General features: G+C 36.4%; 3 protein-coding genes and 1 pseudogene across 3 annotated transcripts; 2 read left to right on the forward strand and 2 right to left on the reverse strand.

Annotated features, from left to right (window-relative positions):
* Nucleotides 1–27,815: 27,815 nt before the first annotated feature.
* Nucleotides 27,816–29,756, reverse strand: LOC111210336. The gene is made up of 2 exons (XM_048759646.1): nt 28,402–29,756; nt 27,816–28,279 (listed from the first exon to the last, which is right to left on the reverse strand). Exons 1-2 carry the CDS (start codon nt 28,556–28,558, stop codon nt 27,816–27,818), a joined length of 621 nt encoding a protein of 206 aa, XP_048615603.1. The 5' UTR covers nt 28,559–29,756.
* Nucleotides 29,757–29,818: 62 nt separating this feature from the next.
* On the reverse strand, nt 29,819–30,634 carry LOC111210335 (uncharacterized protein At2g29880-like). Its single transcript, XM_048759647.1, has 3 exons — nt 30,509–30,634; nt 30,255–30,433; nt 29,819–30,200 (listed from the first exon to the last, which is right to left on the reverse strand). The coding sequence occupies exons 1-3, from the start codon at nt 30,632–30,634 to the stop codon at nt 29,819–29,821; spliced, it is 687 nt and encodes a 228-aa protein (XP_048615604.1).
* An 8,399-nt stretch (nt 30,635–39,033) lies between these two features.
* Nucleotides 39,034–52,074, forward strand: LOC111210334. The gene is made up of 2 exons (XM_022710640.2): nt 39,034–39,475; nt 51,930–52,074. Exon 1 carries the CDS (start codon nt 39,149–39,151, stop codon nt 39,416–39,418), a length of 270 nt encoding a protein of 89 aa, XP_022566361.1. The 5' UTR covers nt 39,034–39,148; the 3' UTR covers nt 39,419–39,475; nt 51,930–52,074.
* LOC106364705 lies at nt 51,595–52,074 on the forward strand (annotated as a pseudogene).
* Nucleotides 52,075–72,089: the final 20,015 nt, after the last annotated feature.

The raw sequence follows: 72,089 nt of genomic DNA on the forward strand, positions 1-72,089 counted from the left end.
AACAACTCCCTGCCAAGCTGAACAATAGTTTTGTTCAACTTGTTTACTGTTTACTGTTTACTGTTTTCCATATCTTTATTTACTGCTTTATAAACTATTAGCGTAGCTTAATCTTATAGCTATTAGATCTAACTGGTTCCATATCTCCCTGTGAATTCGATCCCTAAGTACTACAACTCGACCTTTTTTTTGAGAGAGTATAAATCACTCCTTAGGGTAATTTGAGAGATATCAAATTTGGCGCTGTTGCAGGGAGCTTTGATCGCCATTAGATCTTGTTTAGTTAGATTTAGTCAAGGTTTTACTACCGTTAAAAAACAGATAAATTTTTTTTTCTTCTGTTTCAGGTACATACATCTTAGTACCATGAACAACAATGAAGAGAGGATTTATGAGTTCTTCAAAGAAGAAGCCTGCTGATTCACGCACGATCCGTAAGTCTACGAGGGAAGAATCGATCGACACCCTCCAACTTGTGTCGGACAACACTGTTCATCACGGTGATGTTCATCACGCTACTATTCATCCCGCTACTATTCATCCCAGGACTGTTCATCGTGATACTGTTCATCCCCGCGTCGATCGACACTGTTCATCCCGCGTCGATTGACACTGTTCACCGCAACACTGTTCACCGTGTCACTGTTCACCGCGTCACTGTTCATCCCAACACTGTTCATCCGGTGAAAAACAACACCACTTGTGGGGAGACAAAGAAGATCGAAGTGCTAATACTTAAAGTTGATGAGAATGGGATGTTAAGAGACGAAGAAGGTCGCATTCGCAACAATGCATAACAGTTGATTAATGCTCAGGGTGTTGTGATCTCTGATGTGATTGCTGTTGCTGAGATGAATTACTTTGACCTGAGTCGAGAGTGATATGATTGGGTAGGTCAAGATCCCTTCCAGGGTCTTCCTCACCAAGATCCTAGAAAACACATCGAAAAGCTGGAGGATCTCGTGTCAAGGAGTGAGCAGAATGAAGTGTCTGAATACCACATGCTCTGTAAAATCTTCCCTTATTCTATATCTAGGGATGCATTCAGCTGGTTCAGTCAACTACAGCCATGATCTCTAACCAGCTGGGATGACATTGAAAGAGCCTTCCTTTACAAATTTCTTGATGATGCTGAAGCAACTCGAGAAAAGGAGAAAAATGATAGATGGGACAGGTTCTTGGCATCGTTAGATGATGAGTATATGATTCCAGTACAGCTGCTCGACGACTTTATTGCAAAAAGGGATGAACAACATGTGTCTAGAGAGCTGAGCAGAGTAGAGGAAGCTGGTACTGAAGACGCGACCTCAACGTTGACCGACGGCAGGACCTCAACGTCGATCGACATCACGACCTCAAGGTCAATCGACATCACAGCCTCAACGTCGATCGACATCACGATGTCAACATATATCGACGGTACGACCTCAGAATCGATCGCCCACACAATCCCAACATCAATCGATGGAGATACCTGTTTCCGATCGAGACCACTTGAAATCCCTGAAAGTTTGAGTTGTCCTCAGGACATCGTAGACTCGGCACAGAAGAACACTGATGTATCAAGTTGTCATCCTGACCTAGATGTAGACAGAGAAATCACCATGGAAGATTTCTTGGAGCTCGAAGAGTTCTTGGAATTGGAGGATGGGGAAAAGCTTGAAGACTTGGATTCAAGTATGGAAGTCACTATGGAAGACTTCTTAGAATTGGAGGAATGGCTTGAAGATATGGATCAAAATTCGAAGAAGAAGCTTGATGACGATCAGCATACTTCGAGAGGAGATCTGGAAACTTCAAAGGCTAGCATCGATCGACACCAACCTGATGAGATCGATCGACAACCACCCCACATCGATCGACACCGCAAACCACTTATCGATCGACACCACCCACCTAACATCGATCGATTCCCATTGTTGGACGAACCGCACGGTTTCATAGTTGAGATGAAACCAATTGAGGAAAGAGTGCACGAGACTGAGGCCTCACGCAATGCTGACTCCAAACATCTGAGACCACTTACATGCGCAGAAGATGCTACTGGGCTTCACAAAAGAGTGAAGAGGATACATGATCCTGTGAAAATTGTGGTCCCATGCGCTGTGGTTGAAGTGGAATCTCCTATCCCACCAGATAGAAGTATGCAGCTCAGTCCTTACATTGGGATACTTGATGATCCTCTACATGCAGAAGCTTCTCAGAGAGGGTTGCGATTTAGAGATGAAGTCGATAAAGACCCAGCAGAAGCAGCATCGATTGACACCGACCAGATACCATCGAACGACATTAATAAGCCAGCGTCGATTGACATTACCACTTCACCATCGATCGACAGTGGACGTGTATCAGAGCAGAAGGAGGTCGATGTGTGTGGAAATCTTAGGGATGTAGATACCACCATGCGATCAGACAAGTCTGGGGGAAAGAAGAGGAGGAATTGGAAGAAGAGAAAAAGGATCAAGGATGGTCCTCAGGTAGCATTGATTCCTCACTTCTCAGATTGTGTCAGGAAATCCAGAGTGCGCAGCAGATGCTTCTCACATCCATTTGCAAAGCTTCGAGCACTCCTTCTTGCTGAGATGATAGACAAAGGAGAGAAGTCTATGGAGGAGGCTTTCACACAAGAATGATAAAGCTTCAGAGAGTAGACATTGAGACTTGTTTGGAGCATGTTCTCATTCTCATCCGGACTAAATCAGATCTCCAAAGTCAAGCTAAATGACTATAACAAAGCGCTGAGTGGGAGGCAACCCACTATTAGGTAAAAGGAAAAATCCGAGGAAGACGAGTTCGCACGAGGATCGACGATGAATGCGCAGCATCGATCGACAGAGCATCACTAGCATCGATCGATCGCCACTTAACTGTTTCGATCGACAGAGCTTCAAGAGTATTGATCGCCACTTAACTGTGTTGGTTGGCACTCACATCAAAGTCAGGTATACCGTTTTTCCTTGTTACATATTGTCCTTATGATTTATTTTCCCACCAATCTTAGACTTTATAACACTGGAGATAGTGTTGTTTAAGTCTGGGGGAGGTTCTACTAATATTGTGTTTTAGTTAGCTATTTAAAAAAAAAAGATCCGAGTAGACGATTCCTCAGCATATCGACCGATGGGACCAGCTCGATATCGATCGACATCACTTCAGATCCAACTATCGATTGTCTCTTCATGGTGTCGAATGATTGCTCTAGCCATTGACCGATGAGACCATGTCGCTATCAGTCGACATCACATCATCAACAACGATCGATTGTCACTTCATTGTGTCGATCAACACTAAGCAGGTTATCGTTCTTACTTGTTAAATTATGTACTTACGTTTATGTTATTACCATAACTCCGACTAGATATACACTGGGGACAGTGTAATTTAAGTCTGGGGGGATGTTTACTGATATTAGTGTGTTCATGAGTCTTATCAAAATGTTTTCAAAAAAGTTTTATTGAGTCAAAAAGGGGATAATGAACTTATTAGATTTTTACTTGTTATCTAACCACTCTTTAGCACCATTATAGACTTATTGATTGCAGATAGTAAAGATACTGAAGTGGATCAACTTGTCAACTATTCACACTTGCTGAGATTGTTTGAAGGAACCAAAGCTGACCTCCAACACTAAACCTGACACAACTGCTTGTCTTGGGGCTTGGTATACATGGGATCGGATTTTTCAAACAAGTCTGGAAGGTAAAGCCTTGTGTAGATTTATCACATTTTCTCTCTCTATTTCGACCCTAGATTTATAGGTAGAGATATTTATTTTCAAAAAAATAAAAAAATAAAAAAAAGAACAGAAAAACAAAAAAAAAAGAAAAAAAAGAAAAAGAAAAAGAAAAAGAAAATATAATATGTGTTAGTTAGGTGGAATCCGAACATGACTTAGTAGCTACAACCATTAAGGCTTGCTTCATAAGGATTCCAACAAAAAGAATTCGAACGGGACTTGGTGGCGGCAATCTTCAAGGCTCGATTCATATGAATTCTTGGATATAGGTCAAAAAGAAGTGAACATGACTTGGTGGCAACCACCATTAAGGCTTGATTCATGGAAGCCTGTCCAATCTTGGTCAATGATCTTGCAATATAAGCAGACTTTGACAAAAGAGAGAAATTAGTAGAGAGAAAAGATAGGAACTAAGGGCTTCATTACTTGTGTCTCTGAGGTTGAGGCCCTTAAGCATAGGGTCCCTTAACTTTTAACTAAAAAGGCTAAGGGACTTCTCTCAAATCCCTTATTTAAGGGCCGTTCCTTAGCTTTTTTAGTTAAAAGCTAAGGGACCCTACGCTTAAGGACCCAGCCTAAGGGACACCAATAATGATGCCCTAACTTTTACCTGCAGATCCAGATACTTGTTTGAAAATCCTTGCATCCTGTGATCGATACTCCCAAGGTAAAGCCTACACTTTTATTTATGTTAAGAAATAAGGTTGGTAGAGGGGAATGTCAGACAAGATTTGCTAAGTTGTTGGCTAGGTGAATTTGGTTGCTAAGCTAAGATATGGTATAATGTGCTTTTGTGATTATGACTTCTTAGATGTGGATTGCAATATTGTAGAGGTTAAGATTCTAAGATTTAAATCATGCGAGTCCCTGCTGTTTTCAAACCTCTTTCAGAGAGACTGCATGTTTGTTTTGCTTGAGGACAAGCAAAAGGGTAAGTCTGGGGAGTTGATAGACCATGGATTTTACCCACTTTCAGCCATGGTCTATAAGTTTTTAATATATATTTACTACTATATAAAGTCTATTTAGAGTATTTACAAGTTCAGGTACGTTCTGGAGAAATATGGTGATTTTGGAGTCTTTTGAGGTGCAGAACTGCACAGACGCGTCAGATGTCTAGCTATGGATGGAGACCTTCCGACCGTTAGATTAAGCTCATCTTTTAACACAAGATATATATTTGAGTTAGACGTTATTCCCGTTTTACTGAGGAGTGGTCAGTTTGTCTCACGAGAGGAAGCTGTCGAGAAGAGGAACGTATGTCGATCGATGCAGACCTCTTGACATCGACCGATATGGATGCCAGAATGCGGGCCGAGCATATTTTATGACCGACTGAAGCCCAGAAGCAACTCCAAATTACCAGAATACCCTTGGACGACCAGAAATCCTATTTATGTTATTTCTAAGCCATTGTTGACGGCTACACGCTATCTAAGCTTTATTTTATTCTTGTTTTTAGTTAGGAGAGAAAGGAGGAACTCCTTCAGAGTCCTCTTGGAACTCCATTGGTTTTGGTTTTATATTATTTATGCTTTTCATCTATTCATCTATGATTTCTGTGACATACTTCATGTCTGAATAGGTCCACCTGTTAGGCTTAGGGTTCAAATAGGTTAGATGGATTAGCCCCAACTATAGATTTGCTAAGTTGTGATATTCATTGATTGATTGTTCATTAATGCTTGTTTTAGCCTTGCTAACTAGAACATGAACCTAGGAATTAGCATGAGTCAAGCATCTTTGATCATCCTGTCATGAATCTAATCTTTCATGCTAGGACTGCTTGAGAGATACTAACCGCTGATCTAGGAGACTAGTGAGCATTATCAACCTGCGTCTAGGGCTTAACTAGAAGCATCGATCGATATTGTCTTTTGACAATCGATCGATATTGTGAAAGGTGTATCGATCGATATCCCTATAGGATCATCGATCGACACTTTCTTGTGATAAAAAAACGACAGTTGAGATCCAAGATCTAGTTAGTTAACCAGTGAAACATTGCCATCGCTGATCACTGTGATTAAGGAGTTGAGCTCTAATATATCTTGCAAGCAACAATTAGCCTCTATATCATTATAATCCTGATTACCTGAATAGATACCCTAGATCTAGCAACCATCCTTCCATCAAACAACTCTCTGCCAAGCTGAACAATAGTCTTGTTCAACTTGTTTACTGTTTACTGCTTTCCATATCTTTATTTACTGCTTTATAAACTATTAGCCTAGCTTAATCATATAGCTATTAGATCTAATTGGTTCCCTAGCTCCATGTGAATTCGATCCCTAAGTACTACAACTCGACCTCTTATTTGAAAGAGTATAAATCACTCCTTAAGGTAATTTGAGTGATATCAAGGGATCAAAACCTTTAACATGTGATGCTTGAGAAAGGTTTCCCAAGGCGTCTTGTAAAGATTCTTGCGTCCCCTTGTCTACATAGTTCGATAATTGTGACAAATTCTTCAAAAAATCAAACATGTCATCGTCATCAGTTTTAACTTCCTGTAAATAAAGCCAAGCATAACAACATTAATTGCAAATAGAGTCAACATAACAAGCATAACAACATTAATAGCAAATAGAGTCAACATACTGACAAAATTACATTATAAAATAGCCAAGCCAATATAGTTATCAGTTCACTTCATAGTTATCAGTTCACTTCATAGCAAACAACAAGATACATTACAAGCCGATATACAACATAGCACAATACAAGGACATTACAAAATAGTCAAACCACAGAAACACTTACAACTGAAGATGATTCGTCCTACATAATACAAAGCTTCATGTTTTGGTTACCTTTCTTACTGGCCGAGGGCTACCACGAAGCGGGGGAGGATCCACACTCACAGATGCCTTGCCTTTGCCTTTTCCCTTTGCTCCTGAAGGACCCGGACTCTGTGATGATTTCTCTTGCTCTTTCCCAAGTGTTGCAGAAGGACCGGGAATCTTAGATGCTATGTCTCGTCCCACTGCATCTGAAGGACCCATAATCTGAGACACTGTTGCCTTCAGTTGAGCCATCTCATTGTCGACCTTGTCAAAACGCTCTTGTATGTCCTTCTGCAGCAGCTCCTTAAAATAATTGAAAGAAGAGTTGAACAAACCTTCAATGAAGGTCTTCAACTTCCCAAGTGAATTGCTTCCAATCTTGTTTGGCACTGATCAGAGCAACAATGCGATTGACTCTTTCGTCATTCTTCTCATCTTCCCTAAAGAACTCAGTATTATCAGTTGCATCCAAGCTCCCAGTAGATGATATAAACGGGAACAACTCTCCCTGGGAAGAACAAACGAAACAATAAGCTTCAGTTGTTCGATTATTGAACTCAACATGAATATAAGAAAGATAACTACCTTATCAAAGTTGGACTCTAGGCTGGTGATATCTTGATATGATACTTTTCCACTTCCTTTCCAATTCCTACATCTCACTTTCGTCAAGTTGTTTTTGATCTTTTTAACCACCATAGAACCAATGTCTGGGATTGCCTCCATAATCCATATCTGAAACGCATATGAGAATCCATCCAACACATAGCTGTTCTTCAGATGCACATCTTCCCTTGCTTTGAATATTGATGCAGGCAGCTCATCATACGCGCGAAGACCCCAAGGATACATCCTCATTTTCTCAAAATCCATCACCAAACGGATGAACTCGTGAGGGATAAACACTCTCAAATCCTTAGCAATGACGAATCCATGTATAATACACAGATACACTAGCCTCACCCTGTCCACATACGTCCACTCGTTACATACTTTAAGGAGCTCATCCCTTATAACCAATACGTTGATCTTCTTATTTTCCTTCAGCACCGTGCTCCAGAACCCCTTATCACTCTTCCAGTTATTGAAGTCTACTCGGGTTCTTCTTTGAACTTCAATCGAGTCACAGCATAAAACTCTTTCATAGAAAACCTGAGAGGCCTCTTTGCAAATAGAAACCACAACTCGTGAAGCTTGGAAACCTTGAGCTGCTTGCATATGAAGCTGTGAATAACCTTCCCTGAGTAAATAAGCTTGTTCTCTACGATTGCCAGAATCGGACCGAAGACAGGGTCTTTCAAAACTTCTTGATACTCATCCCTGAGAACCACCTTCAACGTCCCCAGAATCGTGCGTCTACAGGTGTTGTTAATCTTATCAATATTGGTCTCAGCTCCTTCTTCAAGAATGCGTTTTGGAAACTGGTAATCCATTCCTATAAAACATGAAATCAAAAACATCAACTCATTAGCCTTTTCAAGTTCATTACGAATTCAATACACAAAACAAAGTCGATACCAAACAAAATAGAATTCAGAATCGTAGAGAACAGGAACAACAATGACCTCACAATCAACTCAACCCACAAACGACAATCAAAACTATAAACGCGAATCGATTTGTATTTTTAAACAATTCAAGCTCTTTATACTACATACACGTAAACAAAAACGAACAAAAAAAAAATCATAAAGGGGATTTCCAAACTCTAACCTTCAATTCTTTGCAATCGATGGTTCTCACAGAGTAAAGACGACAGAAGGAGGACGAAGGAGAGACGTGACGACGATATCGTCGTCTCCGACGAACTTAGACGGACAAAATAAAGAAAGAGTCGACGGCGGAATCGCCTCTGCGTTTTAGAAACGGGAGTCGGAGACAAAGAAAGTGGGGTTCCTTTTTACTTCTTACTATTAACTGTATTTTATTAAAAAAGACAAAACAGGTTTTTCATTTTTTTTTTTGTTCTAAAGGGACAAAGATTGAGTTTTTTATTCTAAGGGGACAAAGGTATGCTTCTTTTGTTCCTTATCGGCAAAAAATCCCTTCTTTTTACCACTTCAGCTTTTAGAAGCAGTTTTGTCTGCTTTAAGTTCTTTTGTAATCACGCTGCCGTTCGTTTCTCTATCCAGATTAATCATTTGCAGATGAGATTTAATGCTTATTTTGTGTCAAAATGAAAATTATTCAAATGATTTATTTAAATGAGTTTTAAAATCTTCAACTATATTAAAATAGAGTCCTATTTAACTTTTACCGTAGCATATTTGTTTTGGACTTATTAAGTAATGTTGTGACTAAATGTATACACTCTTCAAAATGATTGATATTGAAGAAGTCTAATAATTTTATTTTAATTTATCTTTTACTGTCATCAACGCAGTCGTTTTCATCTTCTTCCTCTCTTTCTCATTTTTGCTGTTCTTCCCATGATTTGTTGCTAAATTGAGATTTTTTGTATGGATTGATCTAAAGATTGTTAACGATTGAACTAGAGATGTACACTGTAATTTTGTGTGTTTGTGACACTAAGAATTGAGTTTAAGAGTTGTTCAATTGAGATGCTGGGTATTGGTTTAAGATTAGTAGGCATCGATCTAAATATCAAAATTGGTGATTAACGATTGTTTTAAGAGCTGCTTTAGAATGATCTTTGCTGTGATTTTTTGCTTTTTTACAGGATGGAGCAATCACTTTGTGTCGAAACCCTGATTAATCAAAACATATTGATCGAAGAAAGGCATCAACCGTCTGAGATACCCTACGACCATTTGGAGGTTCGTCAATCCTTTATCTCTCAGCCATCACTCACTTTGCCCATCGCCTGAATCCTTTTCCGTTCTCTCTCACACAAATTTGCTCACCGTAAGGAGAATCTTAAAAAATAAGGATGTCTGCAACCCAGGAAGAAGACACGAAACACAGACTCGGAGGAGCTCACACCAACCTCAAGGTCAAGGGTCAGGTAAATTCTTTCTGTGCTAAGATTTAGGTTTTCTATTTCAGTGTCGTGTGTAAGTGTGATAAGGCTTTTGTACTACCTGTACCGGCGTCTGATGAGGGTCTTGCCTTTTTTGTTTTAGATCCAAAACCCATTGATATTTACGAAACCGGAGCAGAGTATCCTCCTTATGTTTAGTGTTTACACGTTTGCTTCACTTTGCTAATTCTTTATCAAAATTTTGGAACCTCACCTATTCTCTTAGCTCTTAAGTTTTTGTAAAGCTGTTGGTTGTTGTTCCTGTTCAAAGGTTTTTACATCTTTATAAGGATAATGCAAAACTTTTTGATGTTCATACGGTTTTAGACTATGATGTAAAATAAAGTTGAATCCATTTAGTATGTGACAACTTTCATTGCGAACATGAGTATCAATCTAATGAATTATCTGGCTACATTTTGCTGATGCATTTTCAGTCCGTTTCCGAATAGTTTCCCCGTAGAAAAACCTCTTTTTAATAGTTTGTGCTCCACTTTACGACTTTTACAATTTTAGTTTTTTTTTTTATTTTGTCTCTCACCTATATTGGCAATGTATTGATGCTCAAGATCAGACTCATTGTTTCTTTTTGTAGAAGTGCTTTATGTTTACAGGATGGAAATGAGGTGTTTTCTAGGATCAAGAGTAGCACCCAGCTGAAGAAGTTGATGGATGCTTATGATTTCAGAGAGCATAAACAATGCAGACAGATTAAAATGTTTTCCAGTACTACAGAGAATGAGAGAAATTAGTGAAGGGCATTTGAAGTCATTCAAAGATCTCTTGCGGTTTATGCGTATAAGTTATAATCAAGCCTCATGCTCCTCAAAAGTAAGTTTAACGCTACTTCTCCTCCTCTCGCTACTGATTCTCCTCAGCAGAAAAGATCAAACAAGTTTATGTATGAAGAAAAGCATGTCATAGGAATGAGTTGATACAACAGTTATAGTATTGTGGCAGCTAATTGGGAAGTATAAGTCTGTGAATTTCAGTGAAATCTAACCACCATAAACTATACTCCATCTGTTTCCGAAAGTAAAATTTTCTAAAGTGTTCACGCTTATTAAGAATTCAATAAATGTTTATAATTTAATTTTTCTCTTACTTTATTATACACTTTTCAATAACTTTTCACCAATGAAATTTAATCAATTCAAATATTTTCATTTAATGTTTCTTAAAAGTATAAAAAAGTACCTTAAACATATAGAAAATCTATCTTTGTGGAACAAGTAAAAAATCTAAAACATCTTACTTTCGGGAACAGAGAGAGATATATATATATATATTTTTTTTTTTTTTTGAAACACTTAATTTTTGGGTTGAATTTTCCAATGTTTTGAAAACCCAATATAATATTATATTGTATAAATTTTTAAAAACTTCTTATGAGTTATCCCAATAATGTTACTGCTCTAAGCACCCAAAGTTTTATTTACGTACATAACAGCTGATGCGAGCACCATAAACTATAGTATAAAACAATGTTTTTATATTGACACTCTTTATAGTTGTTTTTTTTGTCAAAATTTATAATTGTTATTATATTTATTAATGAAATAAATACACAAAATAATATTTCCTTTGAATAATATATATATATAGTAAATTTTATATATTATAATCTTATGCGAGAAAAATGTACCTACTCCTAAATCTTTAACAAAAATAAAATATTATTTTTGATAATTTAAATGGTTAATTATTATTAATTTCAAAAGAAAAGGAATATTCGTGCACAGCGTAGACCAAACTTTAAATTGAGAAAATATAATCAAAAATATAGCTATTTAAATCAAAATCAAAATCGGAAATTCTATATCCCTATTCAGATCTATGCATTCGAATTGAAGATTAAATTTTATTGGCTTCCTAACATTACTCTTTGAACCAAACCCAAAAAAAAAAAAAAAAAACTAAATCCAAACCAAACCCAAATTCATAAATTACCAAACGATTTTTATATTTCTGGAATCGAAAACCAAAACTCACTACCAAACAAGAACCAAACCTAAAACAAAAAAATTACATTTCACACAAACCAAAATTTATAAAATATTATCAAATTTAAAATTTTAATCTAGAAATATAAATTATATACAAACAATCCCGCGCAACCGTGCGGGTCAGAATCTAGTATATATTAAAACAGAAGTCACAACCTTGATTTATGTGTGATTTTTTTAAAAAATGAACCTAATGGACCTATTACTAGAAAGTCATATTACATTTAATCTCTAATCTTATCATTATTATAGGTCTAAATAACCTACTTTCTAGATTATAGGAACTAAATAACTATCAATCCTTTCCAAGCAAAAAAACGTGATCTGGAAACTCTTTTATCAATTTTTACTTCCATATCTTGTATCATCGTGTTTGAAAGAGACTGCAAAGAGCAGAAATACTTCTCGAGACTTCTACACCTAATCAGATACATTTTTAAAACTAAACTGATTTCACATTGATTTGTGTTTTGTATATAGTTTATTTACAAAATATAATTAAATGTTTAATTAAATTCGTTATAAAATTTATACACAAAGCTTTAAGTTTAGTTTTTGTTAATTTTCTTATTTTGTGAAATGTTTTATTATATTTGGAGATGATAATATTTTAATATTTTCCAAATTCTATTTCTATTTATTTATTCAATAATGAAATACTAATCAAACAAACAAAATAAATATAAGAAGAAATAACACATGTGAAAGTTTGAAACAACCTATTTGATGAAGAACAAGTATACTCTAATATTATTATGTTTGAACAACCTTAATATACTCGATAATATAAATCTATGAAGTTAAAAGTCTAAATTTTTAATAACTTGTGAAAGTTTGAAACAACCAAATCAATAAAAAAAATGATAAAATTATTATGTTTTAAAAAGTGATAGACACACCTCATATATATTATAATATATATACCAATTAAGAATTGAAAACAAAATGTTTATATAAAAATAAATGAAAACAAAAACTCGTGCGGTTGCGCAGATCGAGATCTAGTTTTAGTTTAAAATGATCCATAAAGATGAGTTTATTTAATGCATCTGGACGTTCATGAAATTATTCGAAATAACAAATGACAAATTTATATTTATTCTAATAAATTAATTTATGGTGTTTATTAATTTATCGAGTATTACTTTATAAAGTTTTTACTATATACTAAAATATATAACAGTTTTTAGAAAGCTTAATTTTACCATGATTTTTTTTTATAAACTCAATCGGTTGATCCGACCGGTTTTGAGAGGAACGCATATAGTGCTACAGAGTGGACTGATTACCACACTGTCTGATCTGAGTTTGGAATAGATTCCGACTAATGTCAGGAGTTGAACTGATCATCTGCTACGATCCACCATGTAAACTAATTGGGCCGAAGTCCAAGTTAAGACTGGCCAAATGATGATAATTTAGTTCCCAGAGAAAATCGAATTCAGGACTGATAGGGATATACACCAAACCCTAAGAGATTGACATTAGACTGTAAATGCAAGAACTAACTCACAGAGTAAATCACAGAGTAAACCAGAGAATATCTCTACAAATATATGTGTTATTACTAGTATTCTTTTAAAGTGAACTTACAAGTATCTCTTTAAACACAGAGTAAATCACAGAGTAAATCACAGAGTACACCAGAGAATATCTCTACAAATATATGTGTTATTACTAGTATTCTTTTAAAGTGAACTTACAAGTATCTCTTTAAACAGAACTCGAACAAGATCAAGACCCTTCTTGACTTGTTCCCCTAGCCTCACACGTCTTAAGATCGAATACACGATCTCTAGAACCTCTACCCCTTAGCCCTTAGTGTTATTCGCTCGCTTCCAAGCGTAGCGAACTCCACTCTTTTGCTAAGAATACAATTCTCTTGCCAACCCTAATCCACAGGTCGAGTGTGACTATATATACAATACAGCCAAGTCGGCTATCCACGCCTATCTACCCAATATTCCCTATCTACCCAATTATGGCAAGTTCCCTAAAACCTCTCCAAGGTCTTTTAGAAAACTTCCATCGTGAGATCTCCCTTCTCCAAGGTGAATCTCTTCAAGCTTGCTCCCCAAGATATCTTCGTATCAACTTAGCCTTGATCCGCAATCCATTCTTCAAGTCGCAATCTTCATCTTGACTAGTTCATCTGCATGTACACTTCTCTGTTGCAGACTCTACTCCATTCGCTGCTGTACTTGCGTCTGTATCAGAACGTCCATCTGATCTTTTCATCTACAATCTCCCCCTTTTAGCTTTGGATGTCTCTCAAGTACCTGCACAGGTTCGCTCAAACAACCACACATATTTGAACATATGTATCCTGAATAATATGTGCATTAAAAACTTAAAATTAAGGTTCAAAACATGCGAGTTCAAGAGTTAGAGATAACCATAAAACCAAAACACAAAAAACCAGCAACATTGCTTCATCTATCACTCCCCCATAATAAAAAACGAGAAAACTTAAAAAAATTCTCCTCCATAATCTAGTTCCCCTGATCATCCTGTTGCTTGCTTGAGAGCATACATAGTTAAAATTCATAAAGATCAGAGTAAATAAATAACCAGATAGAACTCTTACTTGGAAACAGCATGCTTGCAATCTGTCCCACGACGCTAGTCAGAGTCTGCATCGCGGTTGCAAGCTGTTGAATTGCTTCGGAGGTCGTATCCAGAGCCAGCTTTACCTCTTCAGCATCTATCGGTTGTCCTGGGGTTGCAATTGATCCGAGGTGAATAATCTGAAACTTCCCAGCAGCCCGCGTAGACTGTCTTGGTGGCACATACCCAGAAGGAGCAGTCCTATCAGATCGAGGAGGGCTTGGTGGTGGTCCAGAAGGAGGTGCTGCAGTTGATGTTGATGCAAATTTCCCTTTCTTCTTAGCCTGCCTCTGAGCTTTCTTTTCAGCCTCTCGTGCTTCCTTTTGATTCTTGAGATATTCTTCTCCCAGACGAGGATCCTTCTTGTATGGAATCACAGGCACAAGTTTCTCTCTTGGTTTTCTCTGCATCATGTGTTGCATCTGAAGCACACCATAGATGGTACGTGGAAATATCAAGCACCTCGTGTCCTTCTTTTCTCCTTCTTTTTGAATGACTCCGAGGTTAAGAACTTGATTGTAGACCATCACTCCTATGTCAACACTGACTCCATGAAACATCTTATAGACGAGTTTTGCACGATCAATGGACACGTCATTTTTGTTAGACGAAGGCACCCAGCTGTATGCTGCAAGAACTAGAAGCGCAGCTTTACATGGAGACAGAGAGCTTGTCGTGAGGTTCTTCATCTCCCGTGTCCCCTCAGTCAGGAAGTCACCGAGCTCATCACTATTAAGTTCATCCATGGTTTCCTCTACTTCTAACTCCTCTCCTTGAAGTGGTGAAACATCGAAGTATTGATCAATCATAGCCGGAGAGAATTCATATTTCTGTCCTCGTACTGTTACTATGACTTCTGATCCTCTGGTCATCTCTCCAGGAAAAGCCGCATAGAATTCCTTCACGATCTCAGGAATGTAACCTCCCAGGCCTGTGACAGTCTTCTCCAGTTGCCCTTTCTTGATTATATTCAGATAGCCCCATGTGTCTTATGAGCATAAATCCACTGAACGTTCTGGAATAATCTCTCTAGAGGCAAAACTTTCATACCTTTGTTCTGCGAGATGTTCAGCTCTTGAGGTTGTTTTGGCCTTTCCTTGAGACTTGATTCCTGAGGCAGCGGTTTTCCTGGTTGATTTTCTCACAAGATTGCTCTGGGTTGCTGATGATGGAGCTTTCCTCTTTTTCTCTTTCTCCTTAGTACTAACTGATGGTTCCACGTTCTCAGCATCAACTTTCTCATCTTCGTCTGAGTCAGTGTTCTCCGACTCATCTTCTTCCTCAGATTCACCCGAAGAGACTTCGATTGCTTTTCCTCGATTTTCTTTGGAGATCTTAGTTGTATCAACTCCTTCTGGAATCACTTCAGAGAATTGTTCACTTCTTCCCTCCTTCACGTTCTCCTTCTTCTTCGTTGATCCCACTGGTTCTGACTCCACATCTGACTCAGGACTCAGTTGTTTGGCTGCAGTATGGAGATCTTCGGACAGTGGTTGAGACGTCTGGCTCTGCTGTGGTGTCGTTTGCTCCTCATCATCAGAGTAGTCTACGAGATTCATAGGTGGTGGATTTGAGGATTTTCCGGCGGCGGAGGTGTTCTTGTTCATCGACATGATTTCTTGAGAGAGAGAGAGAGTTTTCTTTCTTTTGGAACTTTGAGTTGTGAGAGCAAAGAGAGTTATGAGAGAAATAAGTTGGCGTCTAGGGTTTATCAAGGGGCAATCATTTCCTTTTTGGTGCATTACCCCATGATCTCCTAGATATTCGCCATATCTCCCACTCTCTCCAAAATGGAAGTTTTTCAAATTTCAAAAATTCAAAATCTTCCATTTAGGCTCACATGATCCCTCTTCCCTTTTCTCTGATGTTGACACGTATTGCCCACTTATGACTTGATCGGACCGAATCTTCACTGTTCCACTGTGACACTCGATGACATAGACTTGTAACATTTACTCAATGACTTTTGCTGACACAACCACTTAGACAAAAGAACATTTAGTACATTAAACAAGCAAGCAATGATAGGACATGTGTCACACATGTTAATTTTTAATTTTTAAGTACACAAACTTTTTGTTTTACCTTTTCCTGTTTGACAACTGTTCATCGAGTGATCCAGAGGCTGACATAGCTTCTGCTACAAATGCACCCTTCTGCTCTACTAGATCATCATCTGATCATCAGGCTTATTTCATGTCTAGCTTTCGCACAAATATGCCTTTATCATGTCCTGACTCAGTTTTCAACATTTATTCGTCATGAGAGCGTTGGGGGTTGTTACTTCTTTTCTTCTTCTTTTTTTCTTTTTCTTGTCTTTTCTCTTTCTTTTTCTCTTTTCTTTTGTAAGAGTTTTCTTGTGCTCCCTTTTTGATGATGGGAGTCACAAAACATCTTCTTCTCCTTGTTACTTGATTGCTCTCTCGATGCGAAACCTGTACTTTTTGAGATCATGACGGCATATTTGGCAGCTTTTTTCCACTACTCGCTTCTGATGCAAGACAAAATCTGAACTTTTGGTGCCTCTGCATCAGCTCTTCTGTCATCTCCTGTACACTTACACAAACTTGTTACATCTCACAAACCCCAATGGAGTTTCGAAGAGTAACAAAACGGTTAAGATCTAAAGGTTTAGTGAAAAGATCAGCTAGTTGTAATTCTGTGACAACGTGTTCAATCACTACCTGTTGTTCATCGACTAGTTCCCTTATGAAGTGATGTCGAATGTCAATGTACTTGGTCCTTGAGTGTTGCACCGGATTCTTTGATATGTCGATTGCACTCTTGTTGTCACAGTAGACCAGAAATGATCCAGTATCCATGCCATAGTCAGCAGACATTTGCTTCATCCACATCAGTTGTGTGCAGCAACTCCCCATAGCAATGTATTCTGCCTCTGCGGTGGACAATGATACAGAGTTTTGCTTCTTGCTTAACCAGGAAATCATGTTGTTTCCGAGAAAGAAACATCCTCCACTGGTACTCTTCCTGTCGTCTCCACTTCCTGCCCAATCTGCATCGCAGTATCCAGCAAGATTTCCCTTTGAGTAGTAGATCCCAAGGTTAGTCGTGCCTTTGACATATCAAATGATTCTCTTAGTTGCCTCCAAATAAGACTTCTTTGGTTTTGCCTGATACCTAGCACATATCCCCACGCTCAGACTTAGATATGGTCGACTAGCCGTGAGGTATAGTAAGCTCCCGATCATTCCTCTGTACAGCTTCGTGTCTACTGGTTCACCCTCCTCATCTTTGCAACTCTTGTTTGTCAAGCTCATCGGAGTTTTTGCCTCCTTGCAATGATCTACTTGAAATCTCTTTAGTAGTGCCTTTGCATAGGTGCTTTGCGAGATGAAAACACATGCCTCTGTCTACTGTATTTGTAACCCGGGGAAATATTTCAACTCTCCCACCATGCTCATCTCAAACTCTTTGGTCATATCTCGAGTGAAATCATCTACAAGTTGTTTAGATGTTCCTCCAAAAATGATGTAGTCAACATAGATCTGAACCACCAGCTTTCCTGTTTTGTTCTTCAGCACAAATAGTGTTTTATCAACACTTCCTCTGATGTAGCCTTTGTCAACCAGAAAGTTTGTCAACCTTTCATACCATGCTCGAGGTGCTTGCTTCAACCCGTATAGAGCCTTGTTGAGTTTGTACACGTACTCAGGATTAGTTGCATCTTCAAAACCCTTTGGCTGATGCACATATACTTCTTCAGATAGTATCCCATTCAGAAATGCACTCTTAACATCCATTTGGTATACTGTGAAGTTCATGATGCATGCCATTCTAATGAACAGTCTGATAGACTCCAATCTAGCCAGTGGAGCAAAGATTTCTTCAAAATCAACTCCCTCGATTTCCGAATACCCCTGAGCCACTAATCTTGCTTTGTTTCTGACCACAACTCCATTCTCATCAATCTTGTTCTTGAAGATCCACTAAGTCCCAACTATGAGACCATCAGATGGCTTCTGTACCAGCTCCCATACATCATTTCTGATGAACTGTTCTATTTCCTCCTGCATGGCTTGAATCCAGAACTCATCCGAGAGTGCTTCGGTGTGATCTTTTGGTTCAATATTTGAGACAAGGCATGCTGACTGCACCATTTCTCTGAAGTTGATCTTCACACCTCTTGTTCTTCTCCCTTCATTCACGTTTCCAATGACATCACTAGATGAGTGATTTTTGTGAATGTTTGGAGTAATTGTCTCATGTGTCAATTATGAGGAAGTTGTTGTGTCATTCGTTGATTCAGTTGATGGGTCCTTTGATGCATCCACTGACGTAGATTTCTTCTGTTCGTCATCGCTTTCCCATTCCACTGATGTGACGTCATCAAACACAACATTTACTGACTCCATGATCATCAGGGATCTCAAGTTGTAGACTCTGAAGGCTGTGCTGTTTGCTGAGTATCCTAGAAACATGCCTTCGTCGCTTCTTGAATCAAACTTGCCAAGATGCTCTTTGTCGTTGAGGATGTAGCACTTACACCCAAAAACATGAAAGTAACTAAGGTTCGGTGTTTTGCCTTTCCATAGCTCATACGGAGTTTTGATAGTCCCTCTTTTGACATAGACATGATTTATGATGTAGCATGCGGTGCTAATAGCCTCTGCCCAAAACCTCTGCTTCACATTTTTACCATTCATCATAGCTTGCGCCATCTCCTGAAGCGTGCGATTCTTCCTTTCTACTACTCCATTTTGTTGAGGAGTTCTAGGTGCAGCAAATTGTTGAACAATTCCGTGTTGTCCACAGAAATTACTCATGGCTTCATTCTGGAATTCTCCCTCATGATCACAGCGAATCTGCTTCAGTCGTCTCTTCCTATTTGTAACTTGAAGAGCCCATATCTTGAAGCTTTCCAGTGTATCAGACTTTTCACGAATGAATCTGACCCATGTAAGCCTTGAGTAGTCATCAACCAGAACTAGAACATACCTCTTCCCTGCTAAGCTCTCTGTCTGCATAGGACCCATGAGATCTATGTGTACTATTTCAAGCATATCGTTTGACTGAATATCTTGAATCATTTTGTGTTGAACTTTGACCTGCTTTCCTTTATTGCACGATCCGCATATATTCTTCTCCGTATCCTCCAGCTGAGGAATGCCTCTGACTGCACCTTTCCTGATGATGTTGGTCATATGCCTCATGTTCATGTGACCAAGTCTTTGATGCCACAGGCTTGTTTCATCATGTGCAACTAGAACCTGTTGTACACTCTGCCACACATAGCAATTGTTAGCAGATCGTACTCCATGGAGCATGACTCTGTTTTCCTCATTCACAGCTTTACATTCTCTCTTTGTGAAGTGAACTAACAATCCTTCATCACACAGTTGACTAATACTGATTAGGTTTGATTTTAATCCCTTGACTAAGAACACATCCTTCAGAGGTGGTTTGGTTTCAACAGTCATTCCCTTGCCCTTGATCGCTCCTTGGCTTCCATCTCCAAATGTGACTCTGCCTCCTTTCAATGCCTTTATCTCTCTAAGATTCTTGTGTGTTCCTGTCATATGACGAGAGCAACCACTGTCGAAGTACCATGGATTTTCATCCTTGGATATCAATGCCACTTCTCTGATACCACTTGTAAATGCAAGAACTAACTCACAGAGTAAAGCAAAGAGTACACCAGAGAATATCTCTACAAAGATATGTGTTATTAATAGTATTCTTTTAAAGTGAACTTACAAGTATCTCTTTAAACAGAACTCGAACAAGATCAAGACCCTTCTTGACTTGTTCCCCTAACCTCACACGTCCTAAGATCGAATACAAGATCTCTAGAACCTCTACCCCTTAGCTCGCTTCCAAGCTTAGCGAACTCCACTCTTATGCTAAGACTACAATTCTCTTGCCAACCCTAATCCACAGGTCGAGTGTGACTATATATACAATACAGCCAAGTCGGCTATCCACGCCTATCTACCCAATATTCCCAATCTACCCAATTATGGCATGTTCCCTAAAACCTCTCCAAAGTCTTTTAGAAAACTTCCATCGTGAGATTTCCCTTCTCCAAGGTGAATCTCTTCAAGCTTGCTCCCCAAGATATCTTCGTATCAACTTAGCCTTGATCTGCAATCCATTCTTCAAGTCGCAATCTTCATCTTGACTTGTTCATCCGCACGTACACTTCTCTGTTGCAGACTCTGCTCCCTTCGCTGATGTACTTGCGCCTGTATCAGAACGTCCATCTGATCTTTGCATCTACATAGATTACCACCACTTGGTTTAATTTTGCCATGATTTAACTGATAGATACACGAAAAGTTGAATACCAAAAACAAATTGAAAATAAAATACCAAAAGTAAAGTGATACTAAAATCCCTTTTTCAAAAAAAAAAAAAAGTGATATGTCGAATCTTTTTGGTTATTTATAAGGGAAATTGCATCATACATCCATCAAACAAATTATAATTCATCCACTAACTAGAAACCCTGATTTTTCGATATACCCTGTACACAATATACAATAATGCCATATTGCCCTTCTCAACCAACCGGGAAACCGTCTGAGTAAAAAAAATTAAAAATAATAAGGAAACTGTTCAGTTTACTTCGTGGCCGCTCCCTTTTCACCCATTAAAATATATTTACTTTACCTTTTCTTCTTTATCGGTTGCGGTGAATAGTTCCATCTTCTGCAACTCGAAGCTTCATCGACGGTTAAAGATTCCATCCGTTCGCTGCGCATTCACTGATGTCGTCTCGGATTTCTAATTATTCTCCCTTCTCTCCGTTGAAGACAATTTGGTGGGAGCCAAAATTAGGTTGTCGCCGAGTTACGATTCCAACGGTGTCGGAACGAAGCGTTTCAGAGTAAGGCTTCTCCGTCTCTGCTTCGCAACTTATTTAAAATTTGTTGGGGTTTATTGTCTAAACGAGGGTCAATTTTGAGTTACATTGCGTGATTGCTTTGATTTTGACTGATTATGTGTGTTAATTACATCGACCTCGTTATCTCCTCTACTTTGGAAATTAGTTTTCATTGCAACCTTCAACTTTTTCATCAAATCAGTCAAAATATAGTGGTCCCGTTACCCAAAACGCATTAGCAGTGGTTTAGAAGAGAAATTTCGAGATTGTTACTCTCACTTTTTACCGCAATCGTTTTAGGTTAGCAGAGCGTTATATTTCACATACATCGAATACTCTAGGTGATTATCCATTTCCAATCAATTGCATACTTATCCATTTCTGAATTATATTATGCTGATGTACTATCTGAAAAATACATTCTATTCCATATCGGATGTTTTGCTATACCATTTGCCAGGAACGGTAAACAAACTTATGCAATTGATTATATGAATTTGTTGCAGATTATAATGGACGAATTAGGCCTTCCAAGTAGAATGTTCGCGTCAGGGGCTGAGCCATCAGGTCGTAAACGTGTTAACAACTACTTCAACCTCCGATGGATCGATATTATGCGACAAGCGTTAGAGGATGAGCATTTGGAACTGTTGAATGATTCACAGTTTGCAAGGATTTTGCAGATGGGAGGGCATACCTTCTCTGTCATGTTCCTCCATTATATTTTTTCCCGTCAGTTGGTGACTGAGAGAGAATTAGAACTGTGGTGGCTTTACGTCGGGAAGCCAATCCGTTATGCCATACAAGACTTTGCGCTAGTCACAGGTCTCAATTATGGTGAAAGTGGTTTACTTGACGGTGACGCAAACGAAAGAGGTATTGGCAGAGGGAAGGGAACTGCTAAAGCGAGGGCCTCTGCGTCCATATGGGATGAGCTGTTTCATGGGGAGGAGAAGCCCACGGTTGGTTGGATTATGGATCGCCTTGTCAGGGGAAAAAATACAAGGATCCGTTGACGCGTTTGCGACTCACACTGTTGGTTTTGGTAGAAGGTTTTTTGTGTCCTACTTGTGGGACAACAAACATCAGACCAGAGGTGGTGAGCAAGCTGACCAGTCTTGACGACTTTCTGAAGTATCCATGGGGGAGGGAGTCCTTTTTACTAACTGTGCGGAGTACAAAATCCAAAACACCTATGAATTATGTTCAGGAGACAATGGCGATTCAAGGATTTTCTCACGCGATGGTTTTGGTAACTGTCACTGCTTGTCCCTCGATTATAATTAAGTCTGGTGGTGGTGATCCCCTAGCAGATTCAGCTCTTTCGACGGCGGATATCATCAGGAGTGTTGTAGAACGAAAGCTGGTAGTGAACCTGGTCACAGCCAAATCCGTCGATCAACTTGGCCAGGTAACAGCCACTGTTTCAAGGATTTTTATTCCATTACCAGATAGATACCATAATATTTAAATAGTATGGTGACCTTCTAAATCAGGGTTTAGGAGACAAGGCAGATTCTTCTGTTGCCAACATAGTCTCTTTGATAGAGGAGGATTACCCATTTGAACACAACACCTTGTCCGGTGGTGTTAATGTTGATGATGTAAAGCAGAAGAAGTGTCCTCCTCCAACATCAGAATCGAGTGATGACAATGTTTCCTCGGCAACGGAGAAGGGTAACGTGCCACAAGGGGGCGTTGACAGTGGTATGCAGTCTGGAGACCTGAGGGGGCAATCTAGCAAGCAACCGGGGCATGAACCACAACCGGGTGAGAACGTCCCTCTAGACGTCCCAACATTGCTTAGGATGGCGGCAGACGCGTATGAAGAGAGGGTTATGCCCATGTTTGAAGGTACGTTTTGAGTTTGAAGGGGCATTTCAACAGAGAAGTGGGAGTCCTCCGTACTGATCTTCAATCTGCTACAACATCTATTCGACAATTGGCAACCTCGGTAACAACCGAGTTTGAGAACATGAAGAAGTTAATAAAGGGTCCGGGGTACAATGATGAGGAACCACCGATCGGTGGAGGAAGTCCGTATAGACAGTATTCTCCTTATCGCGGTCCAGATCATGACGTTAGAGACGCATTTGTTCCCCCGGCGAAGGTCGGTGTAATCTTATCTTTCACATTTCCATTCACCTTTACTATTCCATTTAAATAGTCATCATAATCTCCGTTATAGTATTGTATTGATTCTTTATGTGGTAATCACAGGGAAACGCAGCAGACTCAGGGACACCGAGTGCTTTCTCCTGATCCTCCACAACCATCGGTCCTACAGACGGAGTTTAGTGTAAGCTCACTTCCTTTGAATGGTGAACATTGTCATTAGTTTTGTGTTGACAACAAGTTGGTTCTATTTCATATGGATCGTCTTACTATTCTATATGAATCGCAGGAATCAGCTGCAGTTGATGTCGATTCGCACGGTGGTCCGTCAGGTGATAAGGATACTGAATCTATGGGTCCGGTCCCTTCAAACGTTGAGCCTCCACCGGCCCAATCAACAGGACACATAGATCATGTCGTTTTTAGCCTATGGAAACTCACCCCCATGACAGTCATGAAGCGCCGCCGCAGGTATGTTGGCTTAGAAATATATAACATATGATCTTCGAGTCATCTAGCTATGCACATAAAGGCATTTCGAATAAGCATAATCTCGCTTTTGTAGGATCCTTTACCTACCGTATCTGAATCCCACACTGTCCCTGACGTCTCTGGAGTTGTGAACCAAATTCTATCTGATGCTGGAATCAGCAAAGTAAGTTTAGCTTATAATGCTATTTTAGCCGGAGAAGTGCTATTCATTAACTGTCATAGGGAATAATAAATATGTTTCCTAATTGATTAATGTCATTCTTATGTTATGGTTCCCAGGAATTACCTCATCCATCAACTTTGCCCGGTAACGTTGTTGGAGCCCAATGTCAGAGTTCTAAGTTTGGTACAGGAAATGAGCAGGTAACTCGTTTTTCGATTTCTCTGTTGTTTGTGTCGTACTATTTCTATGAAATAGATACTATACCACAAAAACAGTATAGTACATTTTCGTGCCTTTAATGTCTGCCCATGTGGTTGCAGCAGGAGCTTCCTCATCCATCACCAGCTCCTGCTAACGTTACTGCAGGCCCAAGTGTGAGTTCCAAGTTTGTACCAGAGAATGAGAAGGTAACTCATATTAATTGCCCCTGCTTTCTCATTGTCTGTGATTGTCTTAACCGTAAGTGGTATAGTACCGTTGGTTGATCCGATAATCGTTGTAGGAAACTATATCTGTTGGCGGTGAAACGCATGGTTCTGACCCTGTGGAGGAACCTTCGGAGTTGGGTGTTGAAAAAAATGATGAGGTCGATGGGTCTAGCAATCCTTCTCCATCAAAATTTAAAGTACTTGTCTTTATCCTCTTTCTCATTGCCCCCTATTAGTTGTAGATATAAGCGTAATACAAACTTTTGTTTTCTTAATAGGGTGTGGGTGATGTGCCAGCAGCAGACGATGCTGCAGGTACTGGTGCCAGACGAGTTAGTAAACGCAAGCACAATAGTCCACAGCGGTTCACTCCTTCGGAACCGACCCTGCGTAAGGAAGCAACCAAAAGATCCACGAAAAATGTTTCGGGCAATAAACAGGCTTCCAAGCGTGCAAAAAAGAACGCCCCTGCGTCATCTAATCCTACACCCCCTACCAGGGTGTTGCCCGTCTTTATTGGGGGCTTCAATGCTTTTGCTCCTCCAACCCCAGCAAACCGAGACGCTTTCTTGAAGCGGTTAAATGCAGCTAAGTATGTCCGACCGTGTACTTTTTCAACTTTAGACTTTATACTGTACTTTAATTTATAGTATAGTAGACTATACTATACTATATTACTACTAATGTACCGTTTTTAACGACTGCACCATATGAAATTCCCCAGATCGGTGGACGTCTCCAGCGGGTTCCGGTTATTCTATTTCAAGTTTAGGCCCTCTCTTCCATTGCAATGGTGTTTGTTCGCATGAGGTATTTTCTTTATTTAAATACGACTGGCTATTGCTTAGTACATCATTTCTATGGATTAACTCGAATTTCATTTTAGGCTTTGGACCGTGTGGTGACCTTCATACGTAACCGACGTGACCGTTTACCATCTGCTAGATTTGAGTTCGTCCCGCCATCGTTTTTCCTCGAGCAGATGCGTAATTACGCCGGGTTCGATGCCATCAAAGTGAAGCACAAGTTTGTGTTCTCCACCCCTATTAAACCACAGTTTATGCACCGCCCTGGGTGGTATACTCACGTTGATTTCGTCTACAGTCCGTTTCTTATTAAAAAAACCCACTGGGTTGGTCTCATTGTTGATCTGAAGATGTCGGCTATGTATGTCGTCGACTCTAACTCCGCATGCCCCTCGACTGTAGATGTTACCTCCTATCTCACCCCGATCTCGACCATGCTGCCTCACCTTATTTCTAGGTACTGTCTTGTCCCCAATCCTGGTGAGATGAACTTCCGCCCCTTTCCTATTTCTCGAATAGAAGTCCCGGTTCTCCTTGAACATCCAGGTAAAAAATATTTACTTCCGCTCAGCTTTATGCACCAATTTTTTCATATATAAAAGTTTACTCGTTTGCAAATATGGATAGGTTTCTCGGGTGTTGCTGCCCTTATACTGCTAGAAATGGTAGCAGCTGATCAGCCTTTGAACACGCTTTCCTTGACTGAAGAAGAAGTACGTGTAGCAGCGGAGAACTATGCGATTGCAGCTTTGTCTATGGGTTAGGTTGGAGGTTGATTGTGTTGTATACCCAATGTTTTATTATAACACTACATCCTGTTTCTTTCTTTCTCTTAACTCCCAATTTGGATTATTTTGTTAGGATGCATTTTCACTTTGATCCAATGTTTACTTCAAACAATGTATGTCATTTTAACTAAATGCATGTTAGTAAAGTGCTTCCCTTTTAACTAAATGCATGTTAATACACTGCTATCCTTATGTTACACTATACTACCTAGACTATATGGTATAGTATTTGAGGAAATAGAACTGTTTAGGAGAGGATGTGGGTTAACTTTTTCCATGGTTAGGGTTTAGATTTCCTAAATGGTAAACGATGTGGGTTCACATATCCATATTAGAGTTTAGTTATCCATATTAGGGTATAGTTCTTAATATGGTAATATGTTTCGCTGCTTCCACTGTCGTTACAATATACCATATATACTAAATAGTATAGTATTTAATGAGGGAAATTTGTTTTCTTGTATGATGTGGGTTAACTATTTCCATAGTTATTATGTGGTATATGTGGGTTCACATATCCATATTAGGGTTTAGTTATCCATATGAGGGTTGAGTTTTCCATATTAGGGTTTATTTATCCATATTAGGGTTTAGTAGTCCATATTAGGGTTTAGTTATCCATATTAGGGTTTAATGAGGGACACTTGTTTTCTTATAGGATGTGGGTTAACTATTTCCATAGTTATTATGTGGTTTATGTGGGTTCACATATCCATATTAAGTTTTAGTTATCCATATTAGGGTCTAGTTGTCCATAGTATGTGAAACTATACTATCTCCAGTAAAAAGTATAGTATTGAATGAAGGACACTTGTTTTCTTCTAGGATGTGGGTTAATTGTTACCATAATTATTATGTCGTGTATGTGGGTTCACATATCCATATTAGGGTTTACTTATCCATAAATTAGGGTTTACTTATCCATATTAGGGTCTAATGAGGGACACTTGTTTTTCTTTTAGGATGTGGGTTAACTATTTCCATAGTTATTATGTGGTTTATATGGGTTCACATATCCATATTAGGGTTTAGTTATCCATATTAGGGTCTAGTTGTCCATAGTATGTGAAACTATACTATCTCCGGTAAATAGTATAGTATTGAATGAAGGACACTTGTTTTCTTCTACGATGTGGGTTAACTATTTCCATAGTTATTATGTCGTGTATGTGGGTTCACATATCCATATTAGGGTTTAGTTATCCATATGAGGGTTGAGTTTTCCATATTAGGGTTTATTTATCCATATTAGGGTTTAATGAGGGACACTTGTTTTCTTCTAGGATGTGGGTTAACTATTTCCATAGTTATTATGTGGTTTATGTGGGTTCATATCTCCATATTAGGGTTTACTTATCCATATTAGGGTTTAGTTGTCCATAGTATGTGAAACTATTCTATGTCTGTTAAATAGTATAGTATTGAGTGAAAGACACTTGTTTTCTTCTAGGATGTGGGTTAACTATTACCATAGTTATGTCGTGTATGTGGGTTCACATATCCATATTAGGGTATAGTTATCCATATTAGGGTTTAGTTTTTCATATTAGGGTTTATTTGTCCATATTAGGGTCTAATGAGGGACACTGGTTTTCTTCTAGGACGTGGGTTAACTATTTTCATAGTTATTATGTGGTCTATGTGGGTTCACATATCCATATTAGGGTTTAGTTATCCATATTAGGATCTAATTGTCCAACTTATGCGAAACTATACTATCTCCGGTAAATAGTACAATATTGAATGAATGACACTTGTTTTCTACTAGGATGTGGGTTAACTATTTCAATAGTTATTATGTCGTGTATGTGGTTCACATATCCATATTAGGGTTTGCTATCCATATTAGGTAGGGGTTATTGGTTCTATGATTTTAATGGATTTGAGAATTTTTCTAGGATTTAAGAAATCCGTTGATTCTTAAATTAGACATATAGATTTCGAAATCAAACATACGGAATTCAGAATCAAAATAAATGGATTATTAAAATCAATCAAATGGATTTGCAATAAATTCAGCTTTATAATAAAACAAAGTATATACAAAGTAAAACATATTCATAATCATACGTTTATAAAATCTCTCCACATATCTGTTGCTATTGTGGCTCTCACTTGATTGGCATGTTCTCTTTGCTGATCCTGAGTTACAAGAATTTCTTCATCATTGTTATTAATTTCTTCAACATCTTCTACATCCTCAGAGTCTTTTTCTTCAGGAAAAATATCTGTTCTACAAAACTTTCGAAGAAAATTATGTAACCCAACACACGCAAGTACGATCTCTGTTTGTGTCTTGTAAGGAAAAGGGGGTGCAGATTTAAAAATTAGAAACCGAGATTTGAATATACCAAAAATTCTCTCGATAACATTCCTCAAGGAAGCATGACGATGATTAAACAACTCTTTATCATTCTGAGGAGTAGAATCCTGACCAGAAAACTCTTGTAGATGGTATCGAACACCTCGATATGGAGCTAAGAAGTTCCGACGATTTGCAAAACCGCAGTCAACTAGATAAAATTTTCCTGATATTAAACAATAAAGTAGTTAATTATCTGGAAAAAATATGTATGATTTACAAAATATTTATATATATATATATATATATGTGTACCTTCTGGAACTGGTAGTCGATTAGTGTTCCTTGTTAAAGCATCATTTAATATCTTTGAATCATGAGCTGAACCTTCCCATCCACTAAGTACGTATATGAATTCAAGATCAAAATTACATGCAGCCAACACATTTTGGGATATATCACCTTTTCTGTTGCGGAAAGGAGCTGCATCTTTTTTTTGCACCATTGCAAATATATGTGTACCATCGATAGCTCCGACACAATCCTAACATAGAGTAAAATTATGATCTATAGAAAATAATAACTCAACCATGGTTAAAATATTAAAAAATGTACCTTGAAGTATGGATAAAATCTTGTACTTTCTTTAATCTTGTGAGGTGTTCCGGGTCCGGAGGTAGCCATAAAACTTGGTGAAATTTGGTTTAAAGCTTGCAAAACTTTGTGAAAATTCTCACTTATAGCAAACTTGGATCTCTTAAAAGTATCTCTTGTATAGCAATACCTCGAATTTTGACCAACTACAAGGAGAAAAGATGCAACCATTTCTTCAAGGCTGATATATCTTGTATCAGTTAAACTTGTCTTCTCTCTGAGAAGATTGCATAACTTCAAAAAAATATTTGGATACATCCGATATAACTCTCTAAAATGAAGAGGGTCTTCTTTTAACACATTATCTATATAATCTTGACCAGCTCTTGTGATTGGGCGTCGTGTGGGACGTTCAATTTGCAATTGAAGTTCCCGTTGTCGCTTCTTCAAACACATCATCTGACAAAGAATTAGGAGCACCAATAAAATAATATGGGCATCTAACTCATCATCTTCATGAGACAAATATGATTCTTTTTCTTCTGATTCTTGTTGGCCAAGAAATTCTGAATCCATGTTTGATAATAAATTGACAAAAGAACTTAGAACCTATCAAACAAGCACGAGACTTTTAGTAATTATTTGATGGTTTTCTCAATAAGCAACCTAGATCATTATTTATATAAATTTTACATTTTCAGTTAGTAAAGTTTTTTTCAGTTACATAATTCTCATTTATAAATTTATGTAAACTTTACATTCAATAAAAAGTAAAAAAAAATGTAAATATTGATGTGTTAAATATAAAAAGTTTACTTTTTAATTGTATGTAAATTTTACATAAATATAAAATGACAATTGTGCAATCGAAGAAACTGAATTTTTTACATATTTACATATACTTTACATTCAATTAAAAAGTTAAAACAATATGTTTGTGCTTATAGTGCATCGTGCTTAGTGCATCGTAATATTAGTTACATGTGCTTAGTGCATCTAATATGTTTGTATGAAAGACACATGTGCTTGTCATGTTTCAAACTAAAACAAAGGATAGCAACACTAATTTTTATTATAAAAAACCATGTAATCAAATGCAAAAACCAGTATATAAAATCCATTATCAGTAAATAATAAAATAAATAAAAACCACACATAATAATAGCTCAAATCAAAATCCTATCACGTTATGCTTAATCCATCCGTAACGTTCATCAACAGACATGCTAATGAATACGTCTTTCATTCCTAATTGATTGATCAACTTAACGGCATCAAAACGTACATGTTCTTCCAAATCAGAAACTTCTTTGACTGCTTCCCATAGATTATTTTTCTTTTTCTCTGCTTCTCTTTGCTCAGCTTCTTGTTTTTGTCTTGTCTCTCTTTCTTCTATCAAATTGAAGAGTTTCTGAGTGATGGTTGTCAAAGTATTCAGCTCGTCAGCTTCTTCTACACTTTCTTTTTGAGTAAACAGATCATCACCTTTGTTAAGAGGACTAGTTTTTTGTCTCTTTCTTAAAGGAAGCTTTTCCAAATCATCGTCTGAAGGACTGCAAAAAAAAGATGATTGCGATTCATAGTTTTGTTGGACATCAAAAGAAAACCCTTCACCACAATTTGCTTGCTCCTTTTCTGTTTCTGCAACTCTAACTGTTTGTGCATCAGTAGTTTCACCTAAACCAATAGCATTCGTACCCGTCGCTATATTCTTGTCAAATATAAGTTTGAGATCATCAAATTCTTCAAATGTTTCATCACGAAACTTTTTGAACTTTGGATGTGCCTAAAGAAATTTAAAAAAAATTAACATAATGAAAAATAATAATAATAATAATAATACAGCCTTATGTTTTTTTACCTTTAGATATTCAGCCCATACTTCTTTTGAAGCTGTAAACCTTTTTGTGGTTGAATCCCATCCAAATCCAGAACTAAAACGAAGAAGTTCAGCCGCGTTTAGATATTTTGTTTTCATGATCTTCATTCTGTTTGAGTAGTGTTGATAGGTTTTATTGCATCCATGCATTCGATTGAGAGTAGGTAGAATTCGTCTCTCCACCGTAAATTTGCTGAATGTACCATTACTGTCACGCAAACCCGAAGCAACAGCATCTAAAAGTAAATTGATCAAAGTTTTATTTTCTTCAGGACTCCATTAAATATATGAACCTTTTTCTCGTTCTTGCGATGGGTCTTGTGTTTCTTTATGTGATTCTCCCATTGATGCTTCTGGTTTTAGGTTTTATGTGTTTGTGTGTTTATAAAATTTTGTGTGTATAATGAAGATTATATAGAAATCATGACACATGTTATGGAAAATGGAAAATCAATATAGAAATAATAGAAAACAAAAAAATCAGGAAATATAACTTTTTGTTCAAAAGAAACAACATACTCCTAAAGAAACGATGACATATTCTACTGAAAAAATGGAAGTTGGTGTTATAATAGAATATTGCATGATGAAAGTGCCATGGCTTATTTGAAATTTTTGTTGTATACGTGAGATATTGGACATTTTTTGTTAGAGAAAAATTTATAAGACAAATCCATTCAAAATAACAAGCTATAACTCAATATTTGTTTTTTTGTATTTTACTCTCTAAAACACTTATAAATCTATTCAAATCCAAATTCAAATCAAATGCTTAATCAAATCCTTACTATTGAATAACACCTAATTTTGAAATCTATTTTAAAATCATAGAACCAATAACAATGAATTTGAATACAGATTTTAAAATCATAGAACCAATAACACTAGATTTTGCTTGGATTTTCAAATCCATTAAAATCATAGAACCAATAACACCCCCTAGGGTTGAGTTTTACATATTAGGGTTTATTTATCCATATTATGGTCTAATGAGGGACACTTGTTTTCTTCTAGGATTTGGGTTAACCATTGCCATAGTTATTATGTGGTTGATGTGGGTTCACATATCCATATTAGAGTTTTGTTATCCATATTAGGGTCTAGTTGTCTATAGTATGTGAAACTATACTATCTCCGGTAAATAGTATAGTATTGAATGTAGGACACTTGTTTTCTTATAGGAAGTGGGTTAACTATTTCCATAGTTATTATATCGTGTATGTCGGTTCACATATCCATATTAGGGTTTAGTTATCCATATGAGGGTTTAGTTTTCAATATTAAGGTTTATTTATCCATATTAGGGTTTAATGAGTGACACTTGTTTTCTTCTAGGATGTGGGTTAACTATTTCCATAGTTATTATGTGTTTTATGTGGGTTCACATCTCCATATTAGGGTTTAGTTGTCCATAGTATGTGAAACTATTCTATCTCCGTTAAATAGCATAGTATTGAGTGAATGACATTTGTTTTCTTCTAGGATGTGGGTTAACTATTTCCATAGTTATTATGTCGTGTATGTGGGTTCACATATCCATATTAGGATTTTGTTATCCATCTGAGGGTTGAGTTTTCCATATTAGGGTTTATTTATCCATATTAGGGTTTAATGAGGGACACTTGTTTTCTTCTAGGATGTGGGTTAACTATTTCCATAGTTATTATGTGGTTTATGTGGGTTCAAATCTCCATATTAGGGTTTACTTATCCATATTAGGGTTTAATTGTCCATAGTATGTGAAACTATTCTATGTCTGTTAAATAGTATAGTATTGAGTGAAAGACACTTGTTTTCTTCTAGGATGTGGGTTAACTGTTACCATAATTATTATATCGTGTATGTGGGTTCACATATCCATATTAGGGTATAGTTATCCATATTAGGGTTTAGTTTTCCATATTAGAGTTTATTTATCCATATTAGGGTCTAATGACGTTGGACCCTGGTTTTGTTCTAGGATGTGGGTTAACTATTTCCATTGTTATTATGTGGTGTATGTGGGTTCACATATCCATATTAGGGTTTAGTTATCCATATTAGGGTCTAATTGTCCAATTTATGCGAAACTATACTATCTCCGGTAAATAGTATAGTATTGAATGAATGACACTTGTTTTCTAATAGGATGTGGGTTAACTATTTCCATAGTTATTATGTCGTGTATGTGGTTCACATATTCATATTAGGGTTTGTTATCCATATTAGGGTTTAGTTTTCCATATTAGGGTTTATTTATCCATATTATGGTCTAATGTGGGACACTTGTTTTCTTCTAGGATGTGGGTTAACTATTTCCGTAGTTATTATGTGGTTTATGTTGGTTCACATATCCATATAAGGGTTTTGTTATCCATATTAGGGTCTAGTTGTCCATAGTATGTGAAACTATACTATCTCCGGTAAATAGTATAGTATTGAATGAATGACACTTGTTTTCTTATATGATGTGGGTTAACTATTTCCATAGTTATTATGTCGTGTATGTGGGTTCACATATCCATATTAGGGTTTAGTTATCCATATGAGGGTTTAGTTTTCAATATTAGAGTTTATTTATCCATATTAGGGTTTAATGAGGGACACTTGTTTTCTTCTAGGATGTGGGTTAACTATTTCCCTAGTTATTATGTGGTTTATGTGGGTTCACATCTCCATATTAGGGTTTACTTATCCATATTAGGGTTTAGTTGTCCATAGTATGTGAAACTATTCTATCTCCGTTAAATAGTATAGTATTGACTGAATGACACTTGTTTTTTTCTAGGATGTGGGTTAACTATTTCCATAGTTATTATGTCGTGTATGTGGGTTCACATATCCATATTAGGGTTTAGTTATCCATATTAGGGTTTAGTTTTCCATATTAGGGTTTATTTATCCATATTAGGGTTTAATGAAGGACATTGGTTTTCTTCTAGGATGTGATTTATGTGTGTTCACAAATCCATATTAGTGTTTATTTATCCATATTAGGGTTTAATGAGGGACACTTGTTTTTCTTCTACGATGTGGGTTAATTATTTCCATATTTATTATGTTGGGCATCTGGGTTCACATATCCATATTAGGGTTTAGTTATCCATATTAGGGTTTAGTTATCCATATGAACCCAGCATATTTCAACCCTTTACAACATCCATACTATATATGTTACATAGAATAGTATATCGCGCTATACTTGCGGGCTTCACCGGCTGGGATGTGTATTAATAATTTCTCTTTGGTTTATGATTTAACTAGAGTTGTAGGGTTTAGTTTCACTATATGGGGTTTCCTTTTAGCATTACCAGTGTTTTCACCCGGTTGTACAAAATTAACAAAGCATTTAAGTAATCCATTCTACTCAGCGTCGTCCTGATTAACCAACCCAACGGTACAATGTACGGGGAGTGGGTTCACATTTCAATATTAGTGTTTAGCTATCCATATTAGGGTTTAATTCTTTATCTATGACTAGGTTCGTGATTTTGTAATAGGTTGCGCCTTCCCAATAGCGTACTTCTAACATTTATAATTACCATACTATTTAATATGAATAGTATAGTAATACATTGTATACTCGCGGAGGCCAGTACGATTGTCTCTACAATGTTGTCATTTTGAAATATTTAGTGGAGAAAGGCATCATTATATTCACATCAAAAGGTCGGCGGGTGTTCCGTACAACTTGCACATACTTTGTGCTTCACATAGGGTTTATATAGCATACTATTTACATCCTAAATACATCGATATATGACAGCTTTGCATTTATTCGTGTATTTAGTTAAAATTTGCTTCGCTTACCCATTATACTTCATTTAGAGGGCCAGTCCGTAGACGGCAAAGGCTTTCGCTTATTCACCCAGTTCCCAAAAAGAAGCTTCGAACTGCCTTCATATGCCTTCTCCATAGTCACGTACTTTTTATATAGGGTTACGGCAGGACGCCTTGTTGTGACCTGAATGGCCACAACGTTTGCATTTCCTAGAGGATGAGGTGCCTCCTTTCTGCAACATTTGGACAATACTAATGTCATTGACAAAGAAACATCAAAAATTCATATCTAATATACCATACCATATCAACCCGTCTATATACCATTTACATGTAATCTACTATATGTCATTTAGCATCAAGTGTTCGCTAATGTATGTTGAATACTCTATTCATTAGCATCATTATCATCTATCCAAGTTTGTCTCCCCCTTACTCTCATGTACTGATATAAAGGAAAGATGTACCTTATACTATACCATAACAACCCGCCTATATACCATTTACATGTAGTATACTATATATGTCATATACCATCAAGTATTCGGTAATGTATGTTGAATACTCTATTCATTATCATCGTCATCACATATCCAAGTTTGTCTCCCCTTACTCTCATGTATCCATCAAAAGGAAAGATGTACCTTATACTCCCCATGGGAGAGAATGCGGACTTTCCTTGGACGGCCAGGTGGGCGCCGCACCGCCGGTGGGAGAAGGTCATTTGGAGTACCACTCCCTATTTCTATCCCTCCGACTGATGGGACTGGGTAAATTTTTCCTGCAAATCCTTGTCTCCAAGTTGTCACATAGTATGGTGGCGCCACCAAAGCATCAGAAGGGAAGTCAATCCTTGTTGCAGCAGCTAGAGCATGAGTACATGGTATGCCAATCGATTTGTATTTCATACAACTGCAGCTGCCAGGTCCCAATAAAACGGTGAAGCACTCTCCCGCATTGTCCTGCACTTGAAACTCCAACTCCCCAATATCACGTACTAACAAACCGGTTGATAGTTCATAGTTCTCCTCAACCAATTTCCGGGCATTTGGTGTGAGGGTGGTTCCTTGCTCTCGGTTTGCTTTTGCTCTACGCAATGCTAGCCAGCCCATAACGGTCATGCGTATGTATTCAAACATAGTGATAAGTGGATATTCTCTTGCTTCCTTAATGACACCTTTCCAAGTTTCAGCAATGTTTGAGTCCATCATGTTGTACCGCTGGCCTTTGAACCGCTGGCCTTTGAAATGAGCTCTAGTCCAGTGGTCAGAACCTGAAGAAGATATAGTATGGTATGAGTTATTATGTTTTAATAATTGTACTATATTCGAGAATTGGTAGACAAACCTATGTCAACCAAATATGCAGCACATGCAGGGTTTATTTTCTGGGTCTCAATAAACTTCTGATTAAACTCGGTAACCGTGAATGCCCGTGCAGCCGCAGACATAAGGTTTGCGAGCCTGCTTTTTTTAAATGTTGCCTTTATGTTTCGCCAAAGATGGACTACACATGCAACGTGATGAGCGTGATGATAAACCTGGTTGTCAGAAACATAAAACTCCAATTATTACCATACTGTATGAATAAAATGAGCCCGCAAGCGTTAGACTATTAACAGTCGAATTTAAATAGTACAGTACAGGAGGTACATTTCTAAGCCCACTATAAATACTGGCATGTCGATCTGATATGAAAACCAAGCCCGGTACATCGTAAACAAAAGTTTGTAATTTCGGGAAAAACCATTCCCAAGCATCGTCGTTTTCACTATCAACCACCGCAAAAGCTAGAGGAAATACTTGGAAATTTCAGTCTTGTGCAGACGCTGTAAGTAGGCAGCCACCTAACTTCCCTTTCAATGACGTCTCATCGACAACAACCACTTAACGCATGGACTGATAACCTGAGATTGATGCCCCATATGCAACAAAACAATACTTAAATCTTGTTCCCCCATCTTCGACATCCGTACTCTCCAAGAAGCAGGCCATTCCTTCATTTGACGACTGAAGGAGAGCTAAGTAGGCGGGGATAAGTGAGTAACTTCCTACCATTGTACCCATCGCATGGTCCATTGCAAGCTCTCTAGCTCTCCAAGCTTTCCAGTACGATACATTCACATGAAACTCATCCAACAGTATTTTCCTAATTGCTGCTGCAGTTGGGCCACGCTTAATTCCAACAAACCTTGATTGCATTATCTCGCCTATAACCTGAGTGGTTGCCAGGTTATGGTAGTTGTGGCGCTCATCGACGGTGCATGAGTGAATAAGATTTGCTTGACGAACTTGAATGTTCCCACTAGCATCCAGCAGAACCGCATACACGCGCCACGGGCATCCAATGCCCACGCATTGGGCAAGTAGCATTGCCGGACTCGAGCGGGGTGTCCTGAAATGGAACTTCCTATTCATGGCATGAATGGCTAGTTTGATTTTGCAGTCAGTTTTGGATTTGAAGACACGGCCAACGTAAATATCATCCCACTCGTACTGTATGTCAGCAAGGGCAGCATCCACACCTACAAATTTACATTTTGTCAATAACAAGTAATTAGTATATGATATAGTATGGTAAGTATTAATCTCTACAAATTCAAATAGTTACGTAGTGGCACATTGTTTCTTGTTATACATGTCCCCCGGCGATCGTTGAAAACTGGTGGGGCATCCTTTCCAAATAGAGCTGGAGTATATGGGTCGTTTAGTATCTCGTGGAGTGCTTCATCAAATTTTCCCCAGTGTTGACCAAATTCGTCAGCTACCTCAAGGGAAGCCTCTGTACTAGAACTAGAACTACCATCTCCCTCCTTTGGGTTGGGAATTCCTGGTATTCCGAACACTAGACGCCGAGCTACAGGTCTAGATGCATTTACTGACTCGAGAATACTTGTACGAAGCACAAGGACGACCATTGCTTCATCGGAGTCACTGTCTGAATCAGTTTCATCCTCTAAGGGGCGTTTGTTCTTTCCCTTCTGTCTTGCTTCTGTCTCCGCCATAGCAAGTCACCTATTCTCTGTAGGTTCCCTGATTTCTATTCCACGCATACCATGTAGTATAGTCTGTCGCCGATGTATACCATTTCTAGGCCTCTGTATGGAACACTCCTGCACCTCCTGTTCTTTCCCACCTACATGCTTCTGTGTTGGTGGAATAGTCAATGGAGTTTCCGAGAGTGAAAAATCATGCCACTCCTCCTCATCAATACAGTTGTCACCTCCATCCTCTCCCCCTATACGCACATTACGTTGGCGTGGTAGATGAGGTTCTTTCCCACTAGGTGAATGGCGAACGATGGAGACATAAAGATCAACTTCTTCAATGGCGCGCCTCATCCGGATGAAGACACCTACTTCGGTATCGTCTGTTATGTACTGAGGCGTATCCAACTCTCCATCACCCATTGCAATCCACTCCGGGTATTGATAGGAGAGTTTGATGGAGATATCTTTGGATGTTATGTCTAGACATTCTTTGACTGCAGTTAGTAGCTCGGTCATTGTCATCTCCACATTAAGTTGGATGAAATGCTCAGCTGCACACACTATGTCAGGTTCAAATATCCACCGATTATCTGCATCACGGACCCACGTCACATGTACAATCAAGACTTTATCTGGCTCATTCATCTGCAAAATTACCATAGTAAACAGAATAATATTTCAGATCTATAACGGTAATTCCATTCCATCTTTAGTAGGTAAATCAAAAGGTATAATAAATGTACAATCGAGGTTGTAAGCGGAGTTAACTTAAGCTTACCTTATCGAAAGTCAGAGCATTAACTCTGCAACTGCATTCACCTTCTTCACTGTATTTTCTTACTTTTTACACAAATAGACAGACTGTAACAAAATAAAGGACTACACCATATATCAAGATGTCGCTGTTCTACTATCCTCCACATATTTACATAATACAGTAAACCTTATGCAGTTAGAAATGTGTGTGACATGGTCGATTTAATACCCTGAGATCTGCACAGTACGCGGTAAATCATGGCCTTACCTATCTAAGCTTACGTGTACTTACCTTCTTTCCTTCACCGTATACTTGTTGGCGACAGAGTTATAACCGGATGAAAGGAAACACATTTGTTAGTCTCTTAATTATGTCAAAATCATTTCCCTGCACCTAATTAATCTATCAAACTTAGATATTTCGCAAATTCACCCTATTTATAAAACAATTCTGTAGTGTAACAACTTTGTTGATGTTTAGATTTCTTCAGATATATGCTACTGTTTGTAATCCAATAAGCTGAAAATACAATGGCTGGTGTTTATAATCCGAAAACGCAAAGTTAATGCAATAAATAAGGGTTGATATTAATTAAAGACATGACCTATAAAAAAAATAACAAAAACCTGATATATTTTTTTTTGAACTTTACAAAAACCTGATATTTACAAACCAACGAAGGATTAGCCTAAAAAAGAGAATCAATCGAAGGAGTCGAGGAGATATTACAAACTTTTTGTTTATATGGGCACGAATGCCAATATAGTAAGCAAAACCTATTGCGCCTACCTGCACTTGCGGCCATCCCGGATCTCTTAGAAATTAGAATACAATATTAGTCCTTATCCAATTTTTTCAACAGGTGGGGGCACAGTTCACCAAACCAACAAGACAAAAACTTAGGAAAACCAAGGAGAGACAGCGTCTGGTTTTGCACACTAACAAGCGGCTAAAACTCTGATCCTCTGGTTCTATCTATTATATAAATAGAACTCATGGAAGCTCATCTTCTTTCATCAACAACTTTCACAAATCAATTCTCCTTTTTACAAACAAAAAACAAAGCAAGAGTTTCTCTTATTTCTCCAATTAAAAAAAAAAGAAAGAAAGAGAAAAGATGAGTTCAAGAAGCAAAGCATGGTTAGTGGCAGCAACCATCGGAGCCGTGGAGGCCTCGAAAGACCAGTTGGGACTATGCCGGTGGAATTACATGATCCGATCTGTGAATCAACGTATCCGAAACAACGTGAGATCCGCTGCTCGGGCGAACAGGTTCTCTTCTTCGTCCACCATCCCCCGTGCCTCCTGTAAGGAAGGTGAAAAGGCAAAGCAAGCTGAGGAGTCTCTCAGGACCGTCATGTACTTGAGCTGTTGGGGTCCTAATTGATGAAGACAGATTGATCGAGATTTTTACTTTTGCTTTGCCGTCGATTGGATCCGACAGGTTGTATCTATGTGGCGGAGCTGTGAAATCCAAATCCTAAATAGACGCTATGAGTTTTGGGGGTTTTGATGGGTTCTTTCGGGATGCAATCAAATAACGGATTCGAATTGTATAAGGCAAAATGATACTTGTACAGAATTCAGGGATGAATATAAGAGTTTATGTAAATCCTGCATGTTACTGGAAAATATAGAGCTTTCTACTCGTTTAACACATCATACATTTCCACTGTTGTTGATATCGAGCTTGACAATATGCTCTTCCTAAATTGAATTTCTAAGAGGTTTCCCATCAAGCCAAGCTTTACATTCGGTAATAACTTGCTCGGGAAGTTAAAAGACATATGTCACACAAGATAAATTACAGTAACATTAGCATCACTGGATTTTTAATTCTAGGTCATTGGTTTACATAAGGAGTTAAACATCTGAAGTATATTACCAAGGAGTTCGTACCCTACATCTTTTGACAAAAGAAAATAATAAAGGAACAGTTAGTGCGTTCATTTTATTATTGGGGTTTTATTCAATGGTATTTATGAGAATTATTGCCTCTGTTTTGTTGTCTTACTCCAAGTTCTTAATTGCATCCTTACATCTACTAATCTTGGTCATCGTCGCAAGGACTTGTTCAACAAACAAACAAAATGTTATCGCAAGGACCAACTCGTATTGTAGGCAATCGTGATTTGTTGACCAATGCATGTACCTTTTTTGGGTCAAATGCTTGTATTTTTAAACATTTTGGTGGCCAATGGTTTCCCTTATTTATCGGTTTCTAGTTAAAGAATTTTTTTTAGTTTTTCTGGAACAATTTAAAGATTCTCTAGAAGAAATATGGAGTTCTAGTGGAATTTATTTTTAATTTGAGTTTTGCTCTGATGGTTCTTTCAGTGTTTTCTCTCAATTCTTAATAAATTCATTTCTGCTATAAAAGTAATGGAAAAGTCTATATTTATTCATAACATAAGGTTTTCTTATATAGGAGATTACACCGTCAACTATAAATGATAAAGATTACAAATCATAATTTTTTGGTTATGAGTCATCCACAATCTGGTTCATAACACTTTCTTTTAGATGCCATAACCATTTAGAGCTTGTAATGTGCTTTAATGTTATCTCATTAAAACCTTACGAGGAAAACTCAATTGAGACAAAACCATGGTGAAGGAAAAAGAGTAACAACACACATTACTCCCCCTGATTTGGACATTAATGAAGGTCCCTTGGACCTCTCCAATTTTCTGCAATCTGTGGGTGATGAAGATCTTGGGCATAATATGCTTCGTCCTCGAACATGATAGTTGGTTCTTCTTTACCATCGGCCATGCCACAATCTGATCGAACATATTGAGTCATCGACTTCAAATACACACACACGAAATCTTGGATGATGTTGCTGTGATATGCGTGTACCACCATGTGTAAAGCATAACCTGTCTGAAAACAAATCAACAAAACCAAATAACCCCTCTTTGGGCTGGTTAGTATAAAATAAACTAAAATCAAAGGTTTCTTCATCGTCCTTCTTATGGACCAATCAGATCAGTGTCTAAAACAAGACTTCTGCATCGTCCATCTCAGGAATAAATGGATTTCTTTATCGTCCACCTTTGGACTGAATGGATCAGTGTCCAAAACAAGTGATCTCACGCCCATGTACTAGATAATGGGTGAGACTGGTCCATATTAAATCTCTTGAGTACCATTTTCTGTATATATACTATTTGATGCACAAGGATTTCATTGTTAATGTACTCAAGCTGTAATCCCAAACAAAACTTTGTTTTCCAAGATCTTTCATCTCAAACTCTTTTTTGAGATATTCAACTGTTTGGGAAATTGTATCCAGAGGTTCCTAGGATATTCAGATCATATACTTTGATGATTATCAATATTGTTCTCGAGAACTTGTTGTACTTTCAGCTCAATACCCTCTAGTACTTTCATTATCCAGTGGACCATATAAATATGTAGTCACTACATCAACTTGCTCAAGTCTAATTTTCTCTCTTATATAGCCAGACTTATGAGAAATTTAAAAGTAGTTGCATCCACCACATGAGACTATGTCTCCTCATAATCTATTACTGGTCTTTGTGAGAATCCTTGTGCAACATCAGCTTTATATCTCACGATTTCTATTCCTTACAAGACCCATTTATATCCACTGGTTTTAACATCATATGGCGTCTTAATCATATGGCCAAATACGCATTTCTTCCTTAAACTATTTAACCCCACGTTTCCATTCAATCTAATCTGTTCTACGAGTGTGCACTCTTATATTGACGTGGGTTCATGATCCTCGCTTATATTCATAAATTCAAGTGCTACCTTGTATGCAAATAAATCATCTTATGTCGACATTCCTTATTGGTTCCATTATGTTCCAGACATGATATAATCGATTGAGATTCATTATTATCAGGACCTTTAATACTTTGCAGCTTGGCGTCCCAAGCTACATTGTTTGGTACCTGTACCTTAGAGCCGGCCGGCCTTATCTCCATGTCTGGGATGGTTTCCTTAGTAACCTCGGATTTGGATTTTGATTATCATGCTCTGCACATTTCTTTTGTTTCCGAGGATTCTTATCTTTTGGAACCTATTTGGTCTACCACGTTTCATACGTTGTCTAGACTCTGTAGAAACTTTACTGTGTCTCTTCTTGGACATCAAATTCGTTGGTGCTTTACAAGCTGGTTTATCTATGACTTAGTCATTCTTTTTCGGGTCAGCAAATGTGTCTGGCATTTGATTAGCTAGCTTTGTAAATGTATAATCTTTGGACGTCTATTTCACATTCTTTAGTCTGAGGATCTTGCCAAGACATTGATGGTTGATTCCATTCTATTTCTTTTACCATTCTTTTACCAGCTTTATTATTTTTTTCTCCTCCTAGTCTTAAAATAATCTGTGTACCTGGCCTCAAATATAATCACCCATAGTTGGCTCAAAGTACTTTATTATTGTGGGAGAATCATATCCAACATATATCCCCATCCTCCTTTTGAGGTCCCATCTTAGTTCTCTGTGGTGGAGCTAGTACATAGATAGCACATCCAAATGTCTTATGATGGGGTATGTCTGGCTCTTGACCCGTTAATAATTGTGATAGGGGATATCTATGCTCACTAAATGGCCTGATGTGTATTAACTTAGGTGCATGTAAATTTCGTGTGGCTCAAGCTGTGAATGGGAGTTTTGACCTCATAAGTTATGGTCTATCAATCAGCTATTTGTGTTTTAAAAGATTTCGGCCAAGCCATTCTTGGTATGGACATGTATCACAGAATTGTCCACACTTACCCCCATGGACATACTATAATCATTTAAACGCTTGGGACAAGTATTCACCAGTATTATCTAGACATATAGTCTTTATTTATGAAAAAGGGGCTCGTAGCCGTTTTACTGGTGATGGCCTAATGAGTTTTCCTTGTGTACATGCTACACATGTGAAATTCTTTGGGATAACTCTTCTTATCTTTTAATGTGTGCCTTTTGAATATCAATTTCTGCATCATGTTTGGACCAGGATGGCCAATCAGGTCGTGCCATAAAGTGCATATTTTCGCAGGCTTTTAGCCTCTATCATACTGATCTATGCATAGTCTAGGTCAGTAGAAAATGCATGTATAGTCTTTAGGACTTATTAAGGCCTTGGGCAATTTTATACATATATCTGAAGGAACTCTTTGTTTCCTTCCCCCATTGTTTCAATATTTCATTCTTATATCTTTAAAACTCAATAGGCTGCTCTTGCTCTTAGAGCTGGGTGAATATCAGGCATTACTATTTTCTAGATGCATACCCTTAGGCAATAATATATTAGCCTAGCCATAGTCTTCTTTCAGATTGGCGATACCTGCTTTAGTACTTATATTGGCGTTTTTCAGTGTACTCATATAGAAAAATCATTCATTCATTTAATCTAAGCAGACAATGTAATAGAAATAAATTCAAGGAGATAAAAATCAGAGAAAACATACAAGCAAAGCAATCACACAAGTTTGATGTCGAAATCAGATTATCAACTTGATTCTTTTAGGCAATCATAAGTCTCATATTCCATAAGATCATCTTGATCATGTTCGAAATTATTTTCACCATCTTTATAGACCAAGTGGGTTTCAGGATTCTTCCCTTTCAGACTCTCTTTGATAGAGGTCACAAAAATGTTTGGGAGTCCTTCATATCTTAGCCCAATGGTTCCCCATTCCACATCTATGGCACACTGATTTGGTCGAGCTTTGTGGTTTAAAGGATATACCACGGCCACTGCCTTGACCATGGCTCAAATTGGGTTGATACCCACGGCCTCTGCCATAGTGATTCCCACGGCCAAATGTGTTATAGTGGCCATGGCCACGTCCTTTCCACCCTCCACGGCCATGACCGTGTGGTCTATCATTCTGGACGTGGTTACCTTTTTTTTCTTCTGCGGCCTTATTGGTATCAGGTAATGGGGTTAATCCAGGAGGTCTCAATTCACTGTTTCTCATCAGTAATCCATTATTTTTGCCCAGCTAGCAATAGACTCATCCACGGACTTATAGTCCTGGATTCTGGGATTCCTCCAATCAAATAGGGCCTTTGGTAATAACACCGTTCTTTGGTGATCATATCTCGATTTTTAACTCTGTCCAAAGGTCTAGAGGATTCTCTATAGTCAGATACTGATCTTTGAGACTCTTAATAAGATGATGGCTAATAATTAATATTGGCTTGTATCAATCTTTCTCATTGGCATTGTTGCCTTCTATGATACATTCACCAAGTCTTTTTGACTTTAGGATAATCTTTGTATCCAATGCCCACCGTAAATAATTATCTCCAGAGAGATTGAGGGCAGCAAAATCCAAGTTGATTTTCGACATCTCAAATCATATATCACTCAATATTTAGGTATAATTTTTATGCGGCCTTACTCTTAAAAACAATCAATTCGGATTTCAATCTTGTGAGGACAATGAGACTATCAATCTTAAAGGCATGTAATCAATCAGTCAATTTCTAGCAAGTCTCAGCAATACTATTTCTATGTGCTCATAATATTATGGTTTATCAAGACTAGCAAAAACGGATTCAATTAATTATGCAATTAGGGTTTAACAATCAATGGATTTTAGCAAGACTAGTAAAAAGATTTATTAATCACTCAATCAGTTTCAAAGATGATTTTATCAATACTAGAATATAGATTTCAATCATGAATTTCAATGAATCAGTTTCAAAGCTGATTTTAGCAATACTAGAATATAGATTTCAATCATGAATTTCAATGAATCAGTTTCAAGGCTGATTACTATTTAGCATAAACCATATGTAAATAATTTATCTAGTATCTGAATTTATCAAACCTCAAAAACATATAATCAGATCAATCAATTTAATCGAACTTAGCATACAATCTTAAACCTCAAGACATTAGATTTTATCATAAATCTATCAACCTAGCATACAGATTCTCAATTCTCAAAGACATCTAAATCAGATCAATATAACCTATCATACGGATTATTTAGGGTTTCTATTTAAAACAGATCAGATTACAAAACTATCAATCCTAGCAGATGATATTAAACCTCAAGAATCATGCAATCAGATCATTCGGATTTTAAACAAGTAAACCTCAATCAATCTATCAAGCTATCAGATTATATAAGCAAAGCAAGCTAGCAATCTATCAGATTCAATCAATGTTTTAACAGGCTGATCGGTTTAAACAATTTTAAATCAGATGAAAAATTAACCAAGCAGGATGAGAAAATAAATCTACCAATTTAACGGTCAAACAATTCTAGCAACATAGCATCAGATTCAATCAGATTTAAAACCTCAATGATCAAAACCGAAAACAGTTTTGATTTCAAAATATTCGATTAGGGTTTTAATATGTGATTTGATAATTATAGTATAATTAATTTTGATACTTATATTATTTAGGGTTTATAGATATAGGATTAGGGTTTATCGGATTTTAACTTGTAAAAACCGATTTTGGGTTTTAATCACGTAGGAACATGATTTAGGGTTTGGGGTATCGAACTTTTTGAGCTTCGATGTACTCAATTAGGATTTTTGATCTATTACCCTATGGTTTTGATTCATAAAGATTAGGGTTTTAGGGTTTCATTCTTTATCAATCAATCCATGTTCGATTATGGGTTCTTAGGTTTTGAATTACCTTTTAACCTTAGATGATTGTTTAATCGGACCACCAAAGGAGTTGAGCCGTGAGATGGACACGAACGGGATGCGAGCTGGAATGGATCGAGTCGCGGACATCCTTTGTTGCTTGATCGGGAACGCCTTGATCATCGGACGCGAGCTGTCTGATGCTGTCGCGAACGAGGAAGATGTCGCATGCTGGAGCTGCTCTCGGGTCGCGAACGTCTGAGTTAAGATCAGGAACGCCTTGGGCTGAAGCTGATCGGGGACGCGAGCTGGAACAGATGCGGGAACAAGAGACGCGATCGAGGTTTAGGGTTCGTCGGATCGCCGGCTAGGGTTAGGGTTTTAGGGGTTTTCGATTTGGGTATTAGCTTAGGGATTTAGAGTTTCGTGCTGATAACGTGTTATAAAAGTAATGGAAAGGTCTATCTTTATTCATAACATAGAGGTTCTTTATATAGGAGATTACACCGTCATAGATAAATGATAAAGATTACAAATCATAATCTCTTGATCCATCCACAATCTGGTTCATAACAACTTCTATACTTTTTGTTTAGTTTTTGTTTTTTGGGAACGCAATTTTTTTATTAAAACTCAATTTGGGTGACTACAAAAGAAGAGGGAATTTTGCATCCTCTTCAATAAAAGAAAGAAGCTACAACACTAGAAATAAGTCGGATAAGTCTTCATATAAAGATGACAGAAAATGCAAAACAAATTTTGAATGTGTCGAGAGAGCCTTCACGACATAGTCGTACAGCTGAGAAATAGTCACAAATGACGTTGAGATCCAGTCCACACCTACGAAAAAAACCGAAGTAATCTCGGTTGCCTCTTCTGGTTCCGTACGGACCGCTACACAAGAAGACAAACCGGTGTGTAAACTGAAGCTAAAACTAGAATATTACTCCGAGGAAGCATCTTCTTTCATGAAAAGAAAGTATGATAGTGACATAGATAAACCCGATGAACCCACCGGTAATATGAACTTCTTCAGAAAAGAGAAATATGACTTTATGCTCGAATTAAAAGCCTCGGGAACCCCCAGAAATCTTTAACATCCTAGCCAAATAACACCAATCACCAAAATCAATCATCATCTTCAAGTATATGAGATTTGGTGGGCTAGAATGAGTGACGATATAATCAGCAAACGGTTCGTGACTGTGACCCTAAAACAAAAGCTTCTCTTCACGAAAATCCAAGACTCCCAGATTAAGATTTTTTGTTGATTCTTGATTGGACTGTATGCCTTCACTCCTTCACCATGTGCTGCATTCTCTAAGAGAAAACCAAACCTAAACTGAAAAAGAGAGAACTACTCTGCAAACCCTAAGAGCCAACCCCTACTGCCTTCTATGCCTAGCCAACCTCACGTCAAATTTGGCTCAACATCTACCTATATTTTCCAACTTTTATTTACACATGATCATCTCCACATCACGGATTGACCACATATATAGGCTCGAAGTAGTATCATCTAGGTGAACTCGAGGGCTACCTCATTACCTTATCAACCTAATGTGTACTCAAACCAAAACTCCAATGAGATTAATTTCTTTCAACCGTACTTGGAATAAATGAATCTTCTCTTAAACTACATTGTTACAAGAGACAAGATCCGAGAGGGATACAAGACCTAAGCAAGCATAACTATTTCAAAACGTCGTTATAGTCACCACAAGATTGGAATGAGCTTCATGGACCTCTAACTCCTATACCATTGTGCATTCTAGATTAGATCCTCTCCCACCGGCTGTCAATGTCGCTGAACACTAAGACAAATCGACGGAAACCGAGGAAACCATAGTGAAGGAAAATTTGGACTTTGACATAAACTACATCACCCATCCACATAGTCCACAACCTTTAAGAGTGTGGATTCCAACCATCAGTTGGCTCAAAATACCCAATCCAACGTTGGGATGTTAAAATCCACCACAAACCATCACCAAAGTCTAGCACCTCAGTTAACGACTTCTTGAGTTATAGACCTTGAATGTGTGCCCCTGAAAACAGGTGAACAAGCCTCTTGTCTTCCCATCACTCTTCAGAGGATTGTTTAATCACGTTTATACATAGGGATGTTATGAACCTTCTACACTCTAATCGCCAATGCCTTGTCTCCTAGATTGTACTGAGATGGAAATGCTATGACCGGAGAAAAACAGAGAAGTTGAAGCGATTCGTCTAAACAACATTTGCTCAAAGACGAAGGCTGCTCCCATCAGACGAGTAGACTACACGCGCCATAGTCAGAAGACCCCCACTGACACACTAAGACGGAGAACACATGCATGCTCCTCTTCAAACATAAACCGTCGAGGACTTTCCCAGACGAGGTTGAGTGGCCACCCCCAAACAAAAAAAAAATCGGAGACATACCACCAGGAACCACCGTCTCGCACCATAAGATAGTGATCTCCCAACCTTGGAAGAAGGTAGATCCGTAGATGAGGCTCCTCACGCCATCTGCCATCGTAAGAAAATCATCAGAATCTTAAAAAAAGAAGACTAAGAAGGGTTATTGGTACGTGAATTCTCAGCAACTTTAAATTTTTTGAGATTCCATTGTTATTGGTTATTGAATTTCAAAAATCTTAAGAGAATACATTCTTATTCGTTTAAGAATTTTCAAAATCCATTCAAATCCCTTGTTATTCAAAAAGTTTGGTTATTATTGATTCTCTAATTCTAACTAAATCTAGTGTTGTTATTGGGAGATGAATTTTATTCATTTTTACTCGACTTTCAAAATATCATATGTATCCATGTGATTTTCAAAATTCATACGATAAAAAAACTAGAAAACAAAATAATTACACTTACCAAATATCTATTGAACTTTAAATCCAAATTATATATCCAAAACTATAATTCATTACATTTTATATACTTTTACATTTTTGGGTATATAATTCTTTTTACATATTTTTATCATTTTTGAATATATATTTGTAATTATAAATATTTAAAAATAAAATAAAAATTTAAAATAGTTTCAAAAAAAAAATTTGAATTTTTAGAAAAGAAGAAAATTTGACAAAAAAAATTGAAACAAAATCAAAAAATCATTTAAAAAATATTAAAAAAATTGAATTAAAATCATATAATCCGAAATTAAAAAACATAAATCTGACAAAAGTTTCGAGTCCCAAAAGTCGAGTATCCCTTACGCAAGCACTCCTTCTACCTTGCCACAACTCCAGAAAACGCCGAAAACTGATGACTTTCGTTCTTCGCGATCAGATTTAGGGTTTTGTGTTTCCTACCGAATAAGTGAATTGATTACATTATGACTAGGATAAGATCCGCGCCTTGCGCAGGGTTAGGCAATGAAGTTGAGATTTTTTAAACTGGACATGATTCAATATTTTGAACATCCAAAGAAACCGTACATGGGTAATGTTTTTTAAAAAAAACATCCAAACCTTAACATCGCACAGAACCATATCAATGGTCTCACCACCACCACCAGTTGTTTGTTTCCACAATCGAATAACCTTCACCTTGATCGTCCAGCTGGTTTTGAACGGTTTCAAATCGACAATAGAAGTAACAGATGACATATTTTGTGAATCGATTGTTTGTTCTTATTGGCAGTGTTGCAATATGATGTGCTCAACCAATGGTGAAAACCGATCTTTTCTTATAGTAATATATTTTAGGTTAAATGAGTCGATGATTAAGAAAAAATCTAATATTGCATTTAGGGTTTGACTGGTTCAAACGCAGCGGTTGTGGTTGCGGCTGCGGGAGTTTGTGGATGCGGGCGGTTGCGGTTTCTAGCTGTTTTAAGAGATTTGTACGACTGGTACTGCGGTTAAAAATTGGTGTGTTTGCGGGTGACTTATGACTGGTTAACTACCAAATGCGGTAATAGTCAAATAATAAATTAACAATATTTAAATTGAATATAATTATAAAAATATCAAAAATCATAAAATTATAATAAATATAAAATTTCTATTTAGAAAGTTATAATTTTAATTTTTGAAAATTTATTGAAATTGTTTTTATTATAAAATTTTATAATATTAATTAAAATATAATAGATATATTTTAATATTTTCATAATTTCAATTTAATTTTTTTATTAAATATTTTTACTTTTGTATATATATTGTTTAAAAAAAAATAAAAAATTTTACCCTCCCACAACCGCCCGCAACCGCAAACGCTAGCTGGAGCCAGCTTTTGAATTTATGAGATTCGGAGCGGTTTGAGGCGGTTTAAAGCGATTTGAGTGATTGTTGCAAACTGCCGACAACCGCTACCAACCGCAAAAGCTGCGTTTGCGGGTGGTAGCGGGAAAACCAGTCGCCCCCTTAATAAACATTAACTAAATTCCCTTAAAAAATTGGAATGTTTTACCTTGGTGAGAAAGTTTTCCATTTTACTTAGGGACTTGCCGTCATAGATTTTTTTAGAACCCTCTAGCAAGTAAAAATATCTTTTCTAGTAAAAATCATACCATTATTATTTTTTTTTTTTGTAAAAAAGCCATAAAAATCATACCATTATTATTACATATTTAGTTTTCCGTAAGTGCTCCAATCTATATTTAATCAAGCCTTGGGGATTAAGTTTTACCATATTCAATTTATTTTTCCATATCCTTATAATTCAGAAGTGTGCATGCCAAATTTATTCAACTTTCGACGATAAACCATGTCAAAATCCCGGTTTGCGAGAATTCAAATGATACTCATACCGACTGTTTTATTTCACATATGGTTCGGTTCTAATTAAAATTATAAACCGGCCACCAGCTATACCTTGATCAAAACTCTGTTATTTACAAAACACTATTGACATAACTTCTATGGTTTCTTTCCAACTTGTTCATTTGATTGTGTATTTTTAATTAGAACCAGATACATGAGCACTTAATCCCAACGTCTGACTTAGACACGATACATGACGCCATGGCAACCAACTATCGACAGTTCCATGGTCTACGCTAATTATTGTTCATGACGTCTTCTTAGCAAACTATTCTGAGTAATAAAAGCTTCAGAACCATACGGATTACTTTCGATAGACGTGGCCACGAGACAGTATCAACTTTACTGTATGAATTTTTTTTATTAGGGATGAAACGCTTCGTTTATACAGTGTTTGATCGTTTTTAAATTATGTGTTTCTTTCGTTATATTACATGAGCCTTTTTTTTTAAATATCGATGGATATGGTCACATTCTCTAGCATTTAATCATGGACTCACCAATTTCTCAATTGATTATGCAGCTGACACGTCACCTTAATTAACATCCTAATTGATTGACATCTAAGATGGGCTATTTTTTTAATTAATACAAAATTGAGGTTACAATTTTTCAAATGTTCCTCAATTAATATATAAGAGATATATTTGTTAAAAACCGTAAATCTTTGTAATATTAAATCTTCCATAGTGTAATCAATTCACATATCGAAGGATTAGTTACAAACTGATGACAATAGAAGGATTAGTTTAAAAATCAAGGGAAGGATTAGTTTTACAAAATCATTCAAATAGATTAGTTTCAAAAAAAGAAATCAATCGAAGGAGTTATTAGTGAATTTGTTTTTTCAGGTAAGCACAAGCAACAAATGTAATACAGAAAAACCAGGTGCGCATAGCTACACTTGTGGATCTCTTAGGATACAATATTAGTCCTTATCCAATTTGTCAACATGTGGGCACAATGGTAATAACTAGTCAATTCACAAAACCAACAAGACAAAAACTTAGGAAAACCAAGGGGAGACAGCGTCTGGTTTTGCACACTAACAAGCGGCTAAAACTCTGATCCTCTGGTTCTCTCTATTATATAAATAGAACTCATGGAAGTTCATCTTCTTTCATCAACAACTTTCACAAATCAATTCTCCTTTTTACAAACAAAAAATAAAGCAAGAGTTTCTCTTATTTCTCCAATTAAAAAAAAGAAAGAAAGAGAAAAGATGAGTTCAAGAAGCTAAGCATGGTTAGTGGCAGCAACCATCGGAGCCGTGGAGGCCTCGAAAGACCAATTGGGACTATGCCGGTGGAATTACATGATCCGATCTGTGAATCAACGTATTCGAAACAACGTGAGATCCGCTGCTCAGGCGAATAGGTTCTCTTCTTCATCCACCATCCCGCTTGCCTCCTGCAAGGATTGTGACAAGGCAAAGCAAGCTGAGGAATCTCTCAGGACCGTCATGTACTTGAGCTGTTGGGGTCTTAATTGATGAAGACTCGAGATTTTTACTTTTGCTTTGCCGTCGATTGGATCCGACAGATTGTATCTATGTGGCGGAGCTGTGAAATCAAAATCCTAAATAGACGCTATGAGTTTTGGGTTTTTAGCAGATTTTAATTGTACAAGGCACAAATGATACTTGTACAGATTGCAGAGATGAATATAAAAGTTTATGTTCTTGTTACTGGAAAAAAATATTTATGTACATCTCAAGATTTCGCATCAAGACAAGCTTTCCTTAATACATTTACATAAGTTAGTTATTTATGTTATTACACAAAGAGTTGTAACTCTTCATGTTGTGTCTTTTAGTATAAAGAGTTGTGTCTCTTATACTTGTACTGATTCGATCTCTATAAAAAGATCAATCATCTGTTGTAAACACAACACCGAATCTCAATAATACAAAAGTATTTTCAGAAAATTTTATAAGCCTGAAACGTCTATCTTATTCTTTCTCTCGAACTCGTGTGTAACACACTATGATCATTGTGTAACACAAGCGGTTGGTAAAAGATTAACATGGTATCAGAGCTTTACGTTTGAGAGGACAAAGAACAAAGCACTAGTAAGAGAAACACTTGGCGTGGAGAAAAGGAGGCTAGAGGATTTTGTCATACGATTTCAGAATCACTTGAAACGATGAAGAATCAAGTAATCCCCATATTTGATGGAGAGAAGTACGACTTCTGGAGCATTAAGATGGTAACCATTCTCAAGACCAGGAAGTTATGGTCTGTGGTTGAAGAAGGCGTAGCAGCCCCACCAGCACAAGTGGATGAAACCCCTGAAACAGCAAGGGCAAGATCGCTTAGAGAAGAAGCGATGATGAACGATACATTGGCTTTGCAAATCTTGCAAACTGCTGTATCGGATCATATCTTCTCACGGATTGCAGCAGCATCAACATCCAAAGAGGCGTGGGATGCATTGAAGGAAGAGTATGAAGGCTCTCCTCAAGTTCGTTTGATTAAACTTCAAACATTGCGAAGGGAGTATGAGAATCTGAAGATGTATGAGAATGAAGACATTAAGGTCTTCACAGATAAGATAGTTGAATTGGCAAATCAACTAACTTATCATGGTGAACAGAAGTCGGATGTTCAACTTATACAGAAGATACTCATCTCTCTCCCAGCCAAGTTCGATAGCATAGTCAGTGTGTTGGAGCAAACAAGCGATTTGACTTCAACAAAGATGACAGAATTGATCGGGATCTTGAAGGCTCATGAAGCAAGGCTGGCTGCAAGAGAAGAAAGCACCAGTGAAGGAGCATTCGATGCTCGTGTTAAACACAAAAATTCTGGTGTTACACAAGACAACTCAAAGCACCAGGGAGGCAAGAAGTGGTGCGGTTTCTGCAAGAAGAACAACCACAATGAGAGCGAGTGTCTGAGGAAATAGAAGAAGGATGATTCAAAGAAGGATCACAGAAGTAACATGGAGTGTTACAATTGTGGCAAGTTAGGCCACTTTGCAAATCAGTGCTACTCAAAGAAGAAAGAGAAGGCACATGTGAGTCTCGAAGAAGACTCAAATGAAGATCACATGTTGTTCAGTGCGAGCGAAGCATCAACAACAGTGATGGAAGATGCCTGGTTAGTAGACAGTGGAGCAACTAATCATATGACAAAGGAGGAGAGTTACTTCTCAACACTTGATAGGAGTATCAAGGTTCCAATAAAGATTGGAAATGGAAGCACAGTCATGACAGCCGGTAAAGGAGACATTACCGTCATGACTAAAGGTGGCAAGAAGACCATCAGAAATGTATTCTTGGTTCCGGGTTTGGCGAAAAATTTGTTGAGTGTTCCACAAATTGTTTCAAGCGGATACCGGGTGAGTTTCCAAGAGAAGAGATGCATCATAGATGATGCAAAAGGAAGGAGGATAATGGATATCCCAATGACTCACAAAAGCTATCGAATCAGGATGAGTTCGGCTCAGGTAGAAGAAGCCATGAGCGCTAGTGAGCAAGGAAAGATGGAGACATGGCACAAGAGACTTGGTCATGTAGGCGACAAAAGGTTGCAACAAATGCAAGACAAAGACTTGGTAAAGGGATTACCAAAGTTTAAAGTCAAGAAGGAAGCATGTGAGGCGTGTAGACTTGGAAAGCAATCACGCAAAAGCTTCCCAAAGGAATCTCAAACTAAGACAAGAGAGAAGCTTGAGATTGTACATACGGATGTATGTGGGCCGATGCAGCATCAGTCTGTTGATGGAAGCCGATACTTTTTGCTATTTTTGGATGATCATACTCACATGTGTTGGGTATACTTCATGAAGCAAAAGTCAGAGACTTTCTCACTGTTCAAGAAGTTCAAAGCAATGGTGGAGAAGCAATCGGATTGTACCATCAAGACGCTGAGATCAGATGAAGGTGGTGAGTTCACTTCACGAGAATTCAACCGGTTCTGTGAAGAAGAAGGAATCAATAGGCAAGTCACCTTGCCTTATTCACCACAACAAAATTGTGCAGCAGAGCGCATGAATAGGACTTTGGTGGAGATGGCTAGATCGATGTTGGCAGAGCAAGACTTACAGCTCAAGTTATGGGCAGAAGCGGTATACACTGCCTCATATCTTCAAAACCGTCTGCCATCAAAGGCAATAGAAGAAGATGTCACTCCTATAGAGAAGTGGTGTGGACACAAGCCAGATGTGTCACACATGAGAATTTTTGGTAGCATATGCTACATACATGTCCCGGATCAAAAGAGGAGGAAGCTAGACGTCAAGGCAAAGCGTGGAGTCTTTGTTGGATATAGCAACCAATCCAAAGGCTATAGAGTTCTCATCCTGGAGAATGAGAAGATTGAAGTATCAAGAGATGTCGAGTTTGAAGAAAGCAAGAAGTGGGATTGGAAAAGGCAACATGAGGTGAGGAAGACATTGGAGTTGTCTATGGAAGACTCTCACTCGCCTGAAGGACAAACCGAAGGTGCATTCAGCCCTGAGGAACAAAAGGTGCATCTAGTCCCGAGGAACAATTTGGAGGTACTTTCAGTCCTATTCTCTTTCAAAATGATAATCATGATACTAGTAGTGGAGATGAAGAAACTTCTGAGGCACCAAAGAAGTTCAAGTCCATGGTTGATATCATGGAAAGGGCACCGAGAGTAGAGCTTGATGAAGTGGCTCAAGCAATAGAAGCTTGTCTTCATGCAAATGAAGAACCATACACTTATGATGAAGCGTGTGGTACCAAGGAATGGAGAGAAGCGATGAATAAGGAGATAGCCATGATTGAGAAGAACAAGACGTGGGAACTAGTGGACAAGCCAAAGAAGAAGAATGTGATAAGTGTGAAGTGGATCTACAAGATCAAGACCGATGCAAACGGCAATCACATCAAGCACAAGGCGCGGCTAGTTGCAAGAGGGTTCTCTCAAGAGTATGGTGTTGACTACCTTGAGACGTTTGCTCCTGTCTCAAGACATGATACAATACGAGCCATACTTGCATATGCGGCTCAGATGAAGTGGCGATTGTATCAGATGGATGTGAAGTCAGCCTTTCTCAATGGCGACCTCAAGGAAGAAGTGTATGTCACACAACCGCCTGGGTATGTGACACACGGGAAAGAACACAAGGTGTTAAGGCTACACAAAGCTTTATATGGTTTAAAGCAAGCCCCAAGGGCATGGTATGGAAGAATAGATTCATACTTTCTTCAAAACGGTTTTGAGAGGAGTATGAATGATGCGGCTTTATACATCATGAAGCAAGGAGGAGATGTGTTGATCGTGAGTCTATATGTGGATGATATAATCATCACAGGAAGCAACATCCAGAGCATCAACACATTCAAGGAGAACATGAAGAAAGAATTCGAGATGGTGGATCTTGGATTATTGAACTACTTTCTTGGAATGGAAGTAATTCAAGACAATGGAGGCATATTTCTTTACAAGAAAAGTATGCAAACAAACTTGTAGACAAGTTTGGGATGCGAGACAGCAAGAGTGTAAGCAACCCACTTACACCACAAGGAAAAGGAGTTGAGGATGACAAGGAGTATGGAGATCCGACTAAGTATAGAAGCATCGTTGGAGGGCTTTTGTACTTGTGTGCATCAAGACCTGATGTGATGTATGCAAGCGCCTATCTCTCAAGATACATGTCATCACCCCGCATGAAGCACTACCAAGAAGCCAAGAGGGTGTTAAGATATGTCAAAGGAACATCAAACTTTGGAGTGTACTTCACAAGCGTGAAAGAACCAAGACTTCTAGGCTACACAGACAGCGATTGGGGTGGTTCTAAAGAAGACAAGAAAAGCACTTCAGGTTATGTGTTTACTCTTGGATCAGCCATGTTTTGTTGGCAGTCAAGCAAGCAACAAACAGTGGCGCAATCAACAGCTGAAGCGGAGTACATAGCCGTGTGTGCAGCAGCAAATCAAGCAGTGTGGTTACAAAGACTATTTGAAGACTTTGGTCAGAAGTTTGAAGAGGCATTCCGATCTTATGTGACAACAAATCAGCAATAGCAATTGGGAAGAATCCAGTGCAACACAGAAGGACGAAGCACATAGAGATCAAATACCATTTCGTGAGGGAAGCTGAGCAGAAAGGAATCATTGAACTGAAGTATTGCAAAGGGGATGATCAACTCGCAGACATTCTCACAAAGGCATTGGGCGGTTCAAGATTTGAAGATCTAAGGAAGCAGCTTGGAGTCAAGTCGATATATGATTAAGGAGGAGTGTTAAACTATATAATCTAATCTCTCCTTAATACATTTACATAAGTTAGTTATTTATGTTATTACACAAAGAGTTGTAACTCTTCATGTTGTGTCTTTTAGTATAAAGAGTTGTGTCTCTTATACTTGTACTGATTCGATCTCTATATAAAGATCAATCATCTGTTGTAAACACAACACCGAATCTCAATAATACAAAAGTATTTTCAGAAAATTTTATAAGCCTGAAACGTCTATCTTATTCTTTCTCTCGAACTCGTGTGTAACACACTGTGATCATTGTGTAACACAAGCGGTTGGTAAAAGATTAACAATAGCATGCTCTATAATGCTTGGGAAGTCAAAGACGTTAGTCACACACAGAACGGACAGATAGGATCAGTAGGACTTAAAGAAGCAGTTAGTGACTTCATGTCATCATTGGCGTTTGAGTTTTGAGAATTATAGCATCTGTTTTATTTTTCCCTTATTACTCCACCTTCTTATTTACACTCTCACATCTAGTAATCTTTGTTATCCCAAGGACTAATAACTCGCAAGCATTCTAGACTCTGATGTTTGGTCTATGTTTGTTCCTTTAACCACTATGTGAAGATCCTGCTGACCTATTTTGCATACATTAGAGCATCTCCATCGGTGTTTCTAAGATGGGTTTTAAGAAAATAAAAAAATAAATCAAAAAGGATAATAAAAGAGAGAACCGGTGTTAGAGGGATTATTAGAGTTGGTAAGAGACGACACGTGGCACGTTTCTATTCGACCTCGCCTTTATGACTCTCTCTTCTTCGTCGGGGAATCTCACCGAAAATCCCTTCTTTCTCTTTCTCCTCCAATCTCGATCTTTTCTGGCGATTTTAATCTCGATCCTCGTCGGGGTTACGATTGATTCTGGAATCAAAGACGATTTCTTTCTCATCCAAAAACAAGTCACTCCATCTTCTCTCTGAATTCAAAGACGATTGTGTTCTATTTCACCGAAGAGCCTCAAAAGAAGAAGGAAAGATAGAGAAAGAGAAGAAGTCGAAGATGGATTGAAAGACGAAGCAGATGATCTTCTCAGGCTTCTGTAAACATTTCTCCTTCGATCCTGTAAGTGAAGAAAGCTCTCACCCTTTTTTTACTGATTTTGTTTAGGGTATCGGTTAGAAGCTGAGCTTGTTGTGTATCGAATGGAACTATCAAAGGAACTTTTTTTTATCAATGTTTAGACTTGTATTGTTGTTGCATGCATCATCGAGGTAAAAGATTTGTTCTTGATCAGTGTTTATTAATTTGCATCATTCAGGTCAAAGATTTGTTCTTTACCTATTGGGTTTTGAATTGATTTGTCAAAGATTTGTTCTTGATCAGTGTTTATTAATTTGCATCATCGAGGTCATTTCCTTTGTTCTTTACTAATTGGGTTTTTAATCGATTTGTTCTTGATCAGTGCTTATTTATTTGCATCATCTATTTATTAATTTGCTTAGTAGAATCGATTTATCAAATATTTGTTTCTTCTAGATTCTGTGTTTTTTTTTTGGTTTTTGTTTTTGTTTTTCTCTTTAGAGTCTATGGTTTAGTTTTGTTTTTAACTTTCTTTGTTGGTTGTGTGAGGATTGGTGATCATGAAGAAGCGGGCATAACAGTTGGGGAGTTTCCATTCATTCATTACGGATTGAACATCAACAAAGCATCGCTCTTTCACTGCAATCAGCAAGAGGTAAGTAGACTTCTCTTTAATGCTTTCTTAGAGCTTGATTAGGTTTGGAAATTAAATGGTATTTATTAGTTGCGTTGATGTGATTTGCATTTAGTTGTCCTGTTACTTTTAGTTCTAGGTATGAACATTGATTGCCATTAACACACAAACTAAGTAACTTCAACAACTAAAATTTTTAAGTTGCCTTTAAAATGTGGACAATACGTTTAAACAACAACACGTTACAACAATCAATTACTTCTCCTTTGCTACTTCCTTCCCCCTTTCTATTTCCTTCGAATCCATAAACAATTTTATGGATTCATAGACTCAATCTTCTAGATTTATAGACCTCTTAAACAATCAACAACCAAACACTCAACCTAGTTTAGATCTCTCTGCGTCGAATGTCTCTTTCTTCCGTCCTTGGTCTGAAGAAGACAACGTTGAAGCATACACTGTGGAGGACCGTAAAGAGAGAAAGAAGTGGACACCAATAGAAGATTTGGTGCTCATCAGTGCTTGGTTGAACACCTCCAAAGATCCTATAGTTGGGAATGAGCAAAAAGCCATTGCGTTTTGGAAACACATTGAAGCTTATTTTGCAGCAAGTCCCAAGCTAGCTGGTTTGCAAAAGAGAGAGCCAACTCACTGCAAACAAAGGTGGGGAAAGATTAACGAGGGCGTCTGCAAGTTCGTTGGCTGTTATGATGCTGCAACGAAAGAGAAATCAAGTGGCCAGAACGAGAATGATGTTATGAAAATGGCTCATGAGATTTACTTCAATGATTACAAGGTGAAGTTCACACTTGAGCATGCATGGTTGGAGCTTCGACATGATCAGAAATGGTGTGGCGCATCTACAACTAAAGATAAGGTGCAGTCAAAAAGGAGGAAGTTAGATGAGCACTCTGCACAATCATCAACTTCTGTGCCAGGAGAGGATGATGAAACCGCACGGCCTATTGGTGTTAAAGCAGCAAAGGCGAAAGGAAAAAGGTCTGTGAGCAAGACAACAAATTTGGAAGAGGAAGGAAAGGAGTTTCAGAGCATATGAGAGATTAGGCAGAATGACTTTTTTTTTAAGGAAACTCTTAACAAGCAAAAATTGCTCTACAGTCTAATTGCCAAGACTGAGCCATTAAGTGAACTCGAAATTGCCTTAAAAAATAAGCTTATTAAAGATATGTTGACAAGTTAGTTTGAGTCTTTAGTTGTGTCTGTATGCTATGGATCTTAAGTTGTTTGTGTCAAGTCTTTTGTTGTGTTTTAGTTGTGTCTTTATCGAGTCTTGGTTTTTTTTTCTCTAAATTTGTATCGAGTCTGTATAATGTGTGAGATGATGGATGTTAATGTATAATATTGGTTTCTGTTTAATGCTGTTTGTCTCGAATCTGTTAGTTTTGTTTCTCATTATGCTGTTTCTCATGTGACAGACGAAGCAAAGACGAAACAGGAAGACATGTGACAGAAGATACCAAGCCATAAAGCTTATGTTGGTATGTTTCAGTCACTTATAGTACTGGAACATTTATTGTGTAAAGCTTACGTTGACATGTGACGAAACATGAAGACTTGCTTTATAAACTTGTGTCTTGCTTTTGTAGGTTGGAGCCAAGACGAAACATGAAGACTTGTGTCTGCGTGGAGAAGCAGACAACATGTGAGAACAAATACGACAACAGCATGTGACACAAAGAAGACAAGAAACTTTGCCATTTCACAAGGAACAAATACGACAAGAGCATGTGATATTTCTTTATAAACTTGTTGTCTTTCCACGTAAAGAAACAGTTGTGTTTCAAAGTTTTCTTTATAAACAATGTCATTTCTCTTCCGAGTGTAAAACTGTAAAATTTTCTTTATAAACAAGGCCATTTCTCTTCCTTTATAAACTTTGCAAGTAGTGTTTTCTTTGGGTTTCTCTTACCCTTTCACAAGAGACAAGTCTTTTTTTTGTCTTTAATAATTTTCTCTTACCATTCTCTTTTCATTTTACCATTGCTTTGAACAAGAATTCATTTCTCTCACCATTTCTCTTTTCATTTCTCTTTTCATTTTCTTCTAAATGGCTTCTTCTTCTAATAATTATAAAGACATGATGGACGAGAGATTCGACCAAATTTTCGATCAAAAATTCGAAAATATTCTCATTCAAAATGAAGCTCATCAAGAAGCGTCAAGGTCAAAAAAGAAACGAGCCTACATCGAAAGACAACGAGAACAAGGACACATGCAGTTATGGAACGATGATTTTAGTGAAGATGCAACATATCCTTCTCACATGTTTCGACGCCGTTTTCGAATGAACAAGCTTTTGTTCATGCGTATTATTGATCGACTCTCCGCTGAAATCCCATACTTTCAACAAAGAAGAGATGCTACTGGAAGGTTCGGTTACTCTCTGTTACAAAAGGCAACAGCAGCAATTTGTATGATGGCATATGGTTGCCCAGTTGATGCGATCGACGAATACCTCCGACTTGGTGAGACCACCGCGCTTTTATGCTCGGAACATTTTGTTCAAGGAATCATAAATTAATTTGGAGATGAATATCTAAGAAGACCCACACCAGAAGATCTTCAACGACTACTCGATATTGGAGAGATGCGCGGATTTCCCGGGATGATAGGAAGCATTGATTGTATGCATTGGGAGTGGAAGAATTGTCCGACCGCATGGAAAGGTTAATATACACGTGGATCAGGAAAGCCAACCATTGTTTTAGAGGCTGTAGCTTCACAAGATCTCTGGATATGACATGTGTTTTTTGGACCTCCAGGTACATTAAACGATATCAATATTCTTGATCAATCACCAGTTTTTGATGATATATTACAAGGTCGAGCTCCAAAAGTGAATTACATTGTCAACGGACACGAGTACCATTTGGCTTACTATCTCAGAAATGATATTTATCCAAAATGGGCTACTTTTGTCCAATCTATTCCACTTCCACAAGGTCCAAAAGCATCCTTATTCGCTACACATCAAGAAGATGTACGTAAAGATGTCGAGCGTGCTTTTGGGATCTTGCAAGCTTGATTTGCCATTGTCAAATAATCCAGATATTTTGTGGGATAAAATTAAAATTGGAAAGATAATGAGAGAATGTATCATTTTGCATAATATGATAGTAGAAGACGAACGAGATGGGTAAACTCAGTTTGATGTTTCAGTTTTCGTACATCCGGAATCAAACCGAAGTTCACAAGTGGATTTCACGTATTCTACAGATATGCCTTCAAATCTCGGCAATATGATGAGCCTTCGGAATCGAGTTCGTGATAAAACAATATATCAACAATTGAAAACGGATTTGGTTGAGAATATATGGCAAAAATTTGGAACAAACCAAGATTTCAACTAATCAATTTTTTTTGTTTACGATTTGTATTTGTATTTTTAATATGTTTTTATGCCATTTTTAATAAAAAATTTATGTATGCTTTTCTTTCAAATCATTCAACTTAAAAAAAAAAATTAAAAAAAAAATTTAATTTTTAAGAACCCGAATGAGGTTCTCCCAATGGAGAATGAAAAAATTAAATAGATTAACAAAGGTTCTAAAGTTATCAAATCACAAAAGTAACCACTAATTTAATCTTAAGAACCCATTAGGGTCTCTAATGGATGGAGGTGGTCTTAGACGTTGTTCAAGCCCCAAGACGGATATATAGTGGTTAAAGTGTCTGTTAGGCTAATAAGTCCAAAAAAGGGTTAATAAGTCATTGTTGTACCAAGTATTTGAATCGTTTGTTACGTTTGGAGGTATGGTCCTGTTCCGGCGTTCAGGGAATGGCTCTCAGGAGTCGGCTCTCCATCACTCCCTCTGTCCTTTTTCGTCCTCTCCCATGGTCCTGTCTGGTGGTGTTGTAGGCACGGAAACAGGGTCGATGAGATGGATGGGCGATGGGTCGACCTTATCGATGGAGATAGTGATCGGATGGGAAAATGGTGAAGATGGCCGACTTGCTGTCCCTTTTAGTCCAATCTAACCTGAAAACAAATGAAGAACAATGAGTTTATGAATAATTAAAATAAGAACAGAAACTAAAAGATAAAGGGTTGAATGGTTTGATGGATAGAAGATGATGATCGATGATGGATAGATGATGTGGGATAGATAATGATTGACTCTCTCAATACTTTGGTTTGATCGACTCTCTCAATCAGTAATGTCCAGGGAATTTTGAATCACTCAACAACTTAAGAACCACGAATCAATAGCAACAAATGAATCACTCAAATGAAACTAATGACAATATACTCAAAGACACTCTTTCAAGAAGAAACTGAATTCTTATTAAATAAAATTGTGGACTAAAAGGCGCTTTGTACATAGGTCGACAATGAGCTTATATAATGCTCAGATACAATATTCTAAAAGGCCATAAAAGAAAATAAAGAAAACAAATCAAATAAGAACAAAATCGGAAACTAGCCGTTGGAGAGATTGTTGGGATTGTGGCTTGCAAAGAGGGAGATTGAAAAATCTGGAAGGTTTTAAGGGATAGCTGAGCTTCCTAGGAACATTCTTTACTGCTTGGACGTGGCTGATCACGTCCACATTTGAATGGGGAAAGAGCTGTTGGAGTTTAATGGCTTGAGACTCCAAATAAGGCAAGTGTGGCCAAATGTAGATCCTCCTGATCCTATGGTTTCTGGTCCACTGTAGACTGATGGAATAACCTTCTGAATGGTTGAAGTTGTCTTCTGTAAGTGTTGGTTTAGGCTAAAGGTCTTCTGGTTGGAGTTGATTGAGTGGGAAAGGAATAAACCGAAAGATTGCCAAATCTTTCCATAATTGGCCCTGTTGGTTGGTTTGATTCTTCAAGGATCTGCCTGATCCAGTGTGGTATTGTGCTTCCTAAGGTATTTTATAGGGCTTCTTGAAGCTGTACAAAGTCTCCTGGTTTCCAAAATTGAGTTTGGTTTGATGTCAAACCCAGATCTTCCAACTTAGGTAAGTGTAGAGCTGGTTTGGCCGTTTTGGAGATTGGGCCATAACTTCATATTTTCGTGGACTTTTTTCCTGATTCTTGACTTTTTGGAAATATAAGAGATCCACATTGAAGTCCATGAGTTGTTTTCGGTCGGAGCGCTTCTTCATTTGGCTTGAAAAAACTTCTAAACTCGGATAGTCGCAGATGGACGGGCTAGAGAACCTCTGATTTATTAAATTCATATCTTCCTGTTACGAGTAGATTTGGAGATGCTTCTAATTGTGGTTGACTCCTAGTTGAGTGTAGAATGCATGAAAATTGGTTTCGTTGAAAAATTCCTCTTGGTTGCTGAGATACGCCGTTTTGACTGAACACATATCATGGTTGATCCTTCGGTTGGCTAAATGGTGCATCTGGTTAGCCCCTGGTTCAGGTGTGGTTTCTGTGCCTATATCAGGTGGTGTTCCTCCACCAGGATATGCGCATATTCTGGTCTTGGTTTCGTGTGTGGGTGCTCAGTGGTGTGTTGGCTCTATTCTCTACCGTCGGAGACTTCTTTGTTCTGCTTTTAATAAAAGAACTTACTCTAGTTCGTAGAGTAAGAATATGTATGGAGGCTGGTCCTGCTCTGCGGGTCGCCGGAGTCATCAGTTTCTTCCATCGGTGGTGGCGTATTTTGGGCTCATCCATCCTAGTGGCTTCGCGGTCTAATGGTTGGAAGCCAGGATGTTTCCTTCTTTTATGCAGGTACTCTTCCAACTTGACATGACTGCTTCCTCCGCAAACCCAATTTCCGAGGGATTTGGCTTCTAGGTATGTCATTAATCCCTTCCTCCATTGCGAGCTTCATAGTGGCAGCATTACATTTAAAAGGCGAGGTTGGTTGCGACAGCACCAAACATGGATTAACAAGCTGAGTGGTGAAGTTGATGTCTGGTCCGGGGATGCTAAACACAACCCGACTGTGTCGCCTTACGGATTCATAACTACAAGGCATTGTTGTACCAATTTTACTCAAGTTTGAGATGTAATGTCTTGTTGTAAAAGCCCTTTTTGGGAGCTAATCAATAGAAACTTAAGTTAAAAAAAAAGTATTTGAATCGTTAAAAGTTAATGAGAAAATGTTATTACCATCTTTAGCAACTTTGTAATTATATGGTAAATGGTAACGGTGTAGAAAATATTATGATGATGCAAATAAAAAGTTCAACTAGAGAAAGGTAATAAAAATAGAGTGAAAAGTAACCCAAAAAAAGACCCCACTTGAGTTGAATGTGGGCGGTGCTCGTGCTCCAAACTTATTACATGAACGCTGAAACTGTGGCAAACCACTTGTCTGAAACAATATTGAGATCGTAGATTCGTAAGCACCAGATTTATAAGTTTGTCGTATTATAATTGTGTTTTTGGATAAAATGTTAAATATTAATACCATTTTCAAAAACAATTTACAGGAGTTACGAAGAACAGTCATAGCAGACTAATTTAATACACGCTAAACAACACCGAAGGACAAACTAAGGGGGCGATTGGAATGAGCAATAGTTTTATATTTTTGCTTTAAAAATAAAATTGTAGTTTTTTTTGCTGTAGCTGTAGATAATTTTGCTGTAGAATATCAGCTGTAAGTTTAAAAAAATTCAGTGACTTACATATAAATTTTCTAAAGCAAAAAATAAGTGTTTTAGATCTATTGTTTTCCACGGCTAAAATAAATAAAAAGGAAAAAAAAATATGTAGCTTTAAAAAAATATTACAGAGCATGATTGACAAAAAATTGGGCTGTAGAAGTAATTTAGGCTGTACAGAGATCTTACATCACTTCTAAAGCACTTGCCAATCAACCTCTAAAAAGTCACAACTATCTGATTTAAAATAAAAAAAATAATATCATAAATATTCATCTGCTAAATTTTAATTCCCTACGCTTTAACTAAAGTATGTTGTTAATTAAATTAAAGCTTGTTGTTAATTTAGACCTAAAAATAATTAATTTCTCTAAACTGAAACTTGATCAAACCGAGCAACTTCTTAGATTGTACAAACGGATCGGATTTTAAAACTCAAAACTTAACGAGTAGAGAAATTACTCTTTTAGATCTAAATTAACAACAATTACAGTAGAACCTCTATAAATTAATAATGTTGGGACTTTGAAATTTTATTAATTTACAGAGATATTAATTTACAAAAGTTTCTTTATTTAAATTTTTTTTCTATTTTTAATATGTTTATATATAAAATACAAAAATATTTGATTTTATCGTATGTACATTATTCAACTTTTAGAAATTTTACTTTCATATTGTTTTATTACTTATTTGGTATTTATGTTTTATATGATTGTTAAATGGTTTTCGATATAATTTTACTAAATATTATCAAAATATATTAAAATGTTAAGAAAAATAAAGATATTTCATTGTGAATATAAAATAAATAATATAATGTTTATTTTGTACTTATATAAAATTATATATAGATAGATTATTAATTTATGATTTTAATGGGACTATATATTTACATGGAAGTTTTAAAAATATTATTATCTTATTATTTTATCGATTTGTGTCATATTTTACACCAGCCCAAGTTGGGACCGGCAAAATTTATTAATTTATAAAGATTATTAATTTATCGAGTATTAATTTATAGAGATTCTACTGTAATTGGAATCGAATCTCTTATGTTCGTAATGAGCAAGGGAGAAAGAATAAGTGGCACGGGTTCCACAACATACTTTAACTTAATTATTAACTAGGATTGAACATGCGCTTTAAAAGTGCGGAATTATTTTTTGTTGACAGATTTATTAACATGTTTGTATGTTCGTTAATATGTTTAGGTACGGGCGTTCAGTTCCGATTCTCTTCCATATTATATTTTTTGGTTCAAGTTTGTTGTGTTTTTTTGTTTTCGGTTCAAAAATATATAAAAACTATTTGGTTATTCATGAATTTAGGTTTAGTTTGGTTTTTGTTATTTTGGTTTTTGCTTTGGTTTAAATCACTATTATATAAAAGCAACTAATTTTGAGGCTTCTTAGGAGTGCCACATAGGACAAAATATTCTCTACCAATCAAACTGCCACGTAATCGCGAATGTTTAGATGATGGGTCTCGAACCATCCAAACCCATCAAAACAGATCGTTCGCGCAACCATCTCGGAGTAAGAAGTCTGATCGGAATCAGAAGTATGTCGTTGACAGCTCGCCCGAGACGGTCCGTCTATGACACTTCATTTATGGCAACCTAACCATGACGGCCCTTTCATGACAATCATCTGTGACATGGGTATGTGCCTAGTTCAATGTCTCATAAACCCCATTCGTAAAATTCGCAGAGATCGATTTCGTCTCTCTCAACGAACTTGGGGGCTTACTGTTGGGGGTGGATTTACATCCTCCTCAAAACCCATTAGACATTGAATTAGGCCCACTTCATTATGAAACCCTAGACATCTTTCTTCTATAAATAAGAAGTTACCTCCTTATTAGAAAGAATCTTCTCTTATTCCATTTTAGACATTGAACACTTCTTACAAAGAGTTTATGGATTTAGATTTACTTTACACTAGAAACCATCCTTGTAATACAATCTTTGATATATAAACTCTTTTTGATGTTCATTTCTCATTTGATTCTTTCGAGATTTCTCCTAAACCTCAAAGAATCTAATCATTATCCTTTGATTCTTTTATTGTATGATTCAACAAACATCACCGGCATAAACACCGTTTTTGGGTCAAACACCGATGATATCGTCTTCTTCACTTACTAACCTGCAACCGATGATAAGGTTGCAATTAAAATCATCTTCTTAGCATACTCATTACAAATGCTGAAAGCCTGAAGAAGATTCTGAGACATGGACTACTGATAATTCATTGTGAGAAGTTGAGCAGGAGAGAAGTGAATCACAAGTTTCAAATAATTCATTGAAAGAAAATTAGAATATAATATTATATGGTCGAAACCTACCATGAAACAGGGGGGATAAACGATGATTCAATGTTTCTTGTCATTTCAATTTTATAATGATTAAATGTGAAAAGTTGAGCTTCATTGTGTGCATTTGAGTATCGTTTATGTCAATAATCGGTTAGACAGATGTCTATGTTAATGTTAGAAAGTGAAGTAAACGACAAAATTGATATTTGTTCAAGTCAAAAATCGTTTATTTAGTTAATGGCCAGCAATATATAATAACATAATTTGTCATCATGATATAAGTCGAGTATATTTATATTTGGTCACTACATTTTTAATGAGTCCAAATTTAAAATATGCCACAATAAACTTCAAATAGGACTCTATTTTAATAGATTAGATTAGTAGTCTACACCTTTTAGTGACTAATATATTATATATATATATATATATATACCTAACAAATTTTAATTTTAATATTTATATTTATATTTATGCAGGTTTCAAATTATTAAATTAATATATTATAAATTATATAACTACAATATTCATATGGTCATAAATATATTAAATTATAATGTTTTTTTTGTTTCAAATTTTTATTTATGGGAAGTTGGTTTTGGATTAAAATCTTCTTTCTAGTAATAATCAAATTAGAAAAATAGATTTATAATTAAACATTTATTTTATTTGTGGATTGAAAAGAACTCCAACGAATTTAAAATCATTATAAACTGTCACAACTCATAAGATATTAACAAAATAACAAAAGCGTATAAAATTTAGATTTTTTAAAACCATGACTAAAACAAAATTGTAAAACATTAGCTTTGTATTCTCTTAGATTAGACTTATATTAGGTTTAATATTTGCCAATTTATTTTTCTCTTATTTAAAGTTGTATCCTAATTTTATATGTTTCCATATTTTTAAAATATTTCTTTTTAATTTTAATTTTCTCTTTTATATATTATTTACTATTTTGGTTTAGGGGAACTTGCCAAATATGACTCAAAACTTGACTTTAATTGTAATAATATATCCAAACATGAATCAAATGCAAAATTAACCCAAAAGCCTTGTGAAATTACAGCCAGCCCTTTGTGACCAAACAAAAAACATAACTAATTTTTACGAATTTAGCCTCGGAAAGTCTTCTGAGTCTTCTGAGATATTGTACATCGTCTAGACAACGTCCATGGAAGTATTCAATTATAGTTGATCTTAAAAATAATTTTTAAATTTTTTAAATGATATTTTGACAAGTGAAAAATTAAAATCATGTAATTATAAACAGTTGTAAGTGATATAAATTAATATATAATAAAATTGAATAGTTTTAAACATAGATGAGTGAAAGTAGTTAATCATGATATTTTTTGGTTTAGGGTTTGACAACATATGTTGTAGTATTGTATGTATTCTTAGGGTTAGATTTTGCAAAGTTTAAATGTTTTTTTGAAAAATTAAATTTTACCACTCATTTTATCTGTTACGACATATATTTCAATGATGCTTTAACTTTAATTTTAAATTTCATATCGCAATAATCACTATGTAGGTCAATATTTACAATAAGAATCAAAGAATCTAACAATAATATTAACCATTAAAATTATAAACTAAATATAATATAAACTTATTGATGATATAATGGTGAAATAATATGTATTTAGATCAATATTTTTAATCAGAGTCAGAACCACATGGCTATAAGATTAACCATTAAAATCATAAACGAAATATAAGATATACCTAATTATGATATTAATGTTGTAATAATCTGTATTTGCATCAAAAATATTTCCAGTCATAATTAGAAAACGTGGCTATAATATTAGTTACTAATACCATAAACTAAATATAAGATAAATCTAATTATGATATTATGAGTATAATTTGTTAATATATGTTGTTAATATTGATTTACTAATTAATAACCCCAAATATCATAATAATAAGAATAAGAAAACATGGCTATTGTATTAGCCATTAAAATCATAAACTAAATATATGAACAACATAATTATGATATTATATAATTTGTGTTTAGATTAATATTTCCAATCAGAAAACATGGCTATAATATTAGTCATTAAAATCATAAAATAAATATAAGATAAACCTAATTATGACATTATCAGTAGAATTTGTTAATATATATTGTTAATATATATTTATTAATTAATAACCCCAAATATCATGATAATAAGAATAAGAAACATGGCTATTTTTTTTGTTAATTTTCATTTTCTCTTTTATATATTATTTATTATTTTGGTTTAAATGTATTATTTTGTATATTTGTAATTTTATGGATTAAAAATAATTTTATGTTTGTCATGTATAAATAAAAATTAATTTATTTTAGTTAAAAATATGATTATTTGTTATCAAAAATATTTAGCATAAGTATACAATTTATACTTTACGACATATATTTCAATGATTCTTTATCTTTAAATTTAATATTGTAATAATCTGTATTTAGATCAATACTTCCAATAAGACTTAGAGAACCTGGCTATAATATCCCCCTATATATTAAAAGAGAAGTCACTTTAGTGATTTCTGGTGACGTGTCGCTCATAGGTGAAGTTTCAAAAAATTGTTATAATTTGATTGGTCGATTTTTTTTAATTTTTATTTATTTAAATTAGATCTAAAAATTTATGGTAAGTCTAAAAACATTTAACATCACTTGCCATATAATCTAATGAATATTACAAATAACAATTTATGGCAACTAATTCTCAAAATTATAGAAAGATTAATAATGTTTTATTTATTACTTTTAATATTTATAAACTATAAAATATAATGAACGAATTTTTATATAAGATAATTATAATAGTTTTATACTCTACTTGATGAATTTTATTCGAATATAATTATATAATAACTATTTTAAATATTACAAAATCCAAAAATGTCTATTAATATGATTTCTAAATTATTTATCGTTGTTTACAGAATAAATTTATCAGAATTTTAAAATTATTTATATAATGTTATAAATTATTTTTAAAAATATAAATCCTACTATATATTGATTGAGAAGTCACATAAGTGATTTTTTTTATTACGTCTTGATCATAAATGAACTCTTCAAATTGTTATAATTTGATTGGCCGATGATTTTTAATGTTATTTATTATAATTATATCTAAAATTAAAGGATAATTCAATTACCACTTTCTAAATAATCTACATAATATTAGAAATAATTATTTATGGTAACTAATTGTTGAAACTATGAAAGAGTAATAATGCGATCAATTTTTTATATATTTATAAATTACATAAAATAATAAACAAAAATGTTTATTTGAATTGATATAATGATTTTATATTCGTATTGAAAGAATTATATTTGTATATAAAGTATCATAATAACTATTAATGTCTAATAATTCAATGCATGCTTTATGAATCATTTATAAAATTATAAATACATTTATAAAATTATTTATATTGGCTTATCAGATGTTTTAAATTATTATAAGAGGTTCTAAGTCATTTATAGAAGCTTATACATTAATTTATAAAATGTATTTTGAAAATTTATCCTCCTATTACAATATTTTGAATTTTTTTATTTTTAATGGTAAAATTTTTCAACTATTGTTTACTTAGTGTAGAAACCCCTAAACTAAAGATTTACTGGTACTAATGGTAATTATGACCTGTTAGAGTTTAATTCATTAAATAAAGTTAGTTTAAGGGATTTTTCGTTAAATACTTAGTTTGGGGGTTTTTACCCAAAACAAACTTAGTTGGGGAGTTTTAACGTTAAAATTCCTTATTCTTTCCTTATTATCTATTATTTAAATCCTTATAGTGGGATTTGTTTTATCAAAAACCAGTTGCAATCAACTGACGAGATATCTTCTTTCCCAATATCATGCATTTAATATTTAAATATATATATAGCAAGATTTGAGTTACGAAAATTATGTATATATTATAAATAGAATATCTTTAAAAATTTATTAGAAGATATTTTATCTCATAGCTGAATTAAAATTTATTAGAGGATATTCTATCTCATAGGTTCTCTTGAAAGCTAGGTCATTTAGAAACTTAAACTAATTTGCTATATAAATATCACGCCACCCCCATTAGTTTTGCGCATATATCTTTTAAGTTTTCATATGTTTTTGATCGTTCTAATTTAAATTCTACTTTTGTGATCTTGAGCAGGTGTATGATAATTAATAAGTAACTCATAGACGGGAACACCATTACTGGTAATTTTATGGGGGATTCTTCTTCTCCGTTTATTTTTGTTCTCTTCCTCTCCATGTTGTATCTCTATCTATAGTTTTGCATTAGTAGTGATTCAACTAACAAAAAGAGACGACTCTGTTTATCCAGGAACTGATCATCCCTTTCGAAAAAAGTAATTCTTTTTTTATAAAGTTAAATCACTTAGCAAGAATATAATATAAGATGTGTATGCTAATCAAGTGCAATTTATTTATTGTGCGTGATCCTCTTCAGGTACGTCTGAGAGTCAAAGGTAATCTCAAACCTTTTCAAAAATTTTGAAACTCATTGACGTTGTCCTATCAATTATATAATTTGTTATCCTTTGGGGATTGTTTACATCTTTAAATATTTTGTTAGAATTACCTTTTTTCTGACTCAAGGCTTAGAGAAGGAAACCGTAAATCATCTCTATTGTTACAATAAAACCAATGATAATAAATCTCGGGTAATTCAAATCTCTCTTTTATATTTCATGGCTGATTTTTTTATTGGGGTTATGCGTGAAATATTTGTTTTTTCTCAATTATATTTTTCTGATGTTTTAAGATTAGTGTTAAATGTGATCATTTGAAGCATAATGCATTCTCAGAACACACCTCCATGATAAACACTTCTATGTAAATTGTGTCAATTATGTTAGTGATTTTGCATTTGAGTATT

This window comes from Brassica napus, chromosome C6 (assembly GCF_020379485.1).
Source record: "Brassica napus cultivar Da-Ae chromosome C6, Da-Ae, whole genome shotgun sequence".
Lineage (NCBI taxonomy): Eukaryota > Viridiplantae > Streptophyta > Magnoliopsida > Brassicales > Brassicaceae > Brassica > Brassica napus.

Bases quoted from the DNA above. Each gene is read 5' to 3' on its own strand.
- LOC111210336 (XM_048759646.1), bottom strand. From the start codon at position 28,558: ATGGTGCAAAAAAAAGATGCAGCTCCTTTCCGCAACAGAAAAGGTGAT. The intron at 28,280-28,401 runs CAAGGAACACTA...GTTTAATATCAG, and splicing joins GATATTAAATGATGCTTTAA to GAAAATTTTATCTAGTTGAC.
- LOC111210335 (XM_048759647.1), bottom strand. From the start codon at position 30,634: ATGAAGATCATGAAAACAAAATATCTAAACGCGGCTGAACTTCTTCGT. The intron at 30,434-30,508 runs GTAAAAAAACAT...AAATTTCTTTAG, and splicing joins TATGGGCTGAATATCTAAAG to GCACATCCAAAGTTCAAAAA. The intron at 30,201-30,254 runs GTTTTCTTTTGA...TTTTTTTTGCAG, and splicing joins CAAGCAAATTGTGGTGAAGG to TCCTTCAGACGATGATTTGG.
- LOC111210334 (XM_022710640.2), top strand. From the start codon at position 39,149: ATGAGTTCAAGAAGCAAAGCATGGTTAGTGGCAGCAACCATCGGAGCC.